Source organism: Populus nigra, chromosome 15 (assembly GCF_951802175.1).
Source record: "Populus nigra chromosome 15, ddPopNigr1.1, whole genome shotgun sequence".
Classification (NCBI taxonomy): Eukaryota; Viridiplantae; Streptophyta; class Magnoliopsida; order Malpighiales; family Salicaceae; genus Populus; species Populus nigra.
In genome coordinates, this window is record NC_084866.1 from 1,978,963 (window position 1) to 2,045,919 (window position 66,957).

Below are 66,957 nucleotides of genomic sequence, written 5' to 3' on the forward strand. Positions count from 1 at the left end.
TTAAAAAACCGATACTGAATGTCTTTTAAGAGGTAAAATGGTCTTTTTTTCTTGGCTCATTTGTCTTTTTAGAATCATTTAGGGGTATCTTGGTATTTTCATTATTTTTTAATATAATGAAATCACTATATTGCCCTTAAAAGAAAAAAAAACCTTTACTATGGGCTAAGGGCCTTTTTGGTACTTTATATTTTTGCTATAGTGTAATGACTTTCTTGTTCTTGGATTCAAACTCTCAAAAGCTTGATTAGAGGAGTTTATTCGCCATTTCAAAACGGTTTTTTTGTAATGATTTTTGGGTTTCAAGGGCAATGTAGTATTATTTTTTAAAATAAAAAATTATTGACACGTGCGACACTTTGGCATTTTCGGACGACGCGTGCGACTGATACCGGTTATCAAAACCATTATTTCACTGCATCATTGGATTCATCTTGACCTTTTTTTCCTCCTCGTGCAGCATGTGTGGTTGAAGGACCTCCAGTGCGTCGCTAGAGGCCTTTGTTTCCATTTTTTTCTTTTTCCTCTTAGAAATCCATGTCTAACCCTTCAAGTTTGTCATTCATGTTATTTTTCTTTTCTTTTCGTCCCTTTTTATTTATTTATTTATTTCTATTTGTTTTATTTTAATTAATTTCTCAAATTTGATTTTGTTTTCAATTTCATCCGCCTTTAATTTTTTTAGTTTGTCATATTTAATCCTCATTCTTTTAATTTCTATTTTTCTTTTATTTAAGATAGTTTTTGAATTTGTTTTCTTTTTCAATTTCTTCCCCTTTATTTTTTCTTCTTCTTTCATATTGGATACTCATTCTTTTTATTGTTTTTTTTCTTTGGTGATTTTTTTAATTTGGGAATCTTCTTTCTGAATTTCATCTTCAACATTAAATTGATTGAGAATTGAATTTCTTAATTGAAACCGGATATGCAATTTCTCTGATTGTGAATCTAAAAAATTAACCTAGGTTTAGAAAATTTGCACATATCAATTATTGTGAATTGAAATAGTAAATTTACCGGTTTTTCCTTATAATACCTTTTATACTCACCCTCCTTCAATTATTGTGAATTATATATTTTTAATTGATTCGATATTACTATTGTCTTTTTACTTATTTTTCACAAAGTTAAATTATTAGAATACCAGCAAAACAACAATATCTAAGTTTTTTGTTTTTTCACTCTCAAGGCTTGACTTCAAGGGTTTAATCATGATCTTAGAAACAATTTGATCTTTTAATAAATATTGGTAATAATTAAAAAAATTTATTTCTTTTAATTTTATCTTTTGATATTGGATTGGTTAAGAAATAGACTTCATAAGTGCTTTATGTTTTTTTTGCTTTGTTTAGTGTTATCACAATTTCAAACAAACATCTATTTTATGGTTGATATTTAAAATTATGAGTATCAATTTTTATCATATAATTAAGTAAAAATTATTTAAATTTTTTTTTATTAAACCCAATTAAATTTATGAACCAAGTCACGGGGTGACCAGGGCCATCCAAGATGCCATCATCTTAATACTTAAAAAATAACTTTCAACTTAAACTCGTAAAATTAATCAATTTACTTTTAATTAGCTCTGATACAGTTTGATTAGAAACCCGTGCGAGCCGGGTTAAGAAAAACTAGTAATGCTAATACAATGTTTAGCGTGAAGAAAAACTATATTTTTTAAACAACTCTGTAATTTAAGTGGAGACTTGACAGCCCTGAACCATGCTTCTTCCATCATCAGGATTGCGAGGGCACAGAAAGCAATGCACCTTCGAGCCATTGAAGTACTCTTCAGTTTCTTCATCATGGGTTGCCATAAGTCCATCCTTCTTAAATTCTTCAACAGAAGTTCGGTCATCCCAAACAAGCATAAGAACTGTCACACCTTCTTCTTAAGCAGCTCCCCAGGTTAATTTAAGTTCACCTCCTGGTTTTGGCCCTTTGGGATCCCTTGTCAAGGTTATTTCGGTAAATACAGACCACCCAGTTATGTAAATCAGGTGTTTTTCATTGCTGATGGCATCAAAGATGTGCTCCCAGCATCTTAATTTGAGCTTCATAAAGCTTTCCTGCGCAAGAAATCATCGGAGAAAAATTGTCTGGAACTTGAGCATCTTGATATAAAGTAACCTGGGGCAACCCTTTCGTTGGTTGAAGTACACGTAAGGAATGCCCTCGTATCGTGGACTTCTGATTCCCTGAGACTTTTGCTGTCTTGGTTGGCATCAAGAGTGGTGGTTTTGCTGCGAAAGAGGGAAGGAATACCTCTGATGACGGGCAGGATACTGATATTTTGACTGTTGGCTAGACATCGTTTGCATGCCAAACTTCCGAAACCCTTCACTCTCCAAATTGTTAGGAAACAAAGCATAATGATAGGGGGAGTTAGTGCAAAAAGATTTTAGGCATAGTAGATCAGCAAGTTCATGTTACAAATCTAAAATCCTGTGAGAATCGAGTTCATCAACAATCCTACTAATTGGCTATGCAGGAAAAAGTCTAAGCAAACATCCTGGGAAAATAACACCTGCAGATGATATGAAGGTTTTTCCTGTAGGAAACCTGAAATGAAACCTGAAGCCTGACTCTAGATGTCCTTCATCACTCTTTTCCAGAACTAAAATTACAGAACTGAAAACTGATCTAGATTTTCAATAAGCTACCGATCGCCCTCTGACGTTTTGATTCAGATAATTAAAATGTTGCAAGTAGAGCAGCCTAGGTGACTGAACTAACTCAGAAACAGGCTTCAAAGCAGTGAAAAGTAGCATAGCAAGGATGATCAAGTTTTTCAGGATTGAATGTTTCCAGTGCATCATGAATCAGTCTCAAATATACCATAAAAATATATCAGTACTTTTTAATATCTCGAAGAAGATTCGATAGCACCAGTTTCTTACACCATTAGAAATCATCAGACCTATAATGTTCTTATCGGCAATCATCTACTCAAACTAGAAGTGAACTCAAAACACTCTATCCATTGGCATGCACAGAATCCAATTCAACCTCATTTAAAGCAACTGATATGTTTTCCATTCTCTAAACCAAAGTTTTACTAGCTCTAATCAGCTCCTATTTCATGGAACTGAAGACGAAAACAGTGAGTAACATAGAAGTAAATTACTCCATCTCTTCTTGTGTATTTTACTAAAGAGGCTCTCAAATTAAATTGTAGTCCTACATAAGTAAAGAACAAAGGAGAGGCAATGAATTTTAGGAAAAGCAACACCACAATCGTTTCACCTTGGCATCAAGAATCTCAAACAGCACTTTGTTTCTAGCAAGGATGAAGGCTAGATATGATCTTATGTGACATACAGTTTGCTCTCCCACCATCTTAATTTTACCTTCAACAACCACCTCTTCTTTTTCATGATCAAGCAGTAACCATTTTATCGATCAAATATAAGGTTTGAAATTGTGGTATTGATTTTTAAAGTTTTTTTTTTCCTTAGAATTCCATGATTGCTACAGATGTTTTAAGTAGACTATCCTAGCTGGTGCTATAATTAGTGTTTGATTAATAATTTCTTTCTCGTGCTTGAAATAAAATTTTCATTAAGAGATGTTGAATAGTAAATCATCTCTCTTAGTAAGTTTTTGTTTGTCTTAGGTAATTTTTTTTTCTGTGAAAAATAAGTTATTTTCTAGAAAATAAATTATTTTTTTATGGTCTTTGAATAATAATAATAAGATGAAAAAAATATCAATTATTGTGATAAAAATGATGATAATAATGATTACTATAATGATAATGTTAATGATAATTATAGTTATAGTAATAGTAGTAATAATATTAGTGATAGGATAATTATTGTGATAATGACAAAAATTATTATTATTGATGATGATCATAGTGATAAAAACAATGATGATTGGGTGGTGGTGATAATGGGAGATTATGGTGAAATGATTATAAAATATTGATTATATTAATAATAAAAATATGATTATGGTGGTGGTGGATGGTGGTAGTTGTGAATATTATAAGTTAATAATGCCGAAGAAAACATTTTATTCTTTTTAACAAGATTACAATATTTTTCTTCAAATTGACACTATTCAAGAATTGAATGAAAAATATTTTTTATTAACTTTTTAATTATTTTTTGTGTTTGTTTTGCATTAAAAAAATATATTTTTTTTAAGAAATATTTTATATGAAACAAAGAACTTTTAGAAACCATTTGGGAACGCGGTGTAAACCTTGTTTTCAAAAAATTTATTTTTTTTGTTAAAATTTAATATGATTTGTATGTTTTGGATCGTTTTGATGTGCTGATGTCAAAAATAATTTTTAAAAAATAAAAAAAATCATTGACATGCATTTCAGCACGAAAAATTATTTAAAAAACAATCACTGTAACGCTAACAAACATACTTTTAATTGTCGTCCATAATGCAATAAGCTACTAAATAGAGTTTATTGATGGTGGAAAAATCATCACCATATTAAATCACCATTGTTACCTTCCTTTTGGAAATAACAAGCTTCCTTATTCTCTTCCAAATCATTAAAATAGATAAGACAATCGTGTTTAAATCAAGAAGAAATTACCGTTTGATTTTTTTTTTACTTTGCAATTGATTTTTCAAAAACTACACTTTCTATTCTGGGTTAAAGTAAATTTTAAAAATTAACAAAATAATCTTTTATATATATTAAAACATTAAAATTAACCATTTCCACGTCACTCACTCTCTTTTTTACACCCTCACCTTCTCTCCTTTCTCGTGCTATCTCTATCAAATACATGTCTAAAAGAAAAATAAAAACACTAAAAACGTACTTGTTTGCTATAAAGTTGTTTTATTTTGAAAAATAGTTTTTTGGAAAGTAAAATACTTTTCGATATTTAATAGTATCATGAAAAATAAATTAAAAAATAATTTTTAGTGTTTGGTTATTTCATAAAAAATAAGCTGGAAAATAACTTATTAATATTTTTTTAAAAAAATTATTAAAATAATGAGAAACAAATCTTATAAATTAAAAAGTTGAATGAGAATGAAATTGAAAAAATTAATCTAATTTCATAAATTATCTCAAATAAAATAAATAACAATCAAAACAATAAAGATCAAATCTACCAGATAAAAAAATTTGAAAGATGATGAAATTAAAATAATAATAATTACAATTTCATAAATTATTTCAAATAAAATAAGTAGCGATCAAAAGAATGAAGAGCAAATTTGATAGATAAAAAATTTTAATTATAAAAATAATAAAAGAAAAGCAAATGACAATTATAAAAATGAAAACCAAAATTACTATAAAAATCAAATTAAATCAAATTCCAGGGGGTAAAATTGAAAAAAAAAGATTCAAAACAAAATATATAGCAATCAAAAGTTTAAGGATCAAATTTGTTATAATCAACAAATAATATGATATTTTTAATTTTTTCTCAAATTCTAGAAAATATTTTCCGTCTAAAATTAAAAAAAAACATTTTTATGACATCTAATTAAATTTTTCTTTGACTAAAAAATATTTTTCGTTGATTAATTTATCTAATAACAAAAAAATACAAAAAAATTTAAAAATTAATTTTCAAAAACCACTCATCATCGAACAAGAAAAGGCTAACAACCATTTTCTTTCACTTCTCCTCCACTTTTCACCAATTAAATCATAATCGTCACTATTTCTCCTAGAACGAGCTTCAAATCTTGAATGTCATATCATAAAAGATATCAAATAGCAAATGACTCATGTTAAAACTTGAAAATTTTGGTAAACTTGTCAATATTTACTAAAATTCCTAATGAAAATTTATTTACTAAAAGCTTTAAAAAGTGATCAGATCTGTATACAAAGATATGTTTTACCTGTTATGGAGGAGGAAGATGGAGGAGGAAGAGATGACGGCGGCTCAGGTTTGACTTATTGTTTAGGGGAAAGAAATTTAGTGATATTTTTTGTTATTTTTAAGCCATAATGTTGACAAATCCGCACCAAAATCCAAAAAGTTTCAACCACTTCAGGTGTTCTTATTATGCATAAAGATTAAAGACACACTGCTAGCTCAGGGCCAAGAAGAGGGCTGGGTCCTCTTCCACAAATTAATTTAAATATTAAATTTTGTTTTATTTTAAGTTTTATAAATATTTTTAAAAGAATTTGAAATTTTTTATTTTATTTTTATTTTAAATTAATATATTTTTTAATATTTTCAGATCATTTTGTTGCATTATTGTTAAAAATAATTTTTAAACAATAAAAATATATTATTTTAATATATTTTTAAATAAAAAATACTTTAAAAAATAATCTTTCCAGACAACCGCACTTTAATATATTGTTTGAAGTAAATTAACTAATTACTAACTTCCAACTGAATTAATTAAGCCAGCTGCTGCTTCGTCAATTCATTCCTTGCCATGGCTGTATGAAGTGCTATTGGATTTTGATTCGTTTCAACTCTCGTGAGCCAAAGTCATGCCACATTATTCATGTCCTTGTAGATTAATAAGTGCATGTTTGTTTTTTTTTAAAATACCCAAAAGAAAAATTAAAAAAATTAGGAGATAAATGTATACTGAAATATTTAATATCGTAATATGAGTTATTTATCTGGTTGTGTTTAACAAGTTTATTTGATTTGATAAAAAAAAATGACACGTTGTCTATTAATTTCAAAATTCTTTTCGGCAAAAAAACAACAGTAAAAAACCTGATTACAACCCGTTAACTATTCATTTGGATTAAAAACAAGACTTTTTTAAAACCTGAACTCATTTTGGAACCTGTTTTTTACCCAAACACATAGAAAACACCCTAGAAATATTGCTAAACCAATTTATGGCCTCTAAAAACAAAACAAAAAACCGTTTCAAAACCCGAAATCAACACAAAAGTAAAAGGTTTTCTGAGTTTAGATATATTTTTTAGATGTTTTCAAGGTAACAAAAAACACATAATCTTAACCCCCTCATCATATGAAACATTTTGACATAAAATTAGACTGTTTTAATGGCCTAAATCTTTCTCAACGACAACTTTTCTCTCTCTAAGCTGAATTTCAGCGACCTCTTCTCTCTCCTCAGCTAAAAAGACTAAAAAAAGAGAAATAAAATTTGATATCAAAATATATATATTTAAAATTATAAGGGCTGGTCACACAATATCTAAAAAAGATGGGAAATGAAAATGAAACTTGAAAACAAATTTCAAATCCACCACTTATGTTACTCTTGTTTTTCACTTTAGTCCTCTATATTTTAATTCAACCCTTATTCCCAAAAAAATATGCAATCAAACTTCAATTTGAGCTTAAAAGAACTTAATTATATAAATGAAAAGTTCGAGGACCAAATAAAAATTTTATAATCCATAATAAAATGTAAAAGAGATAAAAGTAAATGTGTCTATAGTAAAAGTTTTTCCTACACCTTTTATTTTCATTATGCTAATATTTTTATTTTTTTGTTTTTTTTCTTTTCTCATGATTGATTTCTTTTAATTATTCCCCAAAATACAGAGGCCTCAAAAAACAGAGCGCGGCGCCAGACTCCACGCTGGGAGGGAACGAATAACTTGACCATCTTCTCAGCACCAACGATGAAGCAAGCCAGACCTCCACCGCCGCTCGCCACCACCAAATAATCACTACTACCAACTCCATCAACCCCGCCACTCGTATGTTATGAAGGCTCGACACCACGGCCGACTTTTTTATTGAAATGCTGCTGGATTTGGTTGAAAGAATGTATAAGCATTTAATGGTACCTGAAATTAAGTTTCAGGTATTATTGACTTAAATGCAAAATATATAAATTTATCTTATTATTTCGGGTTAAAATTATAAGAAGAATTTTTTTTTTTTTTTTTTTTTGTGAAAACCTCAAATGGAGAAGAAAACAGGAGAGGAGGGCCCCAAATTAATGGAGTGCTTGCTTTTCTGGAATAAGTGCCTCACAAGTTAATATTGTTTTGGCGTGTCCTTTTTTTTCTATTGCTCACTGCACGAAACTGTGCCTTTTTATCCAAAATGCTTTGTTTCATTTAATCCTTTTCTTTCTTTTCAATGTTCATTTTGCTCCTTGTACTTCTAATTGTTCCAATTTTGATCCAATTCACTTAATCATAATTTTTCTTTTAATTTTACACCACACTTATCTCAAATTAGTCCTTCAATATTGGTGCCTTTTATATTTTTTATCTTGACTCTCCAATTTGTGCAATTTTAGTCAAAATAACCTTAAAAATCAATTTTATCTTTAATTAAGTCCTTTGATTGAATTAACTAGATGCCCAAAACTTTCTATCTCTTTTATTTTGGTCATTGTCTTACAAAATTAGCTAATTTTACCCGCAATCTTAATTTTTCTCCTCAGTTAATTGGATATTTAATTTGCACAATTATGACTGATTTCAACTATTTCTTCCAATTTTCTTCAACGAGACCCTAAATCGCTTATTTGCGAACTGAAAATATTTTTTTTTTCTGAGATTTATTGGACTAAAATATTTTTAAAAATTAGGAAAATATCTGGAGATCCAAAATTAGATTATCATAAGGATCAACCTTACCACTAATGATATTCATTTTTTTCTCAATGTCACTCTCTATCATATTGCTTTACTCATTACGAGACACCCACAACTCCATAAAGTATAGGCAACACCACTCTCCATACTTTATAAGACAAGCTAACATAATCAAGATTTATAAACATCTCCAATATTCACCAAGTAAAACATGGCTAAGCAGTTTCAAGCCATTCAAGCTCATTAATTCGAGGGCTTCACTCCAACTCATTCAACAACATATATTCTCTATGTTTCTCTGCATATTATTTTTTTCTCCTACATTTATGATACGAGAATCTTATGTTTTGAAAAGAATTTTGTTCTTACAACAGCAACCAAGCTCATAAACAAATTAAGCCTATATTAAAGCATGCATATTTCAGCTGAAGACACAGTACTGCAGCCATGGAAAACTCAACCCTTGAAATTGTTTTCTCCAGCAGCACGTAGCATGCGCAATGTTTGCACGCATGTGTACTTAAAGAGTATGGTGTTGACATTAATGTAAGCTCCTCGGCTCCTCTTGATTTGATTGGTAGAACATGTTAGAGGTTACTCAGCTGGGCAAAGCAATGAGTATATGTTATCATTTATTCCAGTTGGTATGAAAGTAGGCAAAGTAATTTTTCCATACCACCAGTTCATGTGTAGGTGAAATCTTTATTGCGACTTTGGACTTTTCCCATCCAATTCACCGACAGTTCACATAAATTTGTCTGCATATGAAGCGCAAGGTCCACTTTTCATTACCTCTTTCTTCACCACAACACATTCGCTTCTCTCCGATCACTCTCGTACTTACCATTATCATTATGATCTCTGCAATATTTTTCTAAATTGCCTCTCCCGAAACATGGTACAATCAAAGAAATTCAGAGGCGTCAGGCAACGCCAGTGGGGCTCTTGGGTGTCTGAAATTCGCCACCCATTACTGTAAGTCTCCCCCTCACCCACTCACTCTTCATTAATAAGATCATCTACCTCCTTGGGAAATATAAAGAACAGGTTGTGTGTGTGTTTGTATAACCTAGCTAGCTAGCTAGCTAGCTAGCCACATTATGATATGGGCATTTCTCTTTAATGTAGAGAGAAGGGTGCTGTGATATGGGCTAGCTAGCTTAGGGAATTAATTCAATGTTTCTTGTTTATTTTGTGTATAGGAAGAGGAGGGTGTGGCTGGGGACATTTGAGACAGCTGAGGCAGCAGCAAGAGCGTATGATCAAGCAGCTATATTGATGAATGGACAGAATGCCAAGACCAATTTCCCGACAAGTACTCACCTTGATCAAGACACAAATCTTGGCAAAGATAACAACTCTCCCTTGCCTGCCAAGGCACTGGCTGAGCTTCTCAACTCAAAGCTAAGAAAGTGTTGCGGCAAAGACCCTTCTCCTTCACTCACTTGCCTGAGGCTTGATAATGATAACTCTCATATTGGTGTGTGGCAGAAGAAAGCTGGTTCTCGTTCAAGTTCAAATTGGGTCATGAAGGTGGAGCTTGGAAATTACAACAAGAAGACAGAGTCATCGTCGACGGTTGAGATTGAGCCGGAAAATGGTACGGAAGAAGAGGATAGAATTGCTATGCAGATGATAGAAGAGCTGCTTAATCGGAATTGACATTAATTTACCTCTATTTCTTATGGGGTTTAGACATTAAACCTTGTTCCATGCATGTCCTACATGGCAGCTAGCTAGTATAAGAATCCCTTCTCCCATCCATTCCTATATAAGTTGTCCAATTCCTCCATGTATAGTTGCCAGTCACAGAATCCCACCTCATAATCTCCATGGTTTAAGGAACTTATTTGTTCTTGTGATTGGTGACTGGAAATATTGCACAAACCAATAATTAATCACTTGCTTTGAACCCTTACACAATTTCTCAATGCAAGTTGTGTTGATAGGGGCCACAATCCTAGATATATATAACTTGTGGAGTGTTTATGAAACCAGTTTGCCTGATTTGCAAGGAGAATGATCAGCCAATAACATGGTGAATTCACATGGTGTTCATCTGTGATTTTGTGCATTTGCAGCAACAGTCGTGGAAAAGGTACATATACTATATCCTTTTTTTCTAAAGAGTGGCTCGAGTATTAATTAGATGAGCGTGACATGGGGCATATATGCATACCTACCTGCCTGTTTATAGGTGTGCGAATTTAGTCATAAAAATACAAGTACTTAAATACATGTGAAAATGAAATTGTAGAAAAATACGTTGCTATATAGATATGATATTATCATTTTTATTGATTGTTAGAAAAGACTCAAGAATTAACCCACCATGGTTAGGACAAAAGATAAGAGTACTTGGCTTATGATTAGTCATGTAAGATTGGCACTCATTCTTTCTTAAAAAAAAAAAAAAACAGGTTTGTGAAACAAGAACAAACCCATAACATTAAATTAAATTAATATTTTTTTAGTAATTTTTAATAATTTAAATGCGTTTTACTTGAAGAAACATAAAAATAATGTTTTTTTAGTTATTTTTAATAGTTTTAATACGATAAAATCAAAAATAAAAATAAAATATAAAAAAATTATTTTAATATATTTTTAAATAAAAAATATTCTGCATTATAATATTAAACACATGTTTATAAAAAGACACGCGGTTCAAGCATATCTACTCTAATTCCAAAAATCCATGCACATACAACACCATAACAAAATTTATATAATAATTTCTTGAATTTAATTAAGAATTCTTTAAACATCCAGACATAAACCCTTTTAAGGGTTCAATGGAGATTTAGTTAATTATATAGTTGGGAAATTAAGTTTCAGGTTCTTTATATATATATATATATATATATATATATGTTATTGCTCACTTAAATATAGCAATATGCATGTAAATTTCCCTATTTTGGATCATCATTGGGACTTGAAGCCTGTAAGCTCAATAGACAAGAGAATTTTGATTAAGACAATGTGATTATATATTCAATAACAAATTAGTACAAGAACAGAGATTAGACAGTGACAATCCTCCAATTAATTGTGTATTTGAAAGAGAATTAATCCAGCTGACAGAACACTCTATAAGGAAGCTGTGGCAGTTCGAAATGGATGCAATTATGATGATAATGGTTGATTTAGGATGTGTTTTGTAGCTAGCGTGATTATTTTAAAATGTTTTTTTATTAAAAATATATTAAAATAATATTATTTTTATTTTTTAAAATTTATTTTTGATATTTGAAAATATTTAGAAAAAAATTAATTTAAAATAAAAAATAAAAAAAATTATTTTTTTTCAAAATTAGTTCGAATGTGTTATGTCTTACCTTAAAGTCAGTATTGTACAGCAGCGACTATATTACATATACAACCTTTTTTGAAACAAAACATTAATTAATTTGGTGCCACTTTACATTATCAATTAAAGCATTTTTCATACAATTAATGAATCAAAGTGCACCATCACCATTGTGATAATGATGTATCATATATATATATATATATATATATATATATATATATATATATATATATAGGTGTGTGTGTTTTTTCTACAAAATATATATTAATTTATATTACTTTTCCAAAGAAAAAGAAAGATGGAGCTTGAAATTTCGTAGGATCGGTGTAGAAATCTGCTGGAAGAGATGCGTGTCGGCAAAATAAGTCTTGGAAAATTACTTCTGCCTCGTAAAAATTAACTTGTTTGGGATATAATTAACACTTCCCCAGAAAAAAAATGTAACATGAAAAATATTTACCTGAAAAATAATTTAATAAAAATACTTATAATTAAAGACTTATTGGATCATGTAATATGTCGGAGATAAATACTTTATACTTCACTTAACATTTCCTTTTATGGTCTATCATAAGTAATTTGATATTCTAAATGAATATTTAGTTTTATAGTAGTTTTCGTAGTTACGATTAAAAAATTAAATTTTACAAAATTACTTTTAAATATGATTTGTTAGATTAAAATATGTGTTTGGCTGAATCTATAATTAAATTTTTATTAAGTAAAAAATAGTTTAAATGTATTTAATTAAAACATCTTTTGAAAGTATTGTTTGTAATATAATAAATAAAAATAACATGGAGTAATTTTATAGTTGTGAATTATATTATTGTGCATTGAATTTTTAATATATCATAAAAAATATGACATTAATATCTTATTTTTATTACCCCATTAAACTACTTGTAATCTCATCACAAACATGATTTATTCAAGATGACATTTGGTTTTCATAGCTTAGCGTACATGGAATGATATATGTTAAAAAATTATGGGGAATAAAATTAGGATTACGATCATATTCTACAAATACTATATTTTCCTACAACTTCCTTCTAATATAGTTATGTGGTGTCATTGATGTCATTACAATTCAAATTTACAATTTATATGGGTACACAAGCATGTTTTGTAAAATTCTTCATCTGTGTTTCCATACTCTAAATAACATCAACACCAAAAACCTTACAAGTAATATCTCTCTACTTTTTATAAATCTAAATATCCATACTAATTTAAATATCCAATATCAACAAAATAATATTTCACTGTGATAAGAAAAATTTGCAAGCAATTCCGCATCAAGTGCACACTCTCTCATTCCTGATTCCGGACTGAACAGAACTGAGAAAAGCTACACTACACATTGACAATTTGACCGATCCTCTCTTCTTGCTCTGTATGTCAGGATAGAGCAGAGCAGCCAACTACCATACAGAGCCAACCATCTCTAAAAAAGAACTGATAGATCCTAATTTAATTTCGTGCTAGTATGATAGAACTGTTTCTGGGCTCCTGCAGCAGACGAAAAGAGCTAACTGGCTCACTTAACCAGGCAACTAAAAAATTATAAATCCTGAACAATAGCAATCCACATCGTACGCTATATGAACTTGTGAAAAACCAAGTTTCAATAATAATAATAATAAAGAAAAAAGAAGTTCCATTGAAACCAGAAACATGAAAGTGTATGGTTGCAGTTCAGTCCTGCAGCTCCAGGTTGTGCACTGAATCAACATCATCGGTAGGCCCATTGAGCCTCAGGCAACACTATAGAGGATATATCTCCCCCATTACATAATAATAACAAAAGAAATTGAAATCATTATAACTCAAACCTGCTTCGCAAAAAGTAATCAGATACACAACCGCTAGGATAGACCTCAACTGCTAGGATATATCTACTTGTGTCTGGTGCAAATATTCATGTCTAGAAAAAGAAAAAAATGACTTCCAACCTTTCTGACCTGATCTTAGGAAATAAAACCACTAGATCATTCCAAGGACTGTCATTGCAACATGAGAACACTATTAGCAACAGTGATGATACCAGTTCAAAATCCAGCATCTTGTATAACAAAAAACACGACAGTTACTAGTATTAACAATATTATAACAGAGTGGCATTCCAGCCAAAAAGTATCAAGGCCACAAAACATAACTAGGTAACACTTTCAGATGCTGGTCACATTCTGTCAGCAAGATACTTGGCCAGTGAGTTGACAGGCTTAGCAGAGTCAACATTTCCCATTTCCCTATGCCGAATCTTGATCCGAGCAAGGTAATCAGCTGCAATCCAAGCAAAGCTCAGCATCACTGAAGTACCAGCACCATCTGTATCTTGTAACTCCAGAGATTTCTTCACCCAATGAGGATGGTAGACAACCTGGTACCAAGCCGACGCCTTCTGCTCATAAAGCTTGTTCTTTTCACCATCCTCAAGTTGCTCAAACTCTAAATCCATTTTCTCAAAGATTTGCCTGAATTCTTTCTTTAAAGAATTGTAAGAATGTTTAAGCCTATCTTTCAGCTCTCCTTGCTTCCGGCTGCTGTACTTCGGCATAGACCATATGTGCCCTGTTACAACCTCTTCCTCCCTCTTCACTTTATACTGAGAAAGAAGGCCATTCAACTGCCCATCATATGAGCACTTTTGATCCCAGGCATCACTGATATAATCACTAGCTCCCACCACTTCAAGATCAGAATCATAAGGGATATCACCAGGCACGAGATTAAGCTCCGAAGATGCAGCTACATCTTCATCATAAGCATCTTTTATCTGGCGATATAGCCTTCCCAAAATTTTCTCTGACTTGTAGGACTGGTATTCCTCTTTCCCCATAAAATCTGGGTACATTTTGGGTTTCAAATATGGAGGCATGCTAACAACTTTCCCAGTCTTGGGAAAATCAACAGCTGTAGCAGCTAACTCTGCCAGCGTTAGGCAGTTCTTATCCGTAGCACCATTCTCACTCAAATCAGCATGAACCACGTGTGCATTGCATATTGCTCCTAAATTCTCGTTCACCATGTTTTTTGCAAAGAATTCTATAATATCCTGTATGACAAAAATACAAAACATTAGAAATTTACTCAGTGGCATGCATGGCATTCTACACGGTTTATCCCCCAACCACAAAATAATTAAATGACCTACAATCCGAATCCTCAGCGGTATTCAGAAATGTATACACGATACAAATATATCAGTTTCTGCCAAGCATGATTTTCCCTCATATCTGATCTTCCAGTTCAGCAACGTAGTAGAATTAGAATGACGCAGCAATGTTTTTCTTGTTTTTATAAGAAAAAGGCTAATACCCGGTTATAACCTTCCTTCAGGTGGAATCCAGGGAAAAGGAGTTTGGAAACTCGCATCCTTCAGCATTTTTACACTGAAAGGTTTCTATTAAAATCAGAACCTGCACTCCTATAATGCTCAAACTTCTAACATTGCATGAACTAGTTGCCCCTGATGTCTGATGCATGCAAATGGTTTAGAGAAGGTGCAGATACAAGACTTGTAGCTCAGAAAGTAGGATGATACTGAACTTGAGAATTGCTATCATATATCCTGGATTAAAAGAGACAAAAATACAAAATATCCTCCCTGTATGTTTATGAAAGTTAAAACTGGCATGAAGGTTCTTCACATGGGTATTATGCTTAAGATTAGGGACATGTATGAGTTACCCAATTTACAGAGTAAAGGAGGTGAAGAAACTCTCTCAAGGTAACAGGAGTGAAAAATATATTTGCAGATAACGTTACGAGCACTACAATATTCCACAAACTTCTGAGGTAATATTTGAATAAAGCACACAGATACCTGATGATTGACAGGACGAGCAAGAAGTTTGGCTTCTGCAGCGTCGTACTGCATGGGTATCCAGCTCCTCTTACTGGGAGGAATTAGGTTTTCATCCCAAGTGACAAAGTAGAGATCCCCATCAAGATCACTTCCAGAAGCTTCATTTGTGTGGGGCCTCTCACCTTTCTGTGGGAAGACAAGGCAATCATACAAGTGGTGAAGCCCTGGGACATCAACCGCTTCCAAAACCCTTACATCTCCAGGATGAAGACAGGGATTCTTAGCTATTACCACAGTCCCTTTGACGACTTGAAGATTTTTCTTGGCCTCACTAAACTTTGCGCCATGCTTCATAAAACATTTTTCCAGAGATGAATTTGACACTTGAATAAAGCATTGGCCTTGTTCAAGCATCCCTAGCTCGTCCAAGCAGCCCATCAACCATCTTCCCGAGGGAACAAAAATTCGAGTCTTTTCTCTAAGTCCCCAAAGCTGTGCAGCCCTTACACAAGTTAGCATTCCTCGTAAATGAGGTTCCTTATGAGGCTTGAAACCTGCACTCAACATTATAGCAGCAACATTCCCTTGGTCAGCACATGATGCGGTTAGGACATCAAATGCAACATCTGAGTTAACAAGCATTTGGTTTAGTTTGGAGACCATAGTTTCCTGCATCTTCCAGAATACTGCATCAGGAACATTGAGAGTTGAGAGCAGCGTAATTATCTGCCTGTTTAGGAAACCAGGTTGAAACCTAGTCCAAGAACAGATTTCCAAAGTCGTATGGTTTGATTGGAACTTGTTCATGCTTGGCCTCAAAGACAAGCGGGCACCGTCACCTTTCCCTGGCCAACAAGCCACCACTCCTTTGCAACCAGCATATCTGATTTGGTAAGCGCAGGGGGGATCAATATCTAATTTGAGTTTCTCTGCAACTTCCCTAGCAAGATCTGGAGTGATAATGCCAATGCCATCAGAGAAAACATAGCCATTCCTTTCAATATCAGGAAGATCAGAATTAACCTCTTCTGGTGGAACTTCTATAGTTGCATAAGTGGAGGAAAAACACTGACCCATTCTTGCCGCACACTTTGCAATGTTCCTATTGGTGAACTTCCCCATCCAGCTTTTAATATCCAGCACACTTACGTTTCTTTCTTCAGCAAAAAACCAAGCAGATTGGTCCCTCAGTTGATTGGCCGAGAAGGCCAAAAAGGAGTATCTCCGACCACATAAACAAAACCCTTCAGTCAGAATGCTCCTCACTCGTTTGAAGATTCTTGTTTTCTGAGGGAAGGATTTAGATGTGATGTCTTTGACAATAGGAGCAACATAATAGTTTAGAACATTTGAATTCATTCTCTGCAAGCCCTCATCCATGAAGGTAACTCTGAGAAATCGATCAGCAACATCCTTGTATTTCCTCAAAACCCTATTGGAGAGTTCGACTTCAGGTGGAAGGCAGTAGGCTTTAGTTGGAGTGATGACCAGCCTTCTAATCTCTACAATGTCGCCCAACTGTTTCGGATTTTTAAAAAGGTTTGGGTTCTTCAGCAACCATTCTTGGACAGCTTTAAGCCTCCTATAAGCGTTGAACACTGGGCGTCTGTAAGTACAGATGTGCTTCAGTGCAGACACATTGACTTCAGTATGTTGATTTCTCAACAAGTCAAAGAAGTCATTTGATAATTGATGCTGATTGAATATGCCTTTATGCATGACAGCATTCACCAAAAACAATACCTCAAAAGCTATTCCCTCCTTGTGATGAATACAAAAGAATGGATCTGACATGGGCATTCCAAAGTCCGGTTCGTCCAAAATCCTGATCCGTCGTCTGTGGTTTTCCTCCTGAAGGACCTGAACCCTCCGTTCCTTGAGAAATTTCACAGCCTTTCTCAACTTTGAACCGTGACGAGGAGGGATTGATACTCTATAAGAATGGCACCGACCAATAGCCCCGCTCGCTGTAAAATCTGTGGTCCGGATCCAAGGATCATCATCATCCAACAAATCAAAAGGAACCCATGCTTCAATATCATCATCAGCAGTTCTATACCAGACCCAAGGTGCAGAAGCCAGCTGCAACAAAAGAACTAGACATGATGTTTCAGTGTACTGTATGATCTCATTAATGTCTCTCACTAGGAACTCCACTTTAAAATCACATTTTATAACAGCATGTTCAGATGTACTTTTGAGGGAGAAAGCAGTATTTCTAGAGAAGCAAAACCTGCATGTTCCATCAAAAGGATCTACTAGAAAATCAACACCAGAGGGAGGTCCTCTCCAACCAACAAAGAACTCGTCACGACTAACCAAGTTCCCTATCTCAAAGCCCACATCAGATAGCTTAAAGGGAGTTGTTGTCCTCCTCCGCTGATTCAAGGTGAAAGGATTTTTAGGCCCCAAGCTAACCTTCAATGCTTTGTTATTCAAGAAGAGCTCGCAGCGCTCTGAAGCATTCATAGCCGAAGTTGCTGATTGAGGTAAGGCAAAGTGCACAAATGCATGGGGCACCACTCTCCTATAATCTTCTGTCCTTTCGATCTTTGTCATGTCAGTGATCTCAAAGTTGGGATAGGACTCAGGAGGAGTCCACGAAGTCTTCAATCTACACCGCCAAACAAGTCCAATAGCTCTGTCCAAGTATTCCAAAAGATCTTTTGCAGTGACATGAATGTCAAACCCACCAACACTAACTTGGGTTACCACTGTTTCCTTCGTACTTCCTTCTGCCTCCATTCTATTGTTAAAGATTCACCTGCTGCTAAAGAATATAGCAAAATCTTCTACCAAGAACCTGTTAAAGAAAACATGACAAACAGAACAGAGATATTGAAGATTATACTTTCTTGCAACACATTGAACATCAACCCAACGCATTCTCTCAAATAAACGAATGAAATAACAAATTCACAACAAGTGCCAACAACAAACAAAATTTAAAGCTCGAGACTGGAAATTTTTTCCAGAAATAATCTTAAATATGTAGTTACCAGCAAAGGCATGTGGCATGCCACTAATCATTTACAACACAGACTATCAAAATTTCATTCTCTGACTGCATATTTCAAATGTAACAGAATTTTGATTTAACCCCATTAACACAAAACCAAAGTATTCAACTTCCCACATAGACATGGTATCAAATACTTGTGTGAAAATCACCAAAAAGAAACAACCCATTTGAAAACATGGGGCTTTAATCTAAAACAGTGCCCGTTTCAATTTTCCTTCTACTTTCTCAGTAACAAACAGAATTTCAAATGAGCCAAGTTAATGTGCTCCACAAGAAGCCCCATTGGTCCACAGCAAAACCCAGGACACACTAGTTAACACATAATCAAAATAAATCAAACGTGTCAAATATCGTATACATCAAAATAACAAAACAAAAGCTCTTTCCCACTAAGCAAAATACTTTTAACAAGTTTATAAATAGAAACAACTCATTTGAGAAGTTTGGGGCCTTGATTTTTTTAAAAAAAAAAAAAAAACCCAAATTCCAATTCTCTTAACACTTATCAGTTACCAAACAGAATTTCAACAAACCCCATCAACCCATTTCATATAAGAACAACATTTTTCCAATGCAACACCCGGGACAAACTAATTATCATATAAACAATCCAAACCAGTGAAAAACATGATCATATATTATTAAACTAAAAAAAAAAGGCACTTTCTCATGCTTGTAACAAGGTTACCAAATAGAAACAATCCATTTGCGAAGGTTTGCAGCTTTAATAATAATAAAAAAAACACCTTAGTTCCGTTCTCTTTACACCTTCTCAGCAACCAGACAGGATTTCAACAAACCCCATCAACCCATTCATTAAAAAGAACCCATCTTTCCATAGCAAAACCCAGAACACACTCGCGAACACATGAACAATCTAAACCAATGCATCATATACTATTAAGATGACGGGAAAAAAAACCATTTTATCAAACCCCATCAACCCTTTTCATAAAAAAGAACCCGTTCCCCCATAGCAAAACCCAGGACACATTATTATACACATGCACAATCTAAATCAAAATGAATCACACAATAATGTATCATCAAAATAAAAGTACTAACCTCTGTTTATCCCTTTTAAGTTATGATCCTGATCAAGCTAGAATTGAGACAATCTTCATGGGTTTTCAGTGAGTTAGAGAGGAGGATAGTGTGAGTGGCTAAACAAAGAGAACAAAGGTGATGTATATATAGCATGGGTGTTGGTTAATAGCTTGTACGTCAAGGTGTTTTGGTTGACAGCCTGCTTGTGAAGCTGTTTTGGTCAACAGCCTGCATGTGAAGTTCTTTTGGACTTGTGGTTACCTCCTAGGAGAAGTTGTTCCGAGAGAAAGGAACCATTTTTTTTTTAGCTGAGGTCACTTTCTCTTTTCCCCGCCTGGGGTTGGTATTTAAAAAAAATAATAATAATAAAGTTTAATTAATAAGTAATACAGCTTTCCCCACATTTTTTTTTCGTTTGGTTTTTCTTTTTCGTTTTGTTTTTTTTGTTTTACATGTTTTTTTATTTTATTTTTCTAAGATTGTCTTTTTTTTTTTTTTTCCTCACTTTTTTTTTGTTTTTTTCTTTTTTATTTGGGCTTTACATGTTTTTTTTTCTTCCCAAAATTGTCTTTTTATTTTATTTTTTGTTTCTATGTTTTTTTTTAAAATTATCTTTATTGATTTTTTTTAATATTGAACTAATTAAAAATTTAACTTTAACTTTCCCCATATTTTTTTCCCATTTTGCTTCATTTGTTTTTTCTTTTTTTTTTCTAAAATTATCTTTTTTTTTCTTCTTTTTTCTTTTTATTACATAATTGTTTTTGTCGATTTTATTTTTTTAATATTGAGCTGGTTGAGAATTTAACTTTGTAATTTTTTTTTAAAACACTATGGATTGTTACAGTGTTTCCCCACATGATTTTTTTTATGATTTTTTTTCATAATTGTCTTTGTCGATTTTATTTTTTTCATGTTGAGCTGGTTGAGAATTTAGCTTTTTAGTTTTTTTTAAAAAACACCATGGATTGCTACAATGTTCCCCTATATGATTTTTTTTATAATTTTTTTTAAATTATCTTTATCGATTTTATTATTTTTAATATTGAGCTGGTTGAGAATTACAACGGTAGATTTTCTCATGAAACACTATAGATTGCTACAGTGTTTCCCTGCATTGTTTTTTTCTTTTATTTTTTTTTATTATGAGTTTTTTTTAGAATTATTTTTGTTAATTTTATTTTTTTTAATATTAAACTGATTGAAAATTTAGCTTTGTGTTTTTTCCTTGAAAACATTGCGAATTGTAATAATTTTTCTTTATATATTTTTTATTTTTTTATGATTTTTTTCATAAACCTACAACAATATATAAATATGCCACAAGCCCACAACATGGCACGGGCATTGCATCTAATAAATTACTAAATAGCATAGTTTGTAAAACAGTAAAAGTTATAATTAAAAATTATAACATTTTAAATCGTGACATTCAAAAAAAAAAAAAAGTGAATGGATTGCATGTGAGGATAGAGAAAAGAGAGATAAATAAATAAATAAATCTCATAAATATATTAAAGCTTGAATTACAATACAGACTTCAATAAAATGAATCAAATAACATTTAAAATGTTACATCAAAAATATTATTAATAATAACTCAAGTATCCCATAATTATTATTTAAATTATGGTTCATTTAGTTTATTTTTAATAATTTTTTAATATTTTAAATTTTATTTTATTTTATTAAGATCTTTTTAATATTATTAATATATCGTGGCATAAATTTTTTTTGGGTAGATGTATAGTTACCAACAAAGACACGTGGCATGCCACTAATCATTTACAACACAGACTATCAAAATTTCATTCTCTTGAATACAAATTTAAAATGTAACAAAGTTATGATTTCGTGGTGTATGAAAATATAATTGTAATTATTTTTTAAAATGTTTTGTATTTGAAAATATATTAAAATAATATATATATATATATATGTATATATATTTGTTTTTAAAAAATTATTTTTGATATAGTATATTAAAATATTTGAAAACAATCAAAATTATTAATTTAAAACATAAAAAAATAATATTTTTTAAAAATATTTTTAAAACAGCAAACAATTCTTCAGCACATTAACACAAAACCAAAGTATTCAACTTCCAACACAGACATGGTCTCAAATACTTGTGAAAATCACCAAATAGAAACAACCCATTTGAAAACATGGGGCTATAAATGAGCCACGTTAGTGTGCTCCATGACACCTTATTATACACGTGCACAATCTAAATAAAAAATTATAACAAACATATAATTTGATATTAAATTTGACGTTTACCCTGTTAATTATTTAGTATTTCAAGAATTATTTTCCTTTTTCTCACATAAAATTGGGATTTTGTGATAAATTTTATATTTATGTGAGAAGAAAAAAATAATTTGATATGATATACTATTTTTTCAAATAAAAAAAACAAAAACTTATCGAATCACATCAAATAAAATAATTTATTTAAATTTGATAAAACCAACTTATCCGAAAAATGAGAAAGATCCTTTTATGCATATAATTTAATTTGTTTTTGCTTCCTACAATACAAATAAATTCTGTTAATTTCTCTGATAAGGACAACATTGATTAAAACCTATTAATTCTAGACTAAAAGGTTAATATTGAAACTTTGATGACATTATGAAAAGATAATTTATAGTTTAGGGATCAATTTGTAGTCACCAGAAAAGATTATATCCTCTCACTCTGTGGAGACAAGCACAAAGAGGATATTCGAGTTCCTACGAATGTTCTATTCTCCTTTACGCCCCGCATTTTCTCTCTCTAACCCACAGCCAGCCACGTCTAATCTCTCTCTCTCTCTCTCTCTCTCTCATAATTATCTCTCATAATAATAAAAAGTTAAATAAATAATTACCATCACCAATCATTTAACGATTGTCTTCTCCAGCGGCAGTGATCTGGTGCGGTGAGGAAAACAATGAAGTTCTGGAAGAGCTTAAGTAATTTAATGGAGGAAACGTTGCCGGATTGGAGAGATAAGTTCTTATCTTATAAAGATCTGAAGAAACAATTGAAGTTAATTTATCCTAAGGAGGGTGATAAGCCACTGAATAAACGGCCTAGATTGGATGATGATCAAATGGACAGTGGTGAGGTGGAGAAGGAGGTAATTGATTTTGTTAGGGTTTTGGAAGATGAGATGGAGAAGTTTAATTCTTTTATTGTCGAGAAAGAAGAGGATTATGTTATCAAATGGAAGGTATATTTTTTTTCTTATTTGAATTTTAATTTCGATTTAGTTTTTATTCTTGTAGTTCATGTTTGTTTGTTTGGTCTTGGCCTTTTTTCTAATTGATATTACATGTTTATTTTTTATTTATTTTTTTCAATATTAATATGTCTTCAGTGATTGAGTTTTGGGTAGAAAATATATTTTTTCTTACGGTTTATATGAAATTGCTAGTGAGTATATGGGGAAAAAAAAAGTAGAGAAGAAAAGAAAGAAAGCAGGTTATCTCATGGATCATGCTCCCTCCTTTTCAAGTGGGTCCCACATGTGTGCGAGAGGGAGGTAATCTGGATTCGGGGCTCATTTGCATGCGAGTGATATCGAGTGCATTGAATAAACGTTTTGGGTTTGAATTGTATTTGTAGAAGATAGGAATTTGTGTGTTTAATGGTTGATGTGGAATTCAAGTGATTGGTTGACATGAACATGAAAAAGAGAGTGAAATTTATAAACTTGAAGTGCATTTCTTTTTATAAAGTGATGGGATTTGGGAGAATGTGGTTGGGGTTGACATGTGTTGTAATTGAAATGTGATTTTTGGGCTGTGATTGCAATGCAGGAGCTACAAGATGGAGCAGGAAAGGCGAAGGATTCAAATGAAGAGCTGATGAAAGTAGGGAGGGAGATAGTGGATTTTCATGGAGAGATGGTGTTGTTGGAGAATTACAGTGCCCTTAACTATACAGGTATTTGTCTCCCTTTCCTGTGGTTGGTGAAATCCTGTGATCTCTGTGGATTAAGCGTGATGGACAGTTCATTGAATATGATTTATATCCTTGTGAGCAACTAGCCTTTCGGTGACATTGCCAATGTTATGTTGAATGGCTTACAAATCGAGAGACTATGGCAAATAAGAATGCATATTAAGTTGACATGAGCTCAGTAGTGCCACTTGATGGGAATTGATTAGACTTGTATAGGGATAAGCCTCTGGTATTGCGTGCATGAGGGTCACTTGTTTAGTGTAGTGGGAGGAAAAAAAGAGCAACAAAGAAACTTGCCACTGAGGCAGCTACTTATCCTAAACCAGGCCTAAGTCGAAGAAGTGCTTGGAATGGAGGTTTTTCTCATTCAACAACTTGAAATTATTCTTCTGAATCTTTGCGTTCTGTTTGCAGGACTAGTGAAGATACTGAAGAAATATGATAAGAGAACTGGAGCTCTGGTCCGCATGCCCTTCATCCAAAGGATTATGCAACAGCCATTCTACACAACTCATGTACTTAACAAGCTTATTAAGGAGTGTGAGACGATGCTGGATCATATTTTCTCTAGAAAAGAACCATCCGTCTCTCCTCAAATAACTGATGAGATAAGCGGCCTTGATACCAAAACTTCAACTGAAAGTTCAGAGAGGTCGCTCAGAGTTCCCAGCGAACTCCCAGAGATTGAGTATATGGAAAGCATGTACGTGAAGCTAACACTGTCAGCACTTCGCGTCTTGAAGGATATTCGGAGTGGAAGCTCAACTGTAAGCGTGTATTCATTGCCCCCTTTGCAAGTTAATACACAGGAGGGGGATTGGAAGAAAGTTAATGTCTTGGAACAAGCAGCCAAATAGACTTCTTCATTCTGTTTTTCGAGAAAATCAGAATAGCAAACTTGTTAATTTCTCTTTCTCTTATATTATACAAATGGATTCTGATACCGTGACATTGGTGTGCTTAAATCATAGCTTAGTGACTCTCCATTTTATTCCTGTAAATTCTTAAATATTAGAAGGAAGCCCTGCTATTTGTTTTTTTGTGGAATATAAATTTGGTTGCGACTTTTATGTCGCTGTTATCCTGTACTTCAGCTTCACTCGATTTTGGTTATATATTTCTGGGAAGATGGTTTTTGCTTTTAATAATAAATGAATATTCATGGCTCAGTTTCAATTATATTTATATATTCAGATAGCATGATATTTATTCAATTACTTATTAACTGAATATTATTTATTATTTGATATAAAGTAAAAGAGTGTGTGTGTGTGTGTGTGTATTCAAAGTTAATATACATATATCAAATAATAAAATAATAAATATTATATATATTTATGCTGTGTAACACATGCACCTGTATATATCTGTGTTGAATTTTAAGTTTTGTTTAATAATATCCATATCAAAAAATTAATATATGTCAAGTTGCCATCGCAAGTATTTGGTAATGTGATTTAATCTGTTTTTTAAAGTATGTAAATTCAATAAAACATTAAATTAGTATTATTTTTAAGTGTTTTTTAATTGTTTTGGTCGGGTAATATTAAAAATAAAAATATATATTTTTTAATATTTTTGAAAAGCAGGACTTTACGTGGTTTTTGTGACTTATGAGAGTGAACAAAAGTACAAGATATATTGACTGCAAAGTGATAGTATGAACAAGCGCCTGTAGCTCAGTGGATAGAGCGTCTGTTTCCTAAGCAGAAGGTCATAGGTTCGACCCCTATCTGGCGCGATGAAAGTTATAAATTTTGTTATTTTTAATGAATTTGGTTCTTGCTGCACCTGAGAGAGTTAGGTTGACTAATTAATTGCACATTTTTACGTGATCAACCTAACAGAGACTCCATCTTCTTCTTTTTTTCTTGAATGAAATTTCCATGCCAATTCCGCTTATATAATAATAATAATAATATATTGATTTCCTAATGCCCTCTAAATGACCATCCTGTTCCTCTTCTGACTCTGAACTGCTGCCCATCACCTTTACTTGTATCTCAGCAGAACCGTATGATCCTTTATATCCCTGCACTCATTCTCCATTGCTTTCTGTGAAACTTCAAGGCCTTAATATCCTTGAATATATCCATCTTTAACAAAAATGTCCATAGTTGCAGAAGCACCTGGATACCTCCAAGTCTTTTCTGATGGTTCTGTAAAACGGTTTGCCTCAGAAACAGTCCCTGACTCAGCGGAATCATATTCGGATGGATTCAAGTTCAAGGATGTGGTGATTGACTCATCGAAGCCAATGACCGCGAGGTTGTTCGTTCCTGATACTCAAGGGTCTGTGAGTCAGCTTCCAGTTGTGGTTTATTTTCATGGTGGTGGCTTTTGTATTTGCTCAACAACCTGGCTTGGATTCCATCACTTCCTTGGAGACTTCTCCGTTGCATCCCAGTCCATTGTCCTTTCCGTTGACTATCGTTTGGCACCGGAGAATCGCCTTCCGATTGCTTACGATGATTGTTTCCGCTCACTTGAATGGCTAAGTAACAATGTGAGTTCTGAACCTTGGCTTAAGCAGGCTGATCTTTCTCGAGTGTTTCTATCCGGAGACAGTGCTGGAGGGAACATTACACACCAGGTTGCTATCAGGGCAGTAAGGAGTAAAACCTATCAGGTTGAAATCAAAGGATTGATGTTGATTCATCCTTATTTTGGAAGTGAGAAAAGGACTAAGAAAGAGATGTCTGAAGGGGCACCAGGAGACGTGGCGATGAATGACATGTTCTGGGGTCTAAGTATACCAGAAGGGTCTAACCGAGATTACTTTGGATGTAACTTCGAGATGCAAGATGTATCTGCAGCTGAATGGAGTGCTTTTCCAGCAGTGGCGGTTTATGTGGCTGGCTTGGATTTCTTGAATGAAAGGGGAGTGATGTATGCACAGTTTCTGGCAAAGAAAGGGGTGAAAGAAGTGACACTGGTGGAAGCTGAGGGGCAAAATCATGTCTTTCATGTGTTTTATCCCAAATCTGAGGCAACTCTCGTTCTTCAACAACAGATGAGTGAGTTTATGAAGATCCATTAGCATCTCAGGAGTCTTTCATATAGATCACAGGTGCCTGCTTCCAGTTTGCTAAATCATAGAAATTGACAAAATGTTAGTAGGAAGGATCTCTAGCCCTGATATTATAATAAATAAAGATTGAAATAAATATTCTCAATGAAGTGCATATCCCCAAATGGTTTATCAGAGTTTCTTCATAAGGGCTGATGGTGATAGGAGTCACAACACAGAACATCTTGAACCTTCTATTGCCATAGCCAATGGTAGAAACCTCCATTTCCTGCCATAACTAACTGATCTTTCAGACTTTGTATTACTGGCTTTTATTCAGAGAAAATATTAAAATAAACAGATTGCTCAAGCGCATCAGCAATTTTGAAGAAACACCAGAAGATTAAGTTGGCCAATTGCCCTTTATTTTTTCTGAACAGTTATTAAAAATTCTCAGGTCTTGCAATCTTAACCTCAAAGAAAAGCATGATCATGATTCATGAATTTTGGCTCTTGTAAATCCTGAGATGGCTGGTTCCTTTAGATGACCAACCTAACATTTTTTGGTGTTAGTAATCATGGCATCTTCCAGTCAGCTTTGCCCATCATGTTATCAGGTTATATAACATTGGTTTTCTGATTAATCAATGCATTGCCCCTTCAAATGATCATCCTATTCCTCTTGACTCTGACCTTGCACATTGCCATTACTCATCAGCATAGCCATATGATCCTTTATATCCTTACACTATATTCTCCATTGCTTTGTGTGAGATATCAGGGCCTTAATCACCTTCATTTTGTTAACCAAAATGTCTATAGTTGCAGAGATACCTGGCTTCCTGCAAGTCTTTTCTGATGGGTTGGTAAAACGGTTTTCCCCAGGAATAGTGCCTGCCTCATCCAAATCATATTCCAACGGATTCAAGTTCAAAGATGTGACCATTGACTCATCTAAGAAAATAACTGCAAGATTGTCCCTTCCTGATACTCCTGATTCCATGATTCAGCTTCCGGTTGTGGTTCATTTTCATGGAGGTTGCTTTTGCTCTTGCTCAACCACATGGCTTGGGTTCAATCACTTCCCTGGAGATTTATCTGTGGCGTCTCAGTCCATTGTCCTTTATGTTGACTATCGTTTGGCACCGGAGAATCGCCTTCCGATTGGTTATGATGATTGTTTCAGCTCACTTGAATGACTGTGTAACAATGCGAGCTCTGACCCTTGGCTTATTAAGCAGGCTGATCTTTCTCCGATTGTTTCTTTCTGGAGATGGTGCTGGATGAAACATAACACGCCAGGTTGCAATCAAAACAATGAGGAGAGGAGATTGTCATATTAAAATCAAAGGATTGGTGCTGATTCATCCTTATTTCGGGAGCGAGAAAAGGACTAAGAAAGAGAAGACGTGTTGATGAATGATACGTTTTTGGGTCTAAAGTATACCAGAATGATCAAACCGTGACTACTTTGGCTGTAATTTTGAGATTCTGCAAGATGCATCAGCAGGTGAATGGAGTGAGTTTCCAGCGGTTGTAGTTTCTGTGACTGGCTTGGATTTCTTGAACGAAAGGGGAGTGATGCATGCACAGTTTTTGGCAAGAAAAGGGGTGAAAGAAGTGAAATTGGTTGAAGCTGGATGGCAATGAATGCCTTTCATGTGCTCTATCCTGAATCTGAGGCAACTCCTTCTCTCCAACAACAGAGGAGCGAGTTCATGAGGAGCCATTAGCATCTCAGATGGTGTCACAGATCATATTTGCATGCTGCCACCAGCTAGTATGCAAAAATACTAGTCTTGTTTGGATTTGGTAGCCATGTGATGAAGGATTCTCTAGTACTGCTATCGCAATAATATTCAGAGATATTGTGAAGTTCCACCTGCTACAGTGAAAGGTAGAAACCTCAACTCCTTCCATTACCGACTGATCTGTCTGGTTTTGTGCATCAGCAGTTTCAAGAAATATCAGAGTATCTTATGCAAATTAATAACCACTGACATCAATACAGCATAACATGATATCTACATATATCATTATATACTGTTGAACCGGTACAGAAACAGTCAGGGAGCCCATATTGGACTTGTTTTTATCCATTTGAACAGATTAAACACATGACTGGCTGCATTTACATGAATATCTCCATCCAATTGTATCATACAGATGCTTCTACTCATCAAAAGTGCTCATGAAACCACCGATGAATCCAGCTCCATTGCAATTCCCACACAGCATTTCCTTTCTACCTCTGCAAGATAACTCAATAAATAAGAAGTGATTCATGTGTGCCACAGTCCACAAGATCAAGTACTAATTAAACGCTGTGGTCCTTGGCCTGCGATGAGTACTTACCCACAAAGCCAACATGAATCACCAGCTTTAAATCGGCCATTGAAAATATCAGCAGAGTTCACTCCACTGCCTTTGCACTGAGAGCACAGAACAGCACCTGGTAATTGGACAACGAAACAAAACTCTAAATCAGTAGCCGCATGCATGCATTTTCTATCACAAGTCTAAGATGGGCTAATTAACTTTAGTTAGCTTACCATTTCCATCACAGTCAGCACAAATCATACTATTCGGCTTCGTGTTTCGATTACCTGGAGCAGCCTATCATCACACTAACAATCAGATTAGCCTATATTTAGCATGTAGTGTACCGTTAAGAAAATTAATGCAACAAATGAACATTTATATGCTCTTGCAAGTCTGAATACTCCACCATTGGAGCTCAGAGAGTCATAATTTAAGCAGAACTTATGATTTTAAACAGGAAGAGTGATATGAAATCTGACCTTAACTCTAACACAGCAACGTCTAGCAGTTGAAGAGTTGTGAAAAAAATCATGGACCCCAAGAATCTTAATTTCTTGCATACCAGAATTGGTTCCATGTATTCCTGTGAAACAAGATTCAGAGTGGATATATAACGTTATACTTGAAGAACATGTCGTATATGGATGTTTGAGACAGTTACCTGAATCTTGTTGCTTGGCTCTAATTGGAAGAACAAATGGTGAGCATGAAGCCATGACCAATGAAGACAGTTTTGGCAGTGGTTGGCAATCATGAGGATTAGATCGTGAATAAATGGGCTTCTTGTAGTCTTGGACCCTTGGTGGGTTGGGCTATTTTGAATTCAAAATTAGCTTCCACGTGAATTTGTTTTTAGAAAAAAAGAATAATATTTTTCAAGGATTAAGAAAATCTAGAACCCGGTTTATTGATTTAAAAGAGTTAAATAATTTTAATTAATTTAATAATATAATTAAAAAAAAAACTAATGATAATAATAAAAAATCTAAAAATAATAATAACTAAAAACAATCTTGTCAATATTATAAAAAGATCTAAATGATCTTGTTTAATAACAAAAAAAAAATGAGATAATTTTGTAAAAAACATATAAAAAAATTCAAATTTTAGTTACTAGCAAAACAAATGTTGAAGGACCAACTAGAATAATAATTAATTTTAAAAACAAGATTAAAAAACATAACTCGAGTTAACATATTAAATTTTGAATATTTATTTATTGATTTTTTTTGCTTAAGAGTTATACAATTTATAAATTATAAGATGTAAAGTTTAATTTTAAAAATTATAAAAGTAAAATGTTATTGCAACTAAACTATAAAGTACACGAGCATCAAAGTAATTTTGTTTTTAAATGAAAAATTATGACCACTCCCACTCAAAAAAAAAAAAAAGGCCTTTCAAATTTTAAAAGAATATTCTTATGGCCACTCTTATCACATTAACTATAACTAAAACTAAAACTAAAACTAATCAGTATTTTACTATAGCGTAGGCTACTGTGTACTATAACTGAATTCACTGTAGATTGCACTGTAGCGACTTTGTGAGTGCTTTCACTGTGAACGTGAGAAAGCTTTCATTGTGTGACTGCACTGTTTGGTCACGTTGCGCAGGCTACTGTGCATTGCGAACGAATTTATTGTGGATTGCACTGTTCTGCACTGTAACGGCCCTGTGTGTGCTTTCACTGTGGATTGTATTGTTTGGTTGGGGCATGTTACCAGGCCTGGGTGCTAGGTAGGCCACGCCCACTGGTTATGCCCCAGACTGCAGCCACCTGGCGCGCGGTCTCCTCACCTTGGGCGCTTCGACCGCCTCCTGTGTGCTGGGCCGACCAAGTACATATGTGGCGCTTGGGCTAGCTGCCAGTGTGAGAAATATTATTATTTTTATTATAATTAATAAAATAATTAATAACTTTGAAAGAAATTATTATTATTATTGAAAATATATTATTATTTATATTATAAATTTTTATGATATTTTTTTATAAAACTAAAAAGTGAGCCCGCAGCGCAGTATTATTAAAAATATTCAATAATTCTAAGTATTAATATAAAAATTATTATAATTTATGTTGTAAGTATTATTATTTTTCTTCTAATAAAAAGTATTCATCTAAAAAATATTATTATTTGTATTCTAAATATTATTATTTTTCTTATAATTCAAAGTATTTATATCAAAATATTATTATTTGTGTTCTCAGTATTATTATTTTTCTTATAATTTAACATATTCATATCAAAGATATTTTTTTATATAATATTATTATTTTATAATAATTCAAAGTTTTGATATAAAAAATATTATTATATGGCACATGTGGCACTTGGGTTGCGTTGGGAGTGAGCCATGCATGTGCCCCATTTGAGGACACTTAATGCTTGGGTCATTGCGCAGGACCCATGGTTCCTGGGTCCTAGGATTTTAAACATTATTATTTGTCTTAGAAATATTATTATTATTCTTATAATTAATATTATTAATAGAATAATTGATAAATTTGAAAGAAAATATTATTATTAATATTGAAAATATATTATTATTTATATTATAAATTTTTATGATATTTTTTTATAGAAATGTTTCACTATTGTGTGGGCTACTATGTATTGTAAGTGCTTTTCACTGTGGATTGCATTGCGCTGCACTGTAATGCGGGTATCGTAGACTGTGAGTGCTTTCACTAAGGACGACACTGTTTGGTTTGGGCGCGATCGCGTCTAATTCCATGTTGGACCGGGATGCGTCAATGCCCAACCCCACGTTGGGTCTGGACGCGACCACATCCACCTCCATGTTGGACCCGAACGCGTCCACGCCCAAAACCACGTTGGGCCTGGACGCGACCAACTCCATGTTGGCCCGGACACGTCCACCTCCATGTTGGACTAGGACGCGTGCACGCCCAACCCCAGGTTAGGCCTGGACGTGACCGTGTCCACCTCTATTTGGATCGGGATACGTCCACGCCCCGCCCCACCCTAAGTTGGGTTGGACATGACCGCGTCCAATGCTATTTGGACCTGGACGCGTCCACACCCACCTAACTGGGGTGGGGCATGGACGCGACCCAGTCCAACTCCATGTTGGCCTTGGACACGACCGCGTCAAACATCTTTTAGACCTGCATGCGACCACACTTTACCCCACGTTGGGCCTGGACACGTCCCCCCCAACTCCATGTTGGTCATGGACGCGACTGCGGCCACCTCCATGTTCAACTTGGATGTGTCCTCGCCCAACTCCATGTTGGTTGGGGACGCGTCCACATCTAACCCACAATGGGTCTGGAAGCGACGACGTCTAACTACATGATGCCCCTGGAGGCGTGCACGCCTAACTCCATGTTGGGACTGGACACGACCGCATCCACCTCGATGTTGGACCTGGACGCGTGGACACCAAATCCGACGGTGGGCTTGGACGCATGCACGCCCAACCTCGACGGCGGCCCTGGATGCAACTGTGTCCACCTCCATGTTGGACCTGGATGTTTCCCCGCCCAACCCTACGTTGGGTCTGGATTGCTGTCTGTATGTTGGCAGACGAGGCGCACACGTGGCGCTTGAGCTCCTGCCTCAGTGCTGGGCACACCCCAGCACACATGTGGCATTTGATATCCTGCCTCAATGCTTGGCACACCCCAGCGCACGTGGCGCTCGGGCTGTCTGCCTGTGTGCTGGGAAAACCGCAACACATGTGGCGCTCGGGTTGTGCCAAGACCCAACTATCCTTTGATCCTGCATGCTGCAGGATCCAAAATAGCCTGGGGTTATTGGTTGTGCAGGATCCAAATAACCTTGCCATCATCAAGACCTAAAATTTTTATAAAAATAAAACGTGAACCTGCAGCGTAGCGCAACCACCTAACTAGTATAGTATAGACATATAAATGATCCTTCAATATAATATAATATAATATAATATAGCTACCTTTATAATTAAGAGAGGATGCTGAAAGGGAAAAATTTTACCTAGAAAGAAAAATAATTGGAATATCCAATGATTAAAAAACAATATAAAATAACAAATTTTATAGTCCACTTCTTATGGTGCATTTAATAAATGAATAGCATTTGTTAATATCTTCGAAACAAATACATAATATTCTTCAAAACATTCACTTCATTTAAAGATATTAAAAATCAATATAGATTCTTTAGTTTTTTTTTTTAAAAAAACAACAATAAAGAATATTATAATATATATATATATATATAAAATTCTACAACAATACTAAAAAATTAAAATATTATTTTAAAATAAAATCATAATTGATCAAATAATCTATATTTTACATAAATTTAGTATTGTGTTGCACGATACTTTTCAAAAATATTTGTTTATTTGAAAATATATTAAATAATTTTTTAATATTTTTTTAATATTATCATATCAAAACTACTGACGATACTTTTCAAAAATATTTGTTTATTTGAAAATATATTAAATAATTTTTTAATATTTTTTTGATATTATCATATCAAAACTACTGAAATAAAAAAATACATTAAAAAAATATTAATTTAATATTTTAAAATACAGGTATAAACTCAAAAATAGACTTTGCCAAATAAATTGCATTAAAATCCAATCTTGGCTAAAGAAAAAAGAAAAAGAAAAAGCAAGTGTAAAAGATAAATTGGAAAAACAAAAAGCTCAACCGAAATTAATGACGAACCACAGGGCCATTAAGGTCAACTCCAACAAAATATCTCCCTGCCTCCCCCTCTCTCTCACACCCTCTTTACTATAAAAATCATTCACTCACAGAGCCTTATGCCTCTATCTTATTGAGCTCTGCGCTACTGGCCTTTGCTCTCTCTCTTTCTATCTCTCTTAAAAAAGTATTTTCTTTAAATTTCTCGCTAACCGTTTTACTTTGCAGCAAACCCTAACCCTAACCCTGAGCCCCCAAACCCCGTCTTCATTTTACTTTCGCAGGTATTCCCCCTTTCTCTCTCCAATTCACAACTCAATTTCACTGCAAAACCCTAATTTATTAGATCTATCTTCGTTTTCGTTAAAAACCCTAATTTCATTTACACTAATTTCGAGATCTGTGTTTGTTTGTTGTAGAAACCATGGGTGAAACAAGAGACAACGATGCTTACGAGGAGGAGCTTCTCGACTACGAAGAAGAAGATGACAAAGCACCTGACTCCGTCGGAGCTAAAGTTAACGGCGAAGCCGTTAAGAAGTGAGTATTTTTTTGTGTGTTGAAAGGCTGGATTTTTATAAATTTTGATGGAGATTGATAGATCAGTTGTCCAAGCTTGTGTCTTGTAGTTTTGTTTGTGTTTTTATTTACGTTGGTTTTTTATTTTTTGGTCTACAGGGGATATGTTGGAATTCACAGTTCGGGATTCAGAGACTTCCTTTTGAAGCCAGAGCTTCTTCGGTCCATTGTTGACTCGGGTTTTGAGCATCCTTCTGAAGGTAATCTATTGCTATGCTCTTCTGATTTTCTCAATTTTTACTTTAGTATTGTCTTTAATGTACAAGTTTTACTTCTTCTAAGGGATTTGTGTTGAAATTGTGTTTTTTAGCCGTGCTAATAAACTTTGACTGTCTGCCCAAAAAAGTATACAGTTTCCAATGACATCATGCATATTAATATATAAATTTGAGTGGCATGCATAGCTCCATTTTTTTATTTTTATCCTTTTATCTGAATGCGCAAGCACTTTTATTAACTGAATTTGTACCTTTCCCATGTTCGTTGATGTCTTTTTTGCACCCTTAAATCATTGTGGTGTTTTAACTTTTCAGGTAATATACAATTATCACAATCTTGATTTTGGAGCTGTATTCTTCTATGGTAAACCCTTTCAATTAAAGGATCAGAGAGGTTATGTTTTACTTACCAAGGGTTCCTTCCGTACAATTTTCTTTGGTAATTCATCAGTGCAACATGAATGTATTCCCCAAGCCATCTTGGGAATGGATGTCATCTGCCAAGCTAAATCTGGAATGGGAAAGACTGCTGTTTTTGTTCTGTCTACTCTTCAGCAAATTGAGCCTACCACTGGACAAGTTATTGCCCTTGTTCTATGTCACACTAGAGAGTTGGCTTACCAGGTAATTTTAAAGTAACAAACTTGACTTCCCGTTTACTTATGTTACTTTTGCTCCGTGTTGCGATGCATGTTTCCTCATTTTTTTACTATTTTTTACTTAATAGATCTGTCATGAGTTTGAGAGGTTCAGTACTTACTTGCCCGATACAAAGGTTGCTGTTTTCTATGGTGGTGTCAATGTCAAAACTCACAAAGATCTACTGAAAAATGAATGCCCTCATGTTGTTGTTGGAACTCCTGGAAGAATCCTGGCACTGGCTAGAGATAAAGACCTTTCCTTGAAGAATGTCAGGCATTTTATCCTTGATGAATGTGACAAAATGCTGGAATCACTCGGTATGTTTTTATCCTAAAATCTTGGCCCAGAGGTCCTTTTTTCTCCATCTTAATTTGATATTAATGTCTTAATCATGCATATTCCTTATTTCTTTGTATAATTGATATTTTCTGCAGACATGAGGAGAGATGTTCAGGAGATCTTCAAGATGACTCCTCATGATAAGCAAGTTATGATGTTTTCTGCAACACTCAGCAAAGAAATCCGCCCAGTTTGCAAAAAATTCATGCAAGATGTAATGTCCTATGGCCAGTTCTACTTGAATTTAGAAGTCTTTTCTTTTTAATATTGCCAGATGTCTCTGCGAGTCTTCTATAGATATTTAGGATTCAGTTCTCCATCAGGAATAGTGATAAGTGGTCACTGTGAGGAAATTGTATTTTTGTTGGGTTGGGAATCACAAGCCTCAAGTTCGTGGCAGGTGCCAAAGTGGGGTGTGGTTGTGTCTCTCTCTTTTTTATTTGTTTAATTTTTTAGTTTTTTTTACCTCTGCTAGGATGTGCCCCTTTTTTTTGTTGTTGGGGGGAGGGGGAGGGTTTGGGGAGTGGGAATTTGTTGGATGGGGTGGGGGGTTCTCCTTTATCTGTGGCGACTTCAGTTGTAAAATAGAGTTCTGTTGAGCTACAGTGGACTTGCTTGTTATGACTTTAAAAAGTATCTGCAAGGAGACAATTCATATGGACCGGAATCTCGATTGAAGGGATGCAAATCCATCTATCATTTCCTTCTGGATAGCATTAGCTTCACGAAGGCTCCTAATATGATTTACTGTGACATTTGTTCCTTTCAGCCAATGGAAATTTACGTCGATGATGAAGCCAAGTTGACCCTCCATGGTCTTGTACAGGTATGCATTCAGATTTGTGTTGTTGTTTTACAGTGGTTTTAAAGGAGCTAGACAATTCCAGGTTACAATGCTATAGAGCTGGGGTTTGAGTGAGAAGATAGTGACGAGAGGAAAAAAATGGGTTAAGAAATAAGAGGGTAGGAAGGAGAAAGAGAGGTGGGACAGAGCAGATGTAGAATGAGTGAAGAAGATGGAAAGTGGAGATGTGGTCTTACCATATGGAGAGAGGATATAGATTAATGAGAGAAAATAAGGTCTCAAGTATGAAATAAAGGAATTGCATTGAGGCTAGCTTTTCACTGGGGACAGGTCTGGCTCTTTGTGAGAGATGTGTTCATCCTTGAACCTTTAAATCAATGCTCCACATTGAGGAATCCAATTGGTTGGGGGATGGTGATGCCATGCCAATGTTATAATTCTTCTCCTCTTGACAAGACAGTGCTATACCAGTTTTTGAACCTCCATCTGACAATCAAAATTGGAATGGCAGCACTACATCAAACTGACTGAGCTGGAGAAAAATCGGAAGTTGAACGATCTTCTTGATGCATTGGACTTCAATCAAGTTGTTATCTTTGTTAAAAGTGTGAGCAGAGCAGCTGAGTTGAACAAGTTACTTGTGGAGTGTAATTTCCCCTCTATTTGCATCCATTCTGGCATGTCACAGGAAGAAAGGTTTGTAGATTTTACATATTATATTATTATAAACACCCTGCTGCAGTCATTCAGGGTCTTTTTTTTCCTCTCATGCTGTAATCTACTTTGTTTTGCCTTTGGTTAACTTGGTCTGCTGGTGCATTATTCTGGACGAAATTAATTGCTTTAATTGATATCAATGGTATTTCTGTTAATGCCAGTCTAGGGTCATTTGAGAGTTGGGTAGGGTTTGGTGCATGAATCGTGTTTTTGGTGTTTGATTATGTTTTATTACCATGGTTTTGGATTTTTCAGAACAACGTAAAAATGGTGGTGTTTTTTTTTTTTTGCAAACCCATGTTTTGAAAAAATGAAAATTTGAGAGCTTCATATATTCCTTTGCTTTGGATGTAGTCTTGGAAACCTCATTTGAGAAGCTAGAATATGCATAGTAAACTTGTTATTTTGTATGGTATTGGTTTGTTTCTTTGGTATGGATTTGATTGTGTATGGAATGTGTGTTGTTGACATGGAATTGAAATTTACTTGGTTTCTACTTTTCACTATGCATCAGATGCTGTATTTTGTTATGGGGTTATGTTGATTTTTATGACCTCATTGAAAATGAGTTTTACGTTTTTTTATCTTAGTAGTGACTGTCATTTTGAGTGTATTTTAATTTCAATAATATAATGCACTTCTGTTCTGGCACTTGGTTAGCATGTGTACTGTAGTTGTAATGTAGTTTTAGTAGTGATATGTTCTGTGCTGAATGTATCCCATTTGCAGGTTGATGCGCTACAAGGGTTTCAAGGAGGGTCATAAAAGGATTCTTGTTGCCACTGATTTGGTTGGCAGGGGTATTGATATTGAACGTGTCAACATTGTTATTAACTATGACATGCCAGACTCTGCTGACACTTACTTGCACAGGGTAAATTCTACTGAACTTGTTCAACATATCTGCTTGCCGGCTTTCCTTTCCAGCACATCATATTTGTTGAAATGTCTTACAGTTGCTTTTTTTTTTTAAAAAAAAAATCCATGACAGGTTGGTAGAGCTGGTAGGTTTGGCACAAAGGGCCTTGCAATTACCTTTGTATCATCAGCTTCCGACTCTGATGTTCTCAACCAGGTCCTGCAATTAATTTTGTTTCATCAATTTTGTATTGTTTTCTTAAATTTCTTGCTTGTTCTAAAACTTATTAGTTCGATTGCAGGTTCAAGAGAGGTTTGAGGTGGATATAAAGGAGCTACCGGAGCAGATTGATACATCTACATATAGTAAGTTTCTCAATGCACATTTTTTTCAAAAAAATAGTTCCAAGAATTTGTTCTACTCATTATTTTGTTCTACTTTTTCTTTGTTTATCCAAAAAGCAAATAAGAACAGACCCTGCTTTCCATTCTCCTGTCGTGGTTGGCATCTTCTTTTCCTTTTCAAACTTGTGGGATAGTAACAGTAACCAGTAATTACTATATTGGTGCTTGCTGGTTAATTGGGGATTATGAGAGCAACCGTGCAACCTTTATAGGCTTCACCCTTTTTTTTTGGCCTGCAATTTCGTTTCTGAACTCTTTTATGTTTATGGCATTGTTGGAATAATATGGCACTATATGCTCATTGTTTGCGAACATTTTCATTTGCAGTGCCATCTTAAACGAGATTCAATCAGCAAATGGTGGATTCTGATGGTGGTAGTCCCTTTCTATCTTATTTGTTCTGCATACTGCCTAATGGTTTGTATTGGTGAATCTACTCAATGGTGTATGCTACTTTTGAACTACCTGTAGCCTTTGGGACTCTTGGGGCCGTGCTTTTTTGGACGTAGAGTTTGCTAGACTTGCTCATGAATTATTGGTGCTTCAGTAACTACTCGCAGCATAACTAGTTTAGATTTGCAGGAGAGCGCCATGTTATCATATGTATTAATGTTTTAGATAAGCTAAAATTGAAATATTTTTAGTGCTTTTTTGCTTTTTTTATGTTAGCTTAGCCTTGGTGGCTTTTGATTGGTAAGGTTTTTATAAAGTTCTTTCTATAGAAGGGATTTGCTAGTGTTAACATGAGCGAGTGTGCTTTGGTTTTATTGGGGTGGTATTGGTAATGGATTGAGCAAGGCCTGTAATTAATGTATAGGTAGAGGTGAGATGGGATAAGCATAGAGAGATTCGGCATATGAGATAAAGATATAGGTTAAATGGATACAAGGTGCTAAAATGTCGTCGTGGTCAAGAATGTCTAATCGGGTCATGGGGTCACTAAATCATCTCAGAATTTACTCCTGCGCTTCTTTTAATCGTCTCTTAATTCGAAGTAGTTGTTTTACTTAAGGTTTTGTTGAATCCCCGATCAAATGCTGGTCATGATTCTGTTTAATAGTAGAAAGTCGTGTCTGCGTAATGATGTGTTGTTTTTACCCATGATATCAGGGTGAAATGAGTGATGTGTTTTGGCTTTCAAATTCCTCAGATCTTCCCCTGTATCTTCATCCTATCGAGATTCCTAAGCTAGAGGATTTATTGTCATTACTAATACGAAGCTTGGTTATCAAACCTTTGTTCTTGATGATTTGATCTGGAAAACTTGTTATTGTTATTGAACTCTTTTTTGATGGGTTGACTTGAGAAAATTGTGCGAAAGAGTTGGGCTAATGATTATGTTTTGATGAAAATGTTTGATTTGGACCCAATTATTTCTCAGCACTCAAATTATTTGAATGGCTATGTTTTGATTAAAATGATTATTTGCTAGTACTCAATTATTTGCTAGTAGATCAGGTTCACATCTAATGACTTGGAGGCCTTCCATTAAACTAAGATTGAGGTGGTGGATTTTAAAGTATTTTTTATTAAAAAATATATTAAAATGATAGTTTTTCTTTTAAATTATTTTTTATTTTAATATATCAAAATATTTTAAAAATATAAAAAATAATAATTTTACTAAAAAATTAGAGGGAATCCCAATAATTTTGAAGTCTTTAGCCAAGTGTTTAGTAGCATGCTTGACAAAGACAGACTGGCTGCGATACTTATTCATTTCAAAGTTATTTTTGGTGTATTTTTAGATAATGTCAAGGTTTTTCTGGCGGATAAACTTGTTCTGTTATAAGGGATATGACCCCCTTAATATATTAAAATTATATAAAAATATTTTTTTGATGTTAAAAACAGTTTTTCATTTTTTAAAAAAATCTAGAAACACGAACAAAAACTAAACTAAATACCTATTAATGCGAGATTGATTCCGACAAACTTTACTTGGCAATGTCATGCGAAGAGTATAGTCTTTAAAATATAACAAAGTCTTTAAAATATAACAAAGGTCGTACTGATGTGGACTGTGGAGGGCCGGAGCTTGGAGTTTATGATTTTTGTTGAGGGATTTCATCTGATTTTAATTTAATTTTATTAATTTTTAAATTTTTAAAATGATTTTACATGTTAAATATTTATTAACTCGTAAAATCATATAATTTTATGAGTCAACTTATAATTTTAACAATTCTATATTGATTTATTAATTTGATTGAGTAGTGACCTGACTTGGTAGTTGACTAGGGTTAACGAGGTTTGAGTCGGGGGTGATCAATCAAGTTTTTCTTAGTCAATACAAAAATAAAAAATAATAATTATTATAATTTTAAAATCTGATTTGGGATTGACTCGAGACTAGGTTTGAGTTATTGTAAAGATAAAAGTGGTTGTTATTATTATAGTTTTAAACTTGATTTAAAAGTCAATCCGATCAATTTAGGGTAATGATCGAGTCACAAAACAAGAGGGATAACCTGGAGTAATATAAGAATAAAAATGATTATTATTATAGTTTTAAAAAACAACTCGGGATTGACAGGTAAGGCACAAATTATGAATCGGTAGGGTAAACTCGGGTTAATCCAGTCAATATAATAATAAAAATGATTTTTATTATAGTTTTGAAATTGGATAAAGGGAACTGGAGAAAGGCTTAGGTCATGGGTTGGAGGTCAACCTGATCAAGATAAGGATATAAATGACTATTATTGTAGTTTTGGAAGAAGAGTTCTAAGTTTTAGAAGTATAGTTATTATAATATTATTAATTTCAACAATCAATATAAATTAAAATATATATATATTTTAAATATATAAGTTTGATAGTAATATATATTAAATTAAAATGAAAAAATAATATATTTCAACACTCAAGTATTATTGTTATTATAATATGTTGTTTTGTCTTGTTCCATGTTTACCAAACACAAATTAAGATAATTTGTCCAACATACTAGAGAAAAAATAAGACAACAATTATTTATCCAATTTAGTCATATGTAGTCTAATCAATACTATCCAGCATATCAAACATTACCTTATATTTTTAACTTTATCTAGAAAGAACTTTCTAACTAACTTGTATTAACAAAAGCTAAAACTAATAGGGAAATTACTTAGGTGTAGATTTATTGACAATGTTTGTTAGAGCAATGTAATGATGTCTTTATCTCTAAAAACAAAATCTATAATCAGCTATTGAAGGTATTAATATCTTTTCATAAGATGCAATAATAATTTTTCAAATTGACCTTGGCGATGAAAAGATTGCAAAAGCCCTTTAAAGCAAAAATTTCAATGCGTATCAAGGGGTAATTTAATACTTTCAAAATGATTTTTTTCATTATTATCATGTAAGATGAGGTGAAATTATGTATTTGGACAAAATGAAAAATAATACAAAAATCAAAAGTATTATGAAATAACTAAAATATCCGTAAAACTTAAAAAATTAAATTTGGTCTCAATAGGCTTTTTTAATATTAAAAGCATTTACTGCTTCTACTACTATAAAAGTCTTTAAATAAACATGCTACACAGAGGCCTCTAAATATTACCAATGCTAAAATACTATAAAGTTCTTTGAATAAACATGTTATACAGAGGCTTCTAAATATCATCATTGACAAAATATGATGAATAAGGAGTTTGATGCCTTACTATGAAATGGTACAAGGATTTGCATACTACTAAAACCTAACATTAATATTGTAGGTAGTAAATAAGTATTAAGATTAAAAAGGAACACAAATGGTGAAATTGCTCGCTACAAAGCGCGACTGGTGGTTAAAGGATATCATTAGCAACATGGTGTGGATTTCAATGAGACTTTCAGGCTTATAGTCAACCAATAACAATTTGTATTGTTCTTTCACTTGTTATAACTTATAACTGGTATATATAAATGCATTCCTTCATAAAACCTTACAAAAAGAAGTCTATGATTCAACCTCTCGAGTTTTAACATCCTCAATATTTAAAATCATCTTTGTCTTTTTAAGGAGTCTCTCTATGGGTTATGATAAACACCTTATGCCTGATTTTCTTGCCTTACATAAAAACTCAAAGCTCTCAGATTTTATGATAGAAAAGTTGATAGAACTCTCTATATTTATCACACCCCTTCTGTTATTTTATAAATTCTCATATATGTTAATGACATAATCATTACAAGACCAAGTTTAGCTGTTAGTGATCAATTAATACACAAGATAAATTTAGATTTTGCAGTGAAACATCTCGGGCCTCTAGGATTTTTCTTGGGTGTTGAAGTCGTGTCTTATATTGGTGTTTTATTGTTGACAGAAGGACACTATATTGTTAATATTCTTAAACAAAGTTATACGGATAAAGCCAAGTCTTGCTTAACTCCAATAGCTACCATAACCTCTCTCATAGTAGAAGATGTAAATTTTTTTGAAGACCCTCTATTATATTGTTGTATTGTTGAAGGGCTACAATATCTTTTCTTCACTAGACATGATCTCACATTTGCTATACTCAAGGTGAGAAAATTTATGCACAAGTCAATTGTTCCTATTGACTGTTAGTTAAACAAATTTTAAGTTATCTTATATTTTCTATTTCAATGGATTATATATTAGCAAAAGTCTAGAGGTTTCACTTTATGGTTTTTTGAATCCTGGTTAGGTGGGAAATCGTGATGACATAAAATTTGGAGGCTCATATTATGTAAGACTTAATAGTTGAAAATATTATTGACTAAATTACATATTAATACATCTTCCACACCAATTTTATGGTGTGACAACATAGGTGCAACCTATTTATGTTCTAATATGGTGTATCATACATGCACAAAACGTATAGAAATTGACTTCCATTTTGTATAAGATCGAGCGATGAACAAACTGTCTTCAAGTTAAACTTGTTTCAAATAAAGATTAACTTGTAAATTTGTTTACCAAGCTATTGAGTGCTACAAGGTTTTATCTTTTGAAGACCAACCTTAAGGTACACCACCTTCCTTTATGATTATAGAGGTGTGTTGAAAACCAAGATCAAGACACAATTATTAAAGACCAAGTCAACGAGGATATAATGGAAGAGGATCACATTTGATCTTAGAGAGTTATCGTGATTATAGTATATTTAAATGTAATCTTAAATTTAAATTCTTGTTACACTCATACTATATATGTCTTATATATGTCTTGTAATACTAATATAAAATACTATGAAAATAAGAAAGACTTCTTTTACGACTAGAATTATGAAACCTTATAGTTAAGAAATGGAATTAGACAAGAATATATTAAAAAATTTAGAACTAATTGATTTATTTATTTATGAATATAATTTTTTTATATAAAAATTTGATTAGAAATATGAAGAATAAATAATTAAATTGCTTTTAATTACAATTATCATGTGACAAGGATGTTTAAGATGACCAATTATTTAATGCTAAATAATTCTTAAAAATATTTTGAATATTAAATTATTTCTTCAACTCATTGTAGGTCATATTGAAATATTAAATAATTCATAACAAAATTGATGATAATTTATATTGGAAACTAATTTTAATTGTATAAAAAGCATGTGCTATGAAAGTCAATAAGAATTAGTGTATTAATCATATGGGTAAGGATTAAAATCTGAGACATTGTGAGTTGGAGGCTTGGAGTATTAAACATTGTGACTTTTTTTTGGCTAAGTCCCAAGTTGGTGACTAATATGTAAAACAAGTTTCTTATCAGGACAAAGGATTCTCGATTGCTTAAGTTAACAAATATAAGAGAAATGTGTGTGAAAAAAGACATGTGTGAGAAGATAGTGTGAGAAGATAGTGTTTGTGTTGAGCAAAGAAAGTAATATATAGTGTCAAGTATGCTTGGGTGAATCTATCTTCTTACTTGGTAAAATATGATATTTATAAATATCAAAAGTCATATAAGCTTACCTGATAGAGAGAAAAAATAATGGGGAATATCTCATTTCTTAGAAAATGAGTTATTGGTTGATGTGTTATCTTGTCATTGATTACTAAGTTGATGCTTAAGAGTAAATTATTGGTGGGAAGAGTGGCTTATGTTAGGAAAGTTGGTACAAAGTCAAACTTAAAAACATGGATAGCTAGAGAAAAAAAAGATGAAAGAGAAAAATGAGAGAAGAGAGTCCAAGTGGAGAGAGGAGGGATAAAGAGAAGACCGAGCTTGGCACATAAATAGTTGTGTTTGGACTTGCTGTTAGGTAGCAGACGTGTGTATTCTCTCAGGTAGCAGGCCGGGTTGCTAAACAATTTTTTTTAGATATATTATTAGAGAAAGATTGTTAAAAACCAATTATTGGTTGTATATAGTTGATGGAGTCTTTTTTCCAAAAATCTTCTCCATTCCTTCCTAGCTTTGCATATAATTTATTTTGTTTCCAAAACTAACTTGGAAATCTAACTTTTAGAGACGGATTTAAAATCTCAATTGATTTTTTGGGCCAAATTTTCTTAATATTGCAATTGTGATGGAGCCGAGTTTTTTTTAATTAATATGTGGAACAAAAAAAAGTCACAATTTGAATCTGTTAATTATTTCTCTGTAAAAAAATTGTTAGTTATTTCTTTTTAGAAAAGATATTTTTTCCTACTCCTAATAGGAAATATTCTACTTTTCATAAATAGAAGATTTTTGGTTTCCGATTTCTTAGTCTGCAACAGCAACCAATTAAAGAATATGAAATACATGCATATATAGGAAAGAAAAGTTAATTAATTCTTTAAGTATGACATTTATTTAGTATAATTAAAAATCCATTAATTTTATACATAGTTTGTCTACTGCTTACTAAGGATTCATAAATACTGGAATAAAGAAGATGCTATCTATCACATTAATGCTTAATGCTTTCATACTCGAGTCCCTTTATTAGAAAGATAGATGATGGTAAGCACTGCTTAATTCATGGTGATCTCCCTTCCATGTTCTTGCAACGCCGCCGCCGCTACCCCCGCCGCAGAAGCTACTGTTATTTTTGTCATTACTGTTCACAATTGTAGTTTTTGAATGCAGGATGTTTATTTCAGCTTTTTGATCCTTTGCATTGCTGCGTCTAGTTTTGGCATTGGACATGGCCAAAAGGTTTTTAATGTGGTTGATTTTGGTGCCATAGGAGACGGCCGGATTGATGATACCAATGTATATACTTTAGCTCTTCTTACATGCATACATGCTTTCGTAATGTTGATTAGTTAACAATCCATTGCCATTTGTTTTTTAAGTAATGTTTGGTTATTGTTTTTGGACAGAAGAGATGGAGATTTCATTCGAAACTGTTCTAGAGATATTTATTTTATGTCTCTATGTCCTTCTCTATCTCTTCTTTCTGCCTTGGAAGACGGATTAATCAAGGGGATTTCTCAAGTATCTCATTATTGTCACTTAACTATCGATTATGTGCATGTTCAGGCCTTTCTATCTGCATGGCAAGCTTTGTGTGGAGATGATGTAGCTCAGGGTACACCTTCCCTTCAGATACCTGGAGGGAAAACATTTTTACTGCAGCCTGTGAAATTCCAGGGTCCTTGCAAGTCTGTCTTTGTTCATGTCCAGGTAAAAACATTTCAGGTCACAAACTGCCTGTGAAATTGACCTTGCCGATTAACCTGCAATCTGGATTTAAGTTTTTGTCTTGTCAACTCTTAAGAGTACAGGTTCAAGGGAAAATCATCGCTCCCAACACCATTGAGGAATGGAATAACTGTCAAGCAGATTACTGGATAGGCTTTGTAGGCGTAGCCAATCTCAATGTGTATGGATCAGGACTAATTGATGGCCAGGGTTCGGTTTGGTGGATGCGTGCTATGCAAGCCAGCAGCTTAAATGTCATAATCTATACTTACTGCTAAATGCACTCACTTTCCTGAATTCTCTCTCAGTTTATTGAAATGCTCATCAGATAGAAATTTATATCAACTCATTGTTCTGTTAATCTTCAGGCCCGTAAGATAGCCTGCAACCCTCCCAGTATAGTAAGTATACCTCTTCCAATTGAAGCTTTCTTTGCTGGGAATCAACTCTTCAATATTTGAAAAGTTGAACATATTTGTTTTCGGATTTGTTACACCGTCGAGGTTCATTTTCTGTCAAATTACTGAAAAAGCAATCGAGAACGTTGCAGGCTCTGAACTTCGAGAGATGTGATGATCTTCAGCTTAGTGGTCTAACTCATGTTGACAGCCCAAAAGGCCATATAGGAATCAATGATTGCAATGGTGTCCTTATCTCTAATCTTAATATCGCTGCACCTGAAAACAGTCCCAGCACGGATGGAATCGACATGGCTAGATCGACCAATGTTCATATTCAAGATTCTATGATAGCAACTGGTGATTTTGATTTGGAGAAACTTATGCTTCTTAATTACCTCCTCATTTCTGATGCATTTGGCTGATAGCTATTTATGCATTTGCATATGTAGGCGATGACTCTGTTGCTATCAATGGTGGCTGCTCTTATATCAACATCACCAACATTGCCTGTGGACCAGGCCATGGCATTAGGTTTGTGGAAAACCTTCCTTTTGATTGCACTTGCCATCCTAGTTAAAACCTCTCTTTCCTCCACAGCACTTTACAGAATAAAAATCTGGCTACCACACAAGCACGATGGTTCAAACGTGAAAATTGTGCCTGACTGATAATTTGCTATTTGACAGCGTAGGAAGTTTAGGAAAGGATGGACAGTATGATACAGTGGAAGAGGTGCATGTTCGGAACTGTAGCTTCACCGGGACTCAAAACGCGGCAAGAATCAAGACATAGCCGGTAGAAAACATGTTTCAAAGTGATACTGGACCCATTAACGAATGAGATATGAAAGTTATCTGATTACTTTTCTTTTGTTCAGGGAGGATCCGGGTATGCAAGGAAGATTTCCTATGAGCAAATCACGCTTGTAGCATCTAAAAATCCTATCATAATTGATCAGTATTACTGCGATGGTGTCAATAACTGCAGAAACTCGGTAAAGCCAAACACTAAATGGCCATTACATCAAAGTATCTCATAATCTTGAATGAAAATATAACAGATGGATGATTTCTGATTTCTGATGCAGTCGACAGCACTGCAAGTCAGCGACGTGACATACAGTGGCTTCCAAGGAACACTGTAGATGAAGAAGCAATCAGATTGGACTGCAGTGACAGAGGTTGTATCAATATTGTAATGGACAATATCAACATAACCTCATTGGATCCAGGAAAAACTACTTATGCCTATTGCGAACACACTAGGGGAACATCTTGGTTTACTGCACCGAATGTGCCCTGCCTATCAGTAGCAGGATACTGACTGGAGAGCTTAACTGTTTTTCTTTAGGGATTTTTACTTGCAGTCATGGCGATCCAATCAGACATCTTGTGCCAAGCTATTTCTTGTAGGTGCCTGATGGCTGCGTATGTTGACCTTTTCTGATACATTCTCCTCTATTGGCATTGTTAGCCCTCCTTCCTTTTTACTCTCATCCCCTTCTGTTGTCTGATATCTCTCAGGTTTTGGTCACCTCAAGGTTTTTCTACAAGGAATTTGGAAGGTTTTTTTTTTGGGTCGTGCTTCAAATGAATGAATCAGTAATTTGCTAAGAATGTAATCTTGGACTTGATTTTTGCAATTTCAACAACTTAATTATATGATGCCTCTTTTATTAATTTATTAGTTGTTAATTATGGTATGTGCTTTGGATGAAATTAGGGTTGTTTTCTTCAATTTATATAAATAAAGTATTAGTTTAAAAGACTATTTAATAATATTTTTCAAGTTTTGATGAATAATATAATTTGTTCTAATTGATTTTTAAAGTAATGGTCAATAAAGCATTTGTGTGATAATTCCACCAAATAAAGATTTTTATATCATTTAGGTAGTGTTTTGTTACCATTTCATAATAATAGGGATGGAAAGAATGAAAACAAAAATGTGTTTAGTTGAAGATATAAAGATAAATATATAAAAATAAATCTATTTTTGTAATAATTTTAGAATAAAATTTTGTTTTTCCAAAACAAAAAAAGAGGTACATGGAGGATATATCTTTAAAAAAAATAATTTTTTTATTCTTAAAATATTTTTGTAAAAAACTCTCAATTTCTAAATTGTCTAATTCAGATAAGTAAATATAAAAATAATTATTATTATAGTTTTAAAACTCAACTCGGGGGTTGATTCGGAGTAAGGCTCGTATCATGGATCGAGTTGACTCAAATTAGTGTAAGAAAAAAAATTGTTACTATCATAGTTTTAAAATCTAACTCTTTAGGCCGTCCGGGGTCACGGGCCAAGTTAAGTGTTGACCCAGGTCAATATAAAAATAAAATAATTATTATTATAGTTATAAAACTCGATTCAAGGGTCGATTTAGGGTAAAACCCGAGTCACGGGTCGGGAGGGTCAATCCAGTTGACCCAAGTTCACATAAAAACAAAAATGATTATGATCATAGTTTTAAAACTCAACTCGGGGTTTGACTTGGAAAAAAACAAGGTTCATAGGTTAGGAGGGTCAACCCGGGTCAATGTAAGATTAAAAATGATTATCATTATAATTTTAAAATCCAACTTAGAAGTCAATTGGGGTAAGGATTAGGTTACGGTCAACCCGAGTTGACGTATGAATAAAAAATATTATTTTATAGTTTTAAAACTCGATTTTAAAGTCAACCTAAGATAAAATCTGGGTCATATGTTAAGAGGATCAACTCAGGTTTTCGTAATGCTTGTGAGCATATAAAAAGGGATACGAATTGGTGGATTGAATATAATTGGAATTTGTTTTAAAACTTCAAAGAAGGATTGAAGAGGTATATTGCTTGATTTCTGCCAGCTACAAATACTCTAAGGTGTAAAGATCCATTTGTACGTATTGAAAATCTTTAGAAGAATCAGATGAGATGGATAATGCTGGTAAGGTGGAACTACTGGTAGCTTCAGAGATTAAAAAATAAATAAATGAAAACAACAACGGAAATGCTGACAAAGTAGAAAACTCTGACGAGCAAGTTTTTGACGACAATATTACATTATCCATTTTGTTGGTATTGAAAAATGCCGATAAAATCTTTCCTCTCTCTCTCTCTCTCTCTCTCTCTCTCTATCTATCTATATATATATATATATATATATATATATATATATATATATATATATATTTGGTAAATGACACCATGTTAATCTTATAGAACATAAAATTGATTCATTGTGCATTCTAGAAAATGGACCAAATCGTCGAGAATCTCTGCAATCTTGGGAGAAAAAAATCTGTGGGAGTTTCTTAATAATTCATCATTCTAAACTGATAAGACCTAAGTAAATTAAATAAATAAGATCGATACTAGAAGTAGTTTCATTTTTTCTTCTCCCGGTAAGTGTTTTGAATTTGTTCTACTTGTTGAATTGTCAATTTTGTCTACATCAATTGTCAATTTTCCAAAACAATGAAAGTGAGAAGATTAGGAGTAATTGCATTTCTTGGGTCTCAAGTTTCAAAAGAGTGCCGGCCATTCACAGCTTTCCAAATGCATACAAAAAGAGGAATTTATACTGTCCAATAATCCGAATCTCTCCTCAAACATCACTGTTTTCAACTAGAAAACAACACTACATTACAACAGACACTTCAATTGCCTGTAGAATCGAGTCAGGACTTATATATGTGTAAGAAAAATAACAGAAGTCTTGGGCTCTATTCTGTAGCCACAGCAATGGGTATTCTTCTCTTCCTAATCTGCATCTTTCTCAATGAAGCAGCTCTAAACCAAGCTTCTTTAGATCCCAGTGTGAAGGAGACATCCTTCTCGTACCCCTCGTTCGATGCTGATCATAGTTGCAATACTACCCTGATATGTATGGGCTCAGTAAGCGTTGGCGACAGGCGCTTGAAACTTACACCAGAACCACTGCCAGTCGATTCGAACTCGACACAACCTGTGCTGAAGGACCAGATAGGCAGGGTTCTATTTCATCAGCCTGTGATTGCATGGCCCGCGTATATCAATACAACGTTCACAGTCAGGATTTTTACCTTTCCAAATACGACCACCAATGGAGATGGGATGACGTTTATTATGGCTCAGAATAACAGTCCTTCTCCACCTGATAGCAAGGGCTCATATCTTGGAGTCCTGGATAAGTCAACAGAAGGTGAATCTCCACTATAAACTGCATGCATATATAAGTTTTTCGATTAGATCATGTGTTGATGTTGAGTATCTGCATAGTTTAGTCCATCACAAATCTAAATGCATCAGGAGGAAAATTCATGTAGCTCAATAATTGATTGATCCTAATCAAGAGCTTAATTCGTAAGAATATTTTCTGTGTGAAATGAGACAGGTGGTGTTACTCGACAGATAGCTGTGGAGCTTGACACTTATCCGAATGAGTTCGATCCAGATGGAAACCATATGGGCATTGATACAACAAGCATAACAAATCCAGTAGTAGCTAAGAGTCTGAACAGAACAGGCATTTACCTTACAAGTGGAAGAGATATCACGGTTCAAATTGTTTACGATAGCTCGACGGAGGAGCTCCAAATATTTGTTGCATATGCAGGGAACCCACTAGTGAGTTTCCTGAATCAGTCTATTGACATGTCAAAATGGGTTCCGAATTCTGTTTATGTAGGCTTCACAGCCGCTACAGGGCCTTTCTCAGAGGCTCATGAGGTTTTGAATTGGACTTTTCAGTCAACATCATTGCCAGACTTGAAGAAAGCTTCTGAGAAAGAAAATAGAAAAAGGTTCTTCTTGACTGTTGCAATTGTCGTGGCAGGATTGGGGGTGCTGATACTATTCACTTTACCGCTTGCTTTAAGGGATTTAAGGAAGAGAAAAGAGAGGAGTAAAAGGAGAGCTGAAATTGAAAGCCGGTCAATGAGAGCAGCAAATGCACCCAAAATGTTTACATATAGACAACTCTCAAAGGCTACTCTTAAATTCAGCAAAGAAAACCTGTTAGGAACTGGTGGCTTTGGAAATGTTTACAAAGGTGTCATTTCCTCGGATCCTCCCATGATCTTAGCAGTAAAAAAGATCTCAGCAACTTCAAGACAAGGTAAGCTTTAGTCGTTTATTACTTTGAAATTTCCAAACGATTCTGTAATCAGAAACATGCAGTAAATTCCAAGTGCATTATTGAGCAGGTGAAAAGGAGTATTTGGCAGAAATATGCACCATAGGGCGTATGCGGCACAAGAACATAGTGCAACTCCAAGGCTGGTGCCACGAGCGCGAGCAACTTCTTTTGGTTTACGAATACATGCCCAACGGCAGCCTTGATTGCTACATCGGCAGGCGCTTTCTTGACTGGAACACTAGGTACAAAATATTAACAGGCCTGGCATCAGCATTACTTTACCTCCATGAGCAATGTGGCCATCCTATTGTTCACCGAGATGTTAAGCCGAATAATGTAATGTTGGACTCCGATTTCAATGCTCATTTAGGCGATTTCGGCCTTGCAAGATTGCTCAGAAGCGATTCTGCAGTTACAACAATGCTTGCTGGCACTCCAGGATACTTGGCTCCTGAAGTAGCTTACACAGGAAAGGCTGCTCCAGAATCTGATGTCTATAGCTTTGGAATGGTTGTAATAGAAGTCGTGACAGGACAACGGTCAAGGGGTATTTTCGAAGAAAATAGTTTACTAGATTATGTATGGAGTTTACATGGAAGAAAAACATTGCTCGAAGGTGTTGACCGAATGCTAGAAGGCAAGTATGATGAACAACAAGTGAAGAGGACGTTACTTGTTGGAATTGCTTGCTTGCATCCTGACACTAAGAGTCGTCCAACTATTAGAAAAGTAGAGCAGATTTTCTTGAACCCCGATGAGCCTCTGATGGAGGTGCCAGAATCGAGGCCAAATGCAATTTTTGTGCCACTTTCTTCCTCTGCTTCAACCACAAGGTCCGCAACTGATTTTGGGTCTAAAAGTGACGATGTCTTGTTGCAGTCAACCCCTGAAGAGATGGTCCTTGATGAGATTGTTGTCCACCATGAAGATTCTGACATATAAAGTTGGGCTCTTGTGGGTGTTGAAGATAGAATTTTACTTCCATTTCCTTAATTTCCATCTGCATTTTGTGTACGTTTTTCAGCTGTTAATTTTATCGTACACCTTTTTTTGTACATACATGTATAGGTGAGAAAAAAAAAAAGAGGCAGGAGAGGACAGGATGCTACATAAGTTAATGTTTGTTTGGAGTTAAAGACTCTGACTCTTTCCCATGTATCAAAGAAAGATGGAAAGAGAATTATAAACACAACTAGAACCCAAGAGTTGGTTCATATGAATAATGAAAAGATCGATATATTTTTTCAATCGTATGGTGACAAGTTTTATATTATAACTCGTGAAAGAAAAGGGATAAATATTACATGACATCCACTGTTAAATTGAAGAAATTAGTTCCGAGAAACTCGGGTGTAATCCAACCGGTCAAGCTTTAAATCTACTCTTTAGAAATCACCAGTTCGAGTTCTATAAACCACAAGGCCATTGGAAATTTAGATGGTCGTTAACTTCAGGGCCTATGGAATTAATCGAGGTACGTGCAAGCTGATCTAGATATCCATATTAATAAAAAAAAAAAAATTAGTTCCAGGACTGACCTCCTTGTCTTTATCTGAAAGAGTAGGAAGTTCAATACGAATTTGGGAGGCATGCAAAGTGAATAAAGATCCAGCCAAAGTTGCTGAGTTCTTTATAACACAGACCACATCATAGCCCTTCACCTCAGAAGCCTGCTCAATTCAATTCCAGGAAAATCTCCGCTAGTCATGTACAAGCATGGTTTTGTAACCAGACATGCTTGTGTGCGAGAAGGCATATTCTTCATAAAATCACCCACACAAGCTAAGACCATTGTGAAATAGTTAATAAATAAGCAAGCAAGAATCCCACTTCCCTTCAGACAATGGATTAAATAACATTTACACTAGGAAAGAACTGGACAGAAGACTATAATCAATGACTAGCAACAGATGTAATTCTCTTACCTCCAGCCATACAGAAGTAGTTTCACTTCCAGTGAAGAGGTATTGACCACCAAAAATGGTGTCTCCTTGTTTCACTGCCTGCAAGACCAATTTGATAGTTACAAAAATTGTATTAAAAAATTAAATATATAACATAAACACACAATTCCTTTGATCAAAAACGAAAACCCAAGACACTTAATTTTAAGATTTGTGGATGGATCAGTTTATTAAGAAATAATTATATATATAAAATACTTTCATTTTAGACTTTGTAGATTTTGCAATGTTCCACTTTGGTCCTTATAGATTGAAATTTTGCAATATTAACTCTTAAGTTTCATACAAGTTCCAATACTATCTTTTGTTGTTAAAGTTTGGTTTGATGATGTTGTTGGCTTTTGCAATTGTTGTGGCTCTAATGATATTGTTTTACGATGATAATAAATTATGACATGTTTTTCCTATAAATATCTTATACATAATTTTTTTTTCCCTTCACAAATGTATCAGAAAAAAAGTTAGACAACTTACCAAAATGCTATTTTTTTTTAACAACTTTTTTCTCCTATCTTTTTTCTATCTAAACTCAGTACATGTTGTTGACACTTCCTATAAAGTTAGTGTTAAAAAATAATATAAATTATATCTTGGGATCTCATCTAACAGTTTAAACTATTGGGCTGAGATAGTTTTTTGACATGATATCAGAACCTTGATGACCAAACGATAAGGAGTTCAAACCTCACCATCCTCATTTATATGATAAAAATTAAACACAAGATAGTGTAGTCCTATACAAGTTTCAAACCCAAAGAACTTTCACTTGAAGGGGTGTGTTAGAGAATAATATAAATTATATCTTGAGACCTCACCTAATAACTTAAACTATTAGGTTGAGATGATTCTTTGACAATTAGAAACTCTTGAAAGTCCAACAAAAAAAATTTAAAAAGATGATCTTGTCTAAATTGAAATCAGCTACTTAACAACAAAGCTCTATATTGAATTTTTTTTGGAAAATATGGATTGAAAGTAAGAGTTTAAATACTACAGGGGCCAAAATGAAATCTTAAAGGAAGAGTTTAGTGAGATCAAATAAGAGAAAAAAATGCAAAAGTGCGTCTGCCGGGAGTCGAACCCGGGTCTATTGCTTGGAAGGCAATTATCCTAACCGTTGGACTACAAACGCCTGCTGATATGTTGGTAATATATATTTAATATATAACAATATGAGACATATGAGCTATCGTAAAGAAACGGACAGACAAGAAAACAAAGGCCGGCTGTAGTGTTAGGATGTTGAAAACATGGTACAAAAATAAATAAATGACATCAAATTACAATTCGAGAATCCAGGTCGAATTCTTGGCTATAGAGTATAGACTACTTATGCTACGATTGGGAATTAAAACCTCGTTCCTTTAAATTTATTTTAAAAGTAAGTTAAAAAAATAAAAAATATTATTAATTTTAATACATTTTTAAATAAAAAATACTTTAAACCAAAACTACTAACATAATATCAAACCATTCCAACTTCTCTTTCAACATCATTTATCTAACCACCCACCTGGTAACGCCTCCTCTCTATCTCTCACTCACTCTTGAGACCCTTTTACTTATGTCTATCTCCATTGATCATTTTGATGAAAAAAAGATGTCTTTTGCTATTTCTTCGAGAGAAAGAACACAAACTTTCTCCTGTATTTTTCAATGTAACTAGTTGGTATTTAATGTTTGCTTGAGGTAGTGATCAATAAAAGAGAGAGGAGCAAGTTTGATTACTAACTGGGAAAATGCGTTTCCCATGTTATGTAAGTAAGGACACTTTTGTTAGTTTCGTAATTTTGATCTCTCTCTTTAGCTTTTGCCACAGCTTTCATGTCTCTCCAGTGCAATGTAACGCGTGTCTTTAAGTGGTGCATCATGCCCTGCTTCATTGTACCATGTTCCAAATACGTTGAGGAGTCTCGATGAAACAGCTTCATTATTCAATGTAGATGATGATATGGTGAAGAGAACCATTGATGGTTTTTTAGTTATGATAAACTGCAGCTGTCTGGCTGAGCACAGATTCTTCACCTGGCACTTCGACTACGAGGTCTAAAGTGGGGATACTTGGGAGACCATTTCGTTGAGATTTGGTACATCTGTGGTTGCAATGCCAGAAAAGGTGTTGATTCCATCGCTAGTAGTGACTCTCGATCTTTTATGTGGCTGTTCTAACAATGCAGACATGGTAATCGACAAGCTGGTTCAACATGGAGATATACTTCTTACAACATGTTCTCGGTTTAAAGCTAACACAGCTAGGACTGCCATATTGAATAGGCTAGACAATCCAGGAAGGAGATATTTTGTTTATCCCAGAACCAGGTAAGAGAAGTGATTTTTGCTTTTGGGGTTGATGATTAGTGTAATCTAAGACTAATTTTTGTTTGTTCAGTACTGAATATCTGATGTTCTGATACCTTTTTGTCTGTTGTCAAACATACTGTTAAGGCTTAAATTAGTGTGGAAGAATGACTTGCTAGGTTTGCAGCCCATGTGAGCCATGGAGCAAAACACAGATTAAGATGGTGAGGGAGTCTATTGTTTTCATATGATAAATATGTCAGTGTCTTTGATTGGTTACTTGAACATGAACAAGAACAAGAGCTGCCGTCTGAATTACATGTTGTTTGAATTGCTCTTTGGTCATTATCTAACAGTAAAGAGTTAGAATTTCAGAGGATACAGTAGTTCTTGGCTTTTTCTTTCTTGTTTTACAAAGGTAATGTTTTCAATTATTCTTCATGTACTGAAATTAAAAGAATAATTAGTTTGTTTTTTCTAGTCATTTTTTTAATTAATTTTATTTTAATTTCATTTACAACATTAAATTAATTAAAAATTGAGCTTAATTACTTGTTTCAATTGTTTTTTTATTAGATTATCTTAATCTCATAACCTAAGTCATAATTTTGATAGGTTAACCTAGTTGACTCAAGTTTTTATTTGTTATTTTTTAATTGATTTTTTTTCAATTTTATCTTTTAATTTTAAGTTTATTGACAAGTGATCTTCATAATTTATTTTGATTTATTCTCTATGGGTTTATTATAGTATCATGACTCAATATATAAATTGACAAGTTAACTCAGGTAAATCTAAATCAATCCAATATATTATTATCTCAGTATTTATAAAAAAAAATTCATTTGAAATATTTATTTTGAGTCAAATTATATTTTTATCAGTCATTCAAGTTCATTTTAGACCCACCAATATGACCGAATCACATTGAGTCATTTCTCACATGGTTTAATTTTTTTCTACAAGAAAAAATATTAGTAACCCCTAAGATTTTTTTTATCCGACCACTAGCGTAGCATAAACCAATTATGTAGATAACTTTATATACCCTAGTAAGCTCATGAGTTATTTTTTTAAAAAAAAAAGGGCATAGCGGGGGAAAATACCCAAAAATAGCTTATACCCAATTTGACAAATTGCACAATTTACAAGCCTTCAAGGTCACTACATTCAAAGCCAAAAGAGGCTCTCTTATAAATAAAATTTATTGCAGTGTGCTTGACACAGCATGATTTATTCGAATTAATGGGTTCCCTGTGATCCATTAGTGATCGAAATGTTGACGACGGTCATGACTATGTGGTTTTAGCCATGGTCCCTTGACTAGCAAAACGTGAAATATGGTTTTGGTTGTGGTCTCTATCGACTTCGTCCAACCGTTGAAGAAATTGGCCAGTGGCCTAAAACGGGTCCAATCCAATTTTTGCTATGATCCAAAAAAAAGGTTAGGAAAGTCTCTTTCCTAACCAATAGAGCAGAGACCAATTCAAAGCCTGAGAGGTGGAGACCACACGCATGAAAAAGTCTAAATTCTTAACTTTGTTAGGTATTTTTGGTGGAATATTTTACCAAACCCTTTTGTTTTCAATTAATTCAGATTCAGCCCTGCGGGCAATATTCAACTTAATAATAGTCGATATGCTCTAACAAATATTTACAAGTACAACCCTATCTTCGCTGTCTTTTCTTTTTTATTTTTTAATTAATAAATAGCTTAGCATTAATGTCCTTGTTTGTTTTTATATTTGTAAAGTGTTTTAAAAAAATTTAAATTTTTTTTATATTTTTCTTTGCTTTAAATTAATATTTGTTTAGTATTTTAAAATTATTTTGATGTATTGATATAAAAATAATTTTTAAAAAATAAAAAAAATATTATTTTAATGTATTTCCGAGTGAAAAACACTTTAAAAAAAAACCACAACCATACTTCCAAACATATACCGAATGTCGGAATTTGTTAAGTGAGCATCTACTGATTTTCTTTTTCTTAAGTCTTACAAGAATTCATTCCTAAACAATCCATTCATTATTGCTCGAGTAGTGTATTCCATTTAAAAGAAAAGGAAGCACACCAATCATGCATTATAACACTTTAAGTGTTACCACGTTCCGCACATTGGATTAAGTCTAGATTGTAAATTGACATGTATCACTCATGAAATATTAAGAAATTTTTTATTTTAGTTCTCAATATTTTTTTAGGATTTTTTATATTTTTTAATTAAAATTTAATTTTCTTTTCAGTCACATCATTTAATATTGGATTTAGTGGATATTTAATTTTATAATTTATTTTTTATGGAGTTATTTCAATCTTGTGACCCAAATTATGAGTTTTGCGGATTAGTTGTGTGGACTCGGGTTATTTTTTTTAATTAATTATTTTTTTCAATTTTATCCTTCAACATTGAGTTAATTTGACCTTCATAATTGTTTTTGTATTTACTTTCTGTGGGGCTATCACGATCCTTTGATTTGGATCGCGAGTTTTGTCAATTAGCCAAATTGACTTAGGTTTTTTTTGTTTTTTTTAATTAATTTTTTTTAATTTCATCCTTCAACATTGGATTGATTGAGAATTGAACTTTATAGTTTTTCTATATTTGCTTTTTATGGAGTTATTCTTGTCTTTTGACCCGAGTTTGCCAAGTTAATCCAAATTGACTTGAGCCAATTTTTTTTGTCTTTTTTTTTTAATTTAATCCTTCAATATTGGTTGATTTAGAATTGTATTTCATTTTTTTTATTTACTTTCTATAGTGTTATTACAGTCTTATAACCCAGGTCGCGAGTTAGGTCGGTTGACTCATGTTTTTTTTTATCCTTTTTTTAGTTGTTTTTTTTTATCCTTTTTTTAGTTGTTTTTTTTTTATTTCAGTCTTCAATATTGAGTTGATTGAGAATTAAGCTTCATAATTTTTTCGGTTTACATTCTATGAGGTTGTCGATCTCATGTCCGGGGTCATATGTTTGGTTAGTTGACTCGGGTTTCTTTTGTGTCCTTTTTTATTTTTATTTTAATTTCATCCTTTAAATTTGAATTGATTGATAATTAAATTTCATAATTTATTTTAACTTACTTTCTATGGGGTTATCTCAATCTCATAATCCAAGTTTAGGAGCTTAACTCATGTTAACTCTGTTCATTTTTTTTAGTTAAATTTTGTTTTCAATTTCATTCTTAAATATTGGATTGATTAAGAATTGAGTTTAATATTTTTTTAAAAAATTATTTTCTATAGGTTATCAGGGTCTCATGATTTAAGTAGCAACTTTGACAGATTAATCCAATATATTGTTGTTTTAAAATTTAAATAAAGATATCCTCTTGATTTTTGTTTTAATTAACCATATTTTTATCAGTTATTTGAGTTGTGTTTTGACTTATCAAGTTAACAAGATCATATCAAATCAATCCTTATATAATATTAATTTTATTTTAAAAAAATACATTAATAATATTTACATTATTACTTTACATCCAATTTTTTTTTTTTATCCGACCCTCAACATAATACATGGGAAATGATCTTGCTCTATTCTAAAAGGACAAGTTATTGTGTGATCATGAATTCATGGACCCGGTTACACCTTCCCTCTCTCTCGTACAAAATGGTCCCGCCATTCCCGTCCCGAAACAAAGCTTTTCTAATGAGCTCGGCAGCATGAAATTTTCATCAACCTCGTAGCAGGATAACAAAAGTCATGACAAAGAAAGCTTCAAATCCCAAATAAAAGTGCCCATCGAAGGTTTAATATGGCAAGTAGTTTTGATTTTTGGTGTCCTAGATCTCGTGGTTTTGTCACCAAGGACACCTTTGAAATTAAAATTTAAAATTCTTGGAAGGTTTAACTGTGGATCCGTGGCTTTTTTTTAATATAAAAAATAATGTTTAGATATTATATTTAAAAAATTGAAAAATATACAACTTAGATTATAGATATGAATAAATCAAATATATTAGTTTTATTTTAATTAAATATAAAAAATAAACAATAAAATCATATAAATTAAATTAAAAGACAAAAAACGATGTCCATGATAATTTAAAAAAAATTAAAAGGAAAACAAACAATGATAACTAGAGCCATTGTATTAATCTGAATCCAGCCTCTAGGCGGCCTGCTAGGAACCAGAACTGCAGTTTTAGGAGAAGGAATAGAGTGTGTTTGAAAGTGTGGTAAAAGTTGTTTTTTAAAGTATTTTTTATTTTAAAATATATTAAAATAATATTTTTTATTTTTTTAAAATTATTTTTGATATCAACATGTCAAAATAATCTGAAAATATTAAAAATATTAATTTTAAAAAAAATTAAATATTTTTAACTTTTTAAAAAAAATTCCCGAAACTCAACGTCAAGCAAACCTTAAAAACTCATGTAAATATAGTTTCTTCTATCTTCATAATTATTTTTATTAATCAAGTTATACATCTAATAATAATAATAATAATAATAATAATAATAATAATAATAATAATAAGAGCAGCAGCAGCAGCACAATCAATAGCCTGAATGCATGTTTATTTGGAATTTAATGATGTCATAAAAAAGAAATATGCATTCACAGCCATTTTTATACTGACAACATGTGTCAAAAACATCTAAAAATTCCTAGTATATGTTTGGCAAAATATATGATTGCACCGTTATCAATAAATAATATAAGCAACTCCATTAACAAAAAAATTAATATCAAAATAATCAACTGTGAAAATGAAAAAATTTGGTACAGTTTTTGTAAGTATGGTCATAATTATTTTTTAAAATATTTTTTTATTTAGAAATACATTAAAATAATATAATTTTTTTTAAAATTATTTTTAACATCAGTATAAAAAATCTAAAAAATACAAAAAAAATATTAATTTAAAACAAAAAAATAAAAAAAATTAATTATTTTTAGAAAGTAAAACCAAATACGTAGTTAATACATCACTATTTATCATAAATAAGTATAATTCTCTAAACAAGATTATTTGCTAACTTTTTTGCTGCAAAAACATTGCGTACGAGCATCCAAGAAGTGGAATGAAGACATGGTTTATGAATCAACCATTCGAAGTCCCACCTCTTTTCGGGTTTGTTTGGCAGTATGGTTGTGGTTGCTTTTCAAATAGCTTTTCGTGCTAAAATGCATGCCAATAATTTTTTTTTATTTTTTAAAAATTATTTTTGATATCAGCACATCAAAATGATTTGAAAACATTAAAAATATATTAATTTGAAGTTAATAAAAAAATAAAAAAATTTAAATTTTATCAAAAATATTTTTAAAATACAGAAACAAACAAGCTTTTCATCTGGCTTCGCGACTATGCCGGGTTTCGAGCAAAATCTTGCCCAGTCCTCCCACAATTAAGCCATTGATAGAGTCACACGCTTGCATTATTAAATGGCATTTATTTACATACAAGCTCGCTTTGCCTCGGCGCAAAGCACGAGTTATCATGCCTGCTTCATTTTCTGTCCGAATAAAAACTTCAAAAACAATCTAAAACTCACAATTTGACAGCCATTGGATTAAACCCGGCTTGGCACCAAACCTAGATTATAGGTTAACAAGTTAACCAAAGTAAAGTAAGATAATATTATTTTATTTTTATAAAAAAAATTAAAAAATCAAATTAGGTTTGATATTATCAATAATATTTATTTTGAGTTGATGTTTGGATATTTTTTACTTTGTTGAATTTCAATTAGACTCGACGAGATCAAATTTAATAACTTTACTCACAGTATATTTTGATAAATTAGGTATTTAGTGGTAATTTTCTCTCTCTAAGTGTGTGTGTTTATATATATATATATATTCGCTCGCACAATCCTAAAATGCTTTTAATGTTTCTTTTTTAAAAAAACATGTGTTATTAAATGCTAAAACATAACTTTTTATTTCCAATTTTAGAAGAAAAAATCTGTTACTCTGTTTAAACTTCCAATCAATAAATAAATCCTTTTTTTTTTTAAAAAAAAAGTAGAATTGTAATCAAAGGGAAAGGTGAAGGTTTATTAGGAAAGAAAATAGGCTTTTCGTGTTCATTTCTTTTTTTGAAGCAAAGGGTCGGTCACACTTCACTACTAAACACGCGCACGTCACACTAGTTTTGCAAGGATAGTCAGCACCGCAGACGATGCTGCCTCACGTGATGAGGAATTAAAAAAAATATATATTTTTTTGAACCATGAAATAGTAAAAGCTTGGATCAAGAGATTTGTTTTCTCTATGGTCTTAAGTTCGAGCCATGTGGTTGCTCATATGATAGCCACTGCAGGCTTACATAGTCGTTAACTTCAGGGCCCGTGAGATTAGTCGAGGTGCGTGCAAGCTGGCCCGGACACCCACGTTAAACTAAAAAACAAAAAATATATTTTTTTGGAACCGTTACTTCCCCCAAAACAAGCGTTTTTCCTATTTTATTTCCGAATCTAAGGACTTGATTGAAACTTCCAATTTTATTTTCACTCTCCTTATCTCCATGTCCAAAAAAAATTAGCCCTAGAAAATGGGCGTTTTTGCATTAAATTTAATTTAATGGGATCGTGGTAAAAATAATTATGTGATCAATTGAATTAATTTTTTTTTGCCTAAGAATGCTAAGAAAATAACTTTTTAGCTATAAAAAAATAATTATATTTTATTAATGTAAGTGTCGATCAGCTTGAAAATATTTAATGCTCAAAGATTTAGCATTTCTTTCATTTTTTTTAATATGAAGAACCCTACAACAAGTGATTAATCCTATTATTAAATACTATAAAGTAAAAACAATAAAAAATAAAAAATATTAGTAAAAATAAAAAATATTACAGAATTATAGTCAAAAGAAAAAAGCCCAAGCCCACAATCCATACATCAGGTAGAAGCGCACACTCGAAGATTGCCACCTCTCTCTTCTCTACATCAACAACCCCAAACCCTCTCCTTCTCCTTCTCCATCTCCACACCACCATTCTCTCCCCTGCCACACCTTTCCTCCCAAATCTCTCCACCGCCGTCCCACGGCAGCTTCACTAAATCAGCCAAAATGGGAAAGGGTGGATCCCTGAGTGACAGTGTTCTGAAAAAGATCTTGCTTTCCTACACCTATGTAGCCATCTGGATCTTCCTCTCCTTCACTGTTATTGTTTACAACAAATACATCCTTGACAAAAAGATGTATAATTGGCCATTCCCAGTTTCTCTAACCATGATCCACATGTCTTTTTGTGCCACTCTTGCTATCCTTCTCATTAAAGTTTTCAAATTTGTTGAACCTGTCTCTATGTCAAGAGATGTTTATCTCAAATCTGTTGTCCCCATTGGTGCTTTGTATTCTCTCAGTCTTTGGCTTTCTAACTCTGCTTATATTTACTTATCCGTTTCTTTCATTCAGATGTTAAAAGCCCTGATGCCTGTTGCTGTTTATTCTATTGGGGTTTTGCTCAAAAAAGAGAACTTTAAGAGTAATACTATGGCTAATATGTTGTCAATCTCTTTTGGAGTTGGGATTGCTGCTTATGGTGAGGCTAGATTTGATACTTGGGGGGTTATTCTTCAACTTGGTGCTGTAGCTTTTGAGGCTACAAGATTGGTAATGATTCAAATCTTGCTTACATCTAAAGGAATCACGTTGAATCCAATTACTTCTCTTTACTATGTGGCGCCTTGTTGTCTGGTTTTCTTGTTTATCCCATGGATTTTTGTGGAATATCCTGTTTTGAAGGAGACTTCAAGTTTTCATTTTGATTTTGTCATCTTTGGGACCAATTCTTTGTGTGCTTTTGCCTTGAATCTCGCCGTGTTCTTGCTTGTGGGAAAGACTTCGGCTTTGACCATGAATGTGGCTGGTGTGGTTAAGGATTGGTTGTTGATCGCCTTCTCTTGGTCCGTTATTAAGGATACCGTGACACCCATCAATTTGTTTGGCTACGGGCTTGCGTTCTTGGGTGTCGCATACTACAATCACGCTAAGTTGCAGGCTATGAAGGCAAAAGATGCACAGAAGAAGGCTCAGGAGGCTGATGAGGAGGCTGGAAGGCTGTTGGAGGAGAGGGAAGTTGAGGGAAATGTGAAGAGAATTGAATCGGAAAACTAACTTTTCATTATAAAGAGTTTATTTAGTTATAAGGATTGGATGAAGAGAGTATGAAAATAAGAGCAGAAGGGAGATATGGACTACAAAGGATTGGTGTGAAACGAAGGGAGTTTTGTGCTTCTGTTTGCCTTTGGTCATTCGGTATGTTGGTTTTAGGTTTATGTTTGTCATATGCTAGTTATGAGTCTTAGTCAGTTAAATGTTAGGGATTTGAGATCTGCATTTGCTGGCTTTGCCGAATCACATCTCTCAACAGAGGATGAATCTCAAATGCCTGTATTTTACTTTTTGTTTATTTTACCTCTTGATCATTTATATTACTGGTGTCGATGTAGGAACATCTTTTATTGATGAAGTTTTTTTAGTTCTTATTTATTCTTAATACTCTCTTCTTATGGATTTTTTTCTTTTCTCAACACAATGCTATTGTGGAGATGCTATGTTTATATCACAGGTGGATCCTATTGTGGTTTGAATCACATTTTGCTTTCTTTTTTGTGCATTGTGCATTGATCTGTGCAATTTTGCCAGTTGAAGCTGTGCATCTTCGGGGATGCGAAAATGCAATTTTGTGAACTGTGGAGTTATTTAGTAATCAATATAGACAAATCACTGTTTTTGCTAGGAAACCATTAATTTATCTGAAGTCAATTGCATGTGGATCAACCTTGTTTACTGCCAACAATGGGAAAATGCCTTTGGTCTGCAATTAGATGTGGTGGAGGCTGGCCACCTTGACTCTTGCAGCCAGCTGTTCTTGCACCCAGGTTAGATTGGCCCAGCTTGGGCATATATGGCACTAGGTTACCCACGAGCCAAGTTGAGCCAATGCTGATCCCTCTAATTCTAACGAGGTTAGATCGGCAACATGGCCACACCTGTCTTTCCATGTCATGTTGAAATCATCGATTCAAAATGGAAGCTCTAACCATAGTAAATGGCATTGTTGTTCAGTATGAACAAAGAATTTATCTATGATGAAAGTCAAAAAGTCTTTCTAGGAAAATGACAGTGAAAGAATTCACCCAGAACGAAGAACACGGAAATCAGACTTGGTTTGCCAAATGCAATTTTCTTGCATTTGGACATAGGGGGCTCTGGCGAGGACTGTGCTTTGACAATTGTCATGTCTTTAGATGTGTTCCCATCTCCTGGAACTTGGTAGCCCTGGTAAAACCCCAGCTCATCGCAAGGTCTGACATGTGCTGGATCAGATCTGCATCTTTACTCTGATCTTAAGTTGCTTCGATTATGGAATTTGAAAGCATTTTTATATCTTCGATGAACCATCTGCTACGCGTAATAAAGAAATGGATTTGACAGTGAAATTTACACATTCCAATCCATAAACCCGAACCTTCCAGCTCATGGGTCCTCTACTTGAGTCCTTAACCGCTAAACTAATGCCTCTGGAGCTTGTTTAGTGCAAGGGAATAGTCAAGGTCATCGATGTTCTAGGGCAATGCATGAATCGTGAAGCCAATGACATAGGAGTTCGTCAATGAGGCAAGAACTCCCCAGCAATGTAAATTTTCCAAGCAATTTCAGTACCCTTTTCCAGAAAGAGCCTGTGTGTCATGATGCTTTGGTCAATTGACTCATGGAAAAGCGTAGGATTGTTCATTCACTTTTCTCTGCCTTTTAGAAAAAAACATGTACAAAAACAAACTACTCATATCGTTTGATTTTGTCCTTGGAAGAACATGGGGAGAATTACCGTAACAAAAGGCAGTAAAATTGAGAAGGTGACAGCGCAGGTGAAAAAACAAATTCAGTTGTCCACGGCAATGAGACATGTCCTTCCTATCTTTTGCTTGACTTTGCTCTCCGACAAGGCTTGTGTGTTTACTGGTTCTATTTATTGATATTTTCCTTGATTATTAACTAGTGCAAAGACCACTTCCTAGTGGGATTTGAAGATAAAGAGTCTTCCTTCAAGTCTTGACTATATCATACCCACTGCTTTGCCAACAGATTTGGGAATTTGAGAGTTAACGTTTCTGTATCCCGATTAGGAAGTACAAGTTTTGTACCTGCCTTCCGCGTTGGGGCGGTTTTATTTTTAAATAAAGCAGCTATAATTTTTAAAATATTATTTTCTTAATTTTTTTTTTATGAAACATATTTTTAAAAAATAAAAAAAAAATGATAAACACATAAGACCTAAATAGTAAAGGTAGTCAAAGATAACAAAGAATGAAATTACATTATTTTAATTTGAGTTAAATAAAAAAAATAGATTATCAATAAGAAATGATGCAATTATATATTTTTTTGTAAATTGAGAGACAAAAAAAGCATTGAACAACAACAATAATAATAATAACTCGGATGTTGTTGATTAATTTGTTAAACCTACGAACTGACAAATGAACTCAATTGGGCGCAATGATTTGTTTTGTCACTTTTTGAGTATGTTTGGCAGTGTGGTAGCAGTTGCTTTTCAAATAACTTTTCGTGCCGAAATACATGTCAATAATATTTTTTCATTATTTAAAAATTATTTTTGACATCAGCATATCAAAACGATCCAAAACATACAAATCATATTAAATTTTAGCAAAAAAAAATTAAAATTTTTTGAGAATGCGGTTTGCACGGCGTTCCAAAACGGTTTCTTAAACCAAATATAAAATAGCAAAAAATAAAAAGACCAATTGTGTGGGCCTCAACATTAAAAAAAAAATAGCACAGCCCACATGTTTGAGTCTGTCTTTTTTTTTTATTTCTTAAAGGGGCGCCCGTTACCGGAAAATCAAGGGATTGGTTTTTTATATATAAAAAACTCGTTTATCAATCTATTTTTGACCAAAAACACATATAAAACACTCTAAAAACCTTGATAAACTTTTATATGACCTCCAAAAATCAAAAAATGACTAAAAGAACCCAAAATCAACTCGAACCTAAAATTCTTCTCGCAGTCAAATCTACCTCATCAAGCAAGTTAAAGGAAAAAAACATCAAGATGAAACTCTTCTCATCAAATAAAACCTATTAACACCAATATTGACCATTTTTACAGTCAGAATAGTCGAGAACAACTATTTTCTCTTTCTACACCGGAATGCGGCAAGCCTTTTTCTCCTCTCACAAAAAAAAAGAACTGAAAATAAAAAAAATAAAGTTTGGTACTAAAATTGAATTTGGAACAACTAAAGGGACCGGCCATCCAATAACTAAAAAAGATGGGGGACTAAAATGAACTTTTCAAATAAAATTCAAAGTCACTACCTATTTTACCTATTATTTTCACTTTGATCCTCTATCTTTCATTCCAACTCTTTCTTAAAAAAATATGTAA

General features: G+C 33.4%; 9 protein-coding genes, 2 non-coding genes and 1 pseudogene across 12 annotated transcripts; 9 read left to right on the forward strand and 3 right to left on the reverse strand.

The window, feature by feature from the left end:
* Positions 1-9,227: 9,227 nt before the first annotated feature.
* Positions 9,228-10,426, forward strand: LOC133674211 (ethylene-responsive transcription factor SHINE 2-like). Its single transcript, XM_062095230.1, has 2 exons — positions 9,228-9,478; positions 9,706-10,426. Exons 1-2 carry the CDS (start codon positions 9,399-9,401, stop codon positions 10,163-10,165), a joined length of 540 nt encoding a protein of 179 aa, XP_061951214.1. The 5' UTR covers positions 9,228-9,398; the 3' UTR covers positions 10,166-10,426.
* A 3,197-nt stretch (positions 10,427-13,623) lies between these two features.
* On the reverse strand, positions 13,624-19,980 carry LOC133674094 (RNA-dependent RNA polymerase 6-like). Its single transcript, XM_062095077.1, has 3 exons — positions 19,721-19,980; positions 15,652-18,436; positions 13,624-14,880 (listed from the first exon to the last, which is right to left on the reverse strand). The coding sequence occupies exons 2-3, from the start codon at positions 18,376-18,378 to the stop codon at positions 14,005-14,007; spliced, it is 3,603 nt and encodes a 1,200-aa protein (XP_061951061.1). The 5' UTR covers positions 18,379-18,436; positions 19,721-19,980; the 3' UTR covers positions 13,624-14,004.
* Positions 19,981-22,417: 2,437 nt separating this feature from the next.
* Positions 22,418-24,747, forward strand: LOC133673663 (SPX domain-containing protein 1-like). Its single transcript, XM_062094505.1, has 3 exons — positions 22,418-22,925; positions 23,515-23,641; positions 24,074-24,747. The coding sequence occupies exons 1-3, from the start codon at positions 22,644-22,646 to the stop codon at positions 24,514-24,516; spliced, it is 852 nt and encodes a 283-aa protein (XP_061950489.1). The 5' UTR covers positions 22,418-22,643; the 3' UTR covers positions 24,517-24,747.
* Positions 24,748-25,327: 580 nt separating this feature from the next.
* TRNAR-CCU (transfer RNA arginine (anticodon CCU)) lies at positions 25,328-25,400 on the forward strand. The gene has a single exon. It is a non-coding gene; the product is annotated as a tRNA-Arg (tRNA).
* Positions 25,401-25,756: 356 nt separating this feature from the next.
* LOC133674319 (probable carboxylesterase 6) lies at positions 25,757-26,699 on the forward strand. Its single transcript, XM_062095364.1, has one exon. The coding sequence runs from the start codon at positions 25,767-25,769 to the stop codon at positions 26,697-26,699; it is 933 nt and encodes a 310-aa protein (XP_061951348.1). The 5' UTR covers positions 25,757-25,766.
* A 782-nt stretch (positions 26,700-27,481) lies between these two features.
* On the forward strand, positions 27,482-28,402 carry LOC133674320 (probable carboxylesterase 17; annotated as a pseudogene).
* Positions 28,403-28,624: 222 nt separating this feature from the next.
* On the reverse strand, positions 28,625-29,734 carry LOC133674321 (protein BUNDLE SHEATH DEFECTIVE 2, chloroplastic-like). 2 transcript variants are annotated; one of them, XM_062095367.1, is made up of 5 exons: positions 29,653-29,734; positions 29,471-29,574; positions 29,222-29,285; positions 29,025-29,121; positions 28,625-28,920 (listed from the first exon to the last, which is right to left on the reverse strand). In XM_062095367.1, exons 1-5 carry the CDS (start codon positions 29,705-29,707, stop codon positions 28,842-28,844), a joined length of 399 nt encoding a protein of 132 aa, XP_061951351.1. In that variant the 5' UTR covers positions 29,708-29,734; the 3' UTR covers positions 28,625-28,841. The 2 variants fall into 2 exon arrangements, with proteins under 2 accessions (XP_061951351.1, XP_061951350.1); XM_062095366.1 differs by having other exon boundaries at positions 29,471-29,717.
* A 4,038-nt stretch (positions 29,735-33,772) lies between these two features.
* On the forward strand, positions 33,773-38,920 carry LOC133674456 (DEAD-box ATP-dependent RNA helicase 15-like). Its single transcript, XM_062095563.1, has 12 exons — positions 33,773-33,944; positions 34,080-34,200; positions 34,339-34,439; positions 34,909-35,081; positions 35,185-35,416; positions 35,534-35,652; positions 36,208-36,264; positions 36,755-36,939; positions 37,690-37,834; positions 37,952-38,035; positions 38,121-38,184; positions 38,551-38,920. Exons 2-12 carry the CDS (start codon positions 34,085-34,087, stop codon positions 38,559-38,561), a joined length of 1,287 nt encoding a protein of 428 aa, XP_061951547.1. The 5' UTR covers positions 33,773-33,944; positions 34,080-34,084; the 3' UTR covers positions 38,562-38,920.
* Positions 38,921-45,115: 6,195 nt separating this feature from the next.
* Positions 45,116-47,529, forward strand: LOC133674656 (probable polygalacturonase At3g15720). Its single transcript, XM_062095870.1, is given in 10 exon segments — positions 45,116-45,121; positions 45,248-45,373; positions 45,644-45,787; positions 45,889-46,059; positions 46,356-46,563; positions 46,656-46,737; positions 46,893-47,001; positions 47,084-47,200; positions 47,294-47,342; positions 47,345-47,529. Coding segments are annotated over 10 exon segments (1,197 nt in total).
* A 2,404-nt stretch (positions 47,530-49,933) lies between these two features.
* On the forward strand, positions 49,934-52,250 carry LOC133674657 (probable L-type lectin-domain containing receptor kinase S.5). Its single transcript, XM_062095871.1, has 3 exons — positions 49,934-50,372; positions 50,565-51,287; positions 51,376-52,250. Exons 1-3 carry the CDS (start codon positions 49,934-49,936, stop codon positions 52,248-52,250), a joined length of 2,037 nt encoding a protein of 678 aa, XP_061951855.1.
* Positions 52,251-54,332: 2,082 nt separating this feature from the next.
* TRNAG-UCC (transfer RNA glycine (anticodon UCC)) lies at positions 54,333-54,404 on the reverse strand. Its single transcript has one exon. It is a non-coding gene; the product is annotated as a tRNA-Gly (tRNA).
* An 8,046-nt stretch (positions 54,405-62,450) lies between these two features.
* Positions 62,451-64,035, forward strand: LOC133674528 (probable sugar phosphate/phosphate translocator At4g32390). The gene has a single exon (XM_062095689.1). The coding sequence runs from the start codon at positions 62,604-62,606 to the stop codon at positions 63,651-63,653; it is 1,050 nt and encodes a 349-aa protein (XP_061951673.1). The 5' UTR covers positions 62,451-62,603; the 3' UTR covers positions 63,654-64,035.
* Positions 64,036-66,957: the final 2,922 nt, after the last annotated feature.

Coding starts and splice junctions, on each gene's coding strand:
- LOC133674456 (XM_062095563.1), top strand. CDS start 34,085: ATGGGTGAAACAAGAGACAACGATGCTTACGAGGAGGAGCTTCTCGAC. Junction 37,835..37,951: donor CTGACACTTACTTGCACAGG/GTAAATTCTACT, acceptor AATCCATGACAG/GTTGGTAGAGCTGGTAGGTT. Junction 38,036..38,120: donor ACTCTGATGTTCTCAACCAG/GTCCTGCAATTA, acceptor GTTCGATTGCAG/GTTCAAGAGAGGTTTGAGGT.
- LOC133674094 (XM_062095077.1), bottom strand. CDS start 18,378: ATGGAGGCAGAAGGAAGTACGAAGGAAACAGTGGTAACCCAAGTTAGT. Junction 14,881..15,651: donor CTCGTCCTGTCAATCATCAG/GTATCTGTGTGC, acceptor TTTGTCATACAG/GATATTATAGAATTCTTTGC.
- LOC133674321 (XM_062095366.1), bottom strand. CDS start 29,707: ATGGCTTCATGCTCACCATTTGTTCTTCCAATTAGAGCCAAGCAACAA. Junction 29,122..29,221: donor TGCTGACTGTGATGGAAATG/GTAAGCTAACTA, acceptor TCCAATTACCAG/GTGCTGTTCTGTGCTCTCAG. Junction 28,921..29,024: donor GATTCATGTTGGCTTTGTGG/GTAAGTACTCAT, acceptor GTTATCTTGCAG/AGGTAGAAAGGAAATGCTGT.
- LOC133674319 (XM_062095364.1), top strand. CDS start 25,767: ATGTCCATAGTTGCAGAAGCACCTGGATACCTCCAAGTCTTTTCTGAT.
- LOC133674528 (XM_062095689.1), top strand. CDS start 62,604: ATGGGAAAGGGTGGATCCCTGAGTGACAGTGTTCTGAAAAAGATCTTG.
- LOC133673663 (XM_062094505.1), top strand. CDS start 22,644: ATGAAGTTCTGGAAGAGCTTAAGTAATTTAATGGAGGAAACGTTGCCG. Junction 22,926..23,514: donor ATTATGTTATCAAATGGAAG/GTATATTTTTTT, acceptor ATTGCAATGCAG/GAGCTACAAGATGGAGCAGG. Junction 23,642..24,073: donor CAGTGCCCTTAACTATACAG/GTATTTGTCTCC, acceptor TTCTGTTTGCAG/GACTAGTGAAGATACTGAAG.
- LOC133674657 (XM_062095871.1), top strand. CDS start 49,934: ATGGGTATTCTTCTCTTCCTAATCTGCATCTTTCTCAATGAAGCAGCT. Junction 50,373..50,564: donor CCTGGATAAGTCAACAGAAG/GTGAATCTCCAC, acceptor GAAATGAGACAG/GTGGTGTTACTCGACAGATA. Junction 51,288..51,375: donor CTCAGCAACTTCAAGACAAG/GTAAGCTTTAGT, acceptor ATTATTGAGCAG/GTGAAAAGGAGTATTTGGCA.
- LOC133674211 (XM_062095230.1), top strand. CDS start 9,399: ATGGTACAATCAAAGAAATTCAGAGGCGTCAGGCAACGCCAGTGGGGC. Junction 9,479..9,705: donor GAAATTCGCCACCCATTACT/GTAAGTCTCCCC, acceptor TTTTGTGTATAG/GAAGAGGAGGGTGTGGCTGG.